A 72,089-nucleotide genomic window follows, 5' to 3' on the forward strand; every position below is an offset into this window, starting at 1 on the left:
GGCAGAATTTTCCATGAGGCAGGTACGTTTTTTTCCCCTAAAGATAACTGATGTGTGCAGCTAGTCTGTAGATATTTTTAAGCCCATGTTTTATTTTTACTGAATCATAATGTATTTAAAATGATTGAAAGCACTTGTGTTTTAAATGGAAAAACAAACAGTCATTAAGTTTTAGGATGTTTTTTGAAATGCTTTATGAGATGCTTGCTGGTACAATGCAAAAGTATAAAATGGGCAAGGTTTTAATATTTGTATACCGTTCAATCTGTCAAACAAAATAGGATTAAAAATGTTACTGCATTTTTTACCCCACATAGACATATGGCCATGTAATGTGTGGTTTGAATGTGTGTGTGTGTGTGAATGTGTGAGACTGCGCTCAATCTCCTCTCCTCTACTAGAATCCAGCAGCTTCAATATGATTAAACATTTTTTATGCTCGCCATAATGTTATCTGTTCACAATCATCACTTTTGCTCCAAGCTGATGAATATGCTAGTTTTTGTGTTGCGTAACATTTTATAAGCTAATATCATTCAAACAACTTGCACAGTCTGTGTGACAGCCACACTAGACACTCCACCACTGATAAATTCATTATGCAGATTTCCTGAATTGTTTCAGTCAAATAGAAAGTATCAAAAGGAGCAAAGCAGCTGAATATGCTGCATGCTGCAGAGGAGGACTGAGCTGGCACACCTCTGCATTATTCAGAGCAGCTCTGCGTTTGCAGGTAGCTAAGTGCACCCTCAAAGGATGAATAAATAATGCCATTTCTGTTTCTTACTTCTTGAGGAAAAGGCCTCTTACAAAGGGCTTCTTACACAGACTTCAGAAAGTTCTAATTTTACAGCCCACATCGGGCCTACACTTGAGGGGTTTTGTACAATGTTGTGTTGTTTTGAAGGCAATCCCATTTCACACAGGACAGGGGGACTCCTGGCATGGTGGTAAAAGATTTTGTCAGCATGTTGGCTTCATTAAGCCCGATATTTCTCACATCTTATACAGTACCCTGCCTCCCTTTCCCCCATATCTTCACCCCCACTCCTCCACATCATCCTTGTTTCATGTCTCTCAGATCCACAAGTTAGATCTAAAAATAGATTTGACATTTGAATGTTGCTTTCTAGTTTCCTATGCAGCGATTTGCAGTAATAAAAAAAAGTACACAGATAGCTGAAGCCATTATGGCAACAGCCCAACCTGCAAATAGAAAATTAAATAGGACAAAAGATAACTGGGTGATCCAAATTTAATGATGAGCTCAAACGCTTATGTGCCAGTAAATCCACCATAATGGATTACACTGGGATATTTCAGCTTCTGATTGAGGTGTTTTTTTAAGCAGTCCCTAAAACATAAATGAGCATTTGGGCTCTATTAAGTGGAAAAACACAATGACACATCTATGTAGCAACCTTGACCTTAAGTTAAAATCGTACTTCAAGACTTGTCTAGACTTCTCGTGAAAACTGTACATGTGGCTGTTAACGTCTGGCCTGAGGTCCAGTATTAGCATTTTACAGCTCTCACTTGGCTGAACATCTTTTGAAACTATGTTTAGGTCAGTAAAGCTATAATGGACATGAATGGACTTATTTATTAATGTATTAGTAATAACAATAAATAATAAAACAGTGAATTAAAAAAATAATAAATATAATAATTTGGTGATAACAATAATAATAATAATAATAATAGAAACCAATAAAATGGTGTATAGCACTGATAGGGGCCATTGTACTGCCTAATGAGAACTTTTACTTTTGATATTTTGTTGATGATACTTCTGTACTTTTACTTGATAAAATAAATTGAATTTATGACTTTGACTTATAATGGAACACTTTCACGTTGAAGAACTACTTTTAATTAAGATAAAATATATATATAATCTGTTTGTAATAGATTTTAATGAAACTGTGGAGCTGTACTTCATAACTTTTATTCTTTACAATGCCAAATTGTTCTAGAAACCGTTAGCATAGCAAATGCTTATGCTAGCACTAGTTCGCTAGCTTGGTTAGCAAGGTGTATCCATAATTCATATAAACTGTGATATTAATTGTGATGCTAATCATCTTCACTTCTCTGGTCAGAACACAAAGGAAAAAATGCAGCAAACTTATATAAAGTTCACTAAAATTGTAAACCATTATGAAAATAAACATTTACTTACCAAAAACAAACAAGCTGTCAATCACCCATGACCAGGAACGTCAATCAAACTAGCCACGCCCCAAATTAGGCCTAACATTTAATTAATTATTATTTTATTATTTTCAGATGGACCATCAGACCATGGATCCGACGGTGTAAAAAGCCATTGTGAAGTGTGGAAAAAAAAGTCATTGAATTCCAATTATTCCATGAGAGATATCTGTGATCCGGATATATATATATATATATATATATATATATATATATATATATATATATATATATATATATATATATATATATTGAGCCAGCCCCTATAGGCCATCGGTGGTATTTTACTTTAAGGCACTTCCGCATTGTCTTCGTTTTTCAGACCCCAAGTCGACGTCCAATTTATTTTAATTCAGTCTATGGTTGGTATCTACTGCACAGTGAAGGCGCCATGCAGCAGGTGCTGTGCGCTGCCGCGGCCACAGGTGTCGCCAGAGCTCCCCGCGGTGGCACCAGCAGCCTGATGAGCCGCAGCAGCAGGAGGATCCAGTCCATTCCACGCTCTCCATGTTGAAAACGGAGCAACTTCTCCTCCTCCAGCCGACTCTAACCGTCTGCTGCTCCCCACAGTCCCGTGCTATGACGCTGGAGTGGGAAGGAAGCTCGGAAACAACTGCATGAGCGCTGCCCCTGGTCGACACAGAGTGAGTTAGCATTTAATTGCTGTCTTACTAACACCACGCCAACACGGCGAGAAATACAACTTGCTGTTTTCAGCGAACGTTACTTGTGTTTCTTCAACTAACGTATGTTTTGTGTGCTAACTTACGCTAACTAGCGGAGCTCAGATAGCACTGACTTGTAGAATGGGGAGTATGTGGGGTTTTTTTTCCACCAGGATCCAGACGGTAGTTTTCAGGCATCTTAACGGCGCAATGTTCGGAGGAATGTGGTCCTCGGCTATAGCAGTATTATCTGTGCCTGTTTGGGTTGCAGTCTGGCTGGCTAGGGGCTAACGTAACTAGCTAGCCATGTAAAGTAAACCCTCATCTCCACGTTAGCGGAGCACACCGTGCCCCATGCGGCTGCAGCTTGGCTGTCACTTGTTTGCATGGCAACCATGAGCAATAGTCGACGGTCAACGGTGGCTGTGACAAGCAAGGGCATGGATCTCTGTACGTTTTCCTCATATATATTAGGCTTAGCTTCATGTTATCACCAGCTTCAAGTGTAACTTCGGCGAACTGGATTGGCAAATTTGGCACCATCAAAGATAAATAATGTTACCCCACATCACATAACGGCGCATGTGGCAGAGCAGTGATCGAAGGAATAAGCATAGCGATTAATGGCACTACAAAACAACCTCCATTACTCAAAGGAATCATACTACTCAGTGCACGGTCGGTGTATCATGCAGTGCACGACGTGTTAGATGCAGCGTGTAATGTTAAGGCATAATGCAGTGTGGAAGTGTAGGTGATTTAAAGGAGAGCGGTGAGGGTGGTAGATACTTAAATGTCACATATTATACAGTGCAGGCCAAAACATGTTCAGCATGGTTCAACCCCAGTGTTGTTGATTTGATGCCAAAGCCGTAACCTTTGACGTCTTCACTAAAACTAGCACTAGCATTATGACTGTCAGCATCTCTGTAGAGACCTCTCTCAATTAACATTTAGGACACAAGGTAACGTAAGGTAAAAAATATATATTTTCTAACTTTTTTTGTGAACTAGCCCAATAAATTGCTAATTGTTTGCTTGTTGGCTTATTGCAGACTTATCGTTGTATCCTATCAGTATTCCTGTCAGCCAGTAAGAACAAGAAATTGCTATGGAGAAATCCAAAATATGTTTAGAGTAATTTAGAAAAGATTACACATTTTCAATACATGAAAAGTTTGTTTTTTCTGCATAAGTTCCTGCTCAGCACATATCTTAGTCACAACTTGTTTTTTTAAAGCCCTATTTAAGATATCCTTATCAAAAATGTCTGTGTCATGTGTCTATGAAAAACATGTGGATTGGCTAATGTATTATTTTCAGATTTTTTTAAAAACACTCAAATACTGATATGGGAGGCAGCCTCAGAAATCCAGTATTGGTTGGGCTGTACTTGTGATATTTGATCTTGATGAGATAATGACTAAATGTGGAGATTTTACAGTGCCACTTCGCTGCATCCATCTCCGTCTGTTCCCGGTGCAGACAAAGATAGAAGAGCTCATCATCTTTAATCGTGTGGTATTAAGTGGAGTTGAGCTTTGCTAGAGATGAGAATAACACAGAAGTGCACTTTAGTTAATAGTTAAAAGGCTTACTGGAATTTGGCGCTCAAAATACTGGAAAAAAAAATAATCTCAAGAGAAGGCAATCTAAGCACAAGAGGAAATGATTACCAGACTGTTAGAAGTGAAATGTGAGGTGATATTTGGGAAATTGCAACGGACTTCAGAAAATACAGTTTAACACGCTGTCTCTTCTTCCCCACATTCTGTTTTTGTCAAAGCTCTGTAAAGTCCTCATTTGCTCGGTTGCTTCAGCCTTTCTGTGATCTTATCTGCACTTCCAGTCGACTCCATCTTTCAGATTAGGTTATACAGAACAATAAAGGGCTGATATGCAGAATTAGAATTCTCTGTCAGACTCACATGGACAAAAATTGATCTGATATTGAATGACCGCAATACGTCAGACTGCAAGTGGTGTCATTAGCAGAGATGGTAACATATCAGGCAAATGAAGGTCATAAATGCTAATGTGACTATTGGAAATAGGTCATGAGTTTCATTCACAAGGGACACCACTACAGTTTACTTCTGGTTTAGGTCAAGTGTTGCTTCAGATATTGTGTTTAATTCTGTTCATCAGAAAGGAGTCTTGCTCTTCTATAACCAAACGAATAAACACCTACTCCATTTTTTTCCTGCATTTTTCAAACTTAGTTTTTATAATGATGGGAAGTTTTTTTTTTATGGTGAACACCCACACAAGTCTGGTCTTGCCTAGGGATGGGAATCAATAATTAGTTCCAGCTGAGTAAGAGTGGCAACACCAGCAATATGCCGAAACATCTTTCTATGCAACATGGGCTTAAAGTCCAGGAATGCCATGTATTTGACACTCTAAGCACAAGTGTCACTGCTTCCTAGTCAAGCAGCATTTCCAATACAAAGGCTCTACTTGAGCAGCCCACCCAGGAAGATTAAGGATGTTTAGTGAACATCGGTAAACTGTAGTGTCTACTGATGGTCTACATGGGAGGGATTGAGGGAACATCTGTAAATTGTAGCCACAGAAAATAACTTGAGACTTCAAGAGTCTCTGCATTCATCAGTCACATGCAAAAAACAATCGTGTATTACTGAAAACCTTTGTAGACCTACTTTTTTCCACACAAGAAATGCATCAGGAATCGTTGAGGCAATTGAAAAAGATAGATCAATAAATCTGACATTCCCATCCCGAGTCATGCCATATGACAGTCTTCCTTGCACCAATCAGACAGGGATATTTAATGGTGTTGGTCCCTAGGCCTATCAACTAGAACTACGGCTGTGATGAATGACAAATGGGGAGAGAGTGATAGTCAATGAAGGAAAAAGAAATGGGTGGTGAGAATGTGAAGAGCTGTTTGAGTCACTTTCCGTGGGTGGTTAGTGCTGTTGTTTTTTTTTTTTTTTTTTCATCACTGCTTTTTCTAGCAGGAAGACACAGCAACAGATGTCCCCACTTCCATGCTGTGCTGTGAGGAATACTCAGAAAATACCATGTCCTATCACACGCTGTAGATGTGACTCTATAGAAGAAGCCACCCAGGGGGGGTCCCGGCATAGGGGTTGGAGATGCTGACTGTGTAGCCGAGGTCATCCTTCCTCTGTCTACCCTCATTTGCTCGCTTAAAGTAGCCACCCTGTGTCAGGGTGTCAGAATTGGAGAACTTTCTATAGTAATTTAGTTCATCTCTGTTAGGATTGTTACTTATTTTAAGTGATCAGGTGGATCTTTTGTTTAGCCTTGTTTAAAAATCTGACATCATGGAGAAACAGGAAATGTGAAGGAGAGTTGTCTTTTATCATTTTGTGTCTAGTTCAGTGGTATTTGGCACCACACCTCTTAAGTGCTTTAAGCACTGTGTGTGTTTGTTGCATAATGCCAAAAATGCATGCGTGTACTTACAGATAAAATGCATTGTTTAAAAAGACAGGCGAAACTGCATTGTTGGAAAACCTTGATGCTCATATGCATTGCCTGAGGGGTAGAACACACCTTGGATGTGCCTTATGCAGAGTGTGCCCCGTGCACCTGTAAAATCATGGAGAAAGAAAAGTAATATGTGCTCATTATGTTAAGATGTGTTAATAGTTGGTCTGTTTTGTCCCTTGGAAAAGCACAGGACTAGAGCTGGGATTCAGGCTTTGTTATTATCAGTCAATTAAAATACAAATAGTGTTTCATGGATTTCACAGATATATTTTCACCTAGCTGCTTCGAAACGCAGTTACTTTTGTTTCCCTTTGTTTCACTTTTATTTTACTGGGCTTACTATATTTTTTTACAGGTTGGATTATCACTCTTTTCTTATCAGTGCTCATTGGAAATTGTTTGGCATAGATGTAATGAACAAGGATGTCCTTTTTTGGCCCGGATCCTGGTCTGTCTCCCTTAATGTTGGGCTGTACGATTAAAACATTTTTGATAATTATTACGAGCAAAATTGAAAATGATGAGTGATTTTCGATAAATGTATCAATGTTCTGCATTTGGGTCAACCCTCTGCACAATCACCCTACTTAGCTACAGCTATTGGGTTATGTAATGTATTGGAAATGGTTCAGATTTTTGAGGCTGGAGAAAGAGCTGAGGGATATCTATTTTTTTTTCTGACAAAAACATTGTGAACGGGAAAGTTGAACTGAAGCAACATCGTCATTGTCACATCATCATGTAAATTTTATGCTGTTATTGTTCACTGTTCAACTGTGTGCTCAGTCTTTCAGCTAATATACTGCACCATGCCATGCCTTAATAGTGGCAGCAGCAAGAAGAGATGAAGCAACTGATTACAAGTAATTTAAAATGAATACTTAGAGACTAGAGAACAAGGAGACTTGACAACAAATGACAAGTGAAGCTTTTGCCTTAATTGCAAAATTCCAAACAGGGAGTACAAAGTGGAAAGAAAGTGCTGAAGCAGTCTCGAGGAAGGCTGTAATGTCAGAAAGATAGTGTCACTTCACACTATTAAAAAGCAGTTTTTACCAAGCAAAAAAATACTGGGCACAGTCGAAATCGAAAAGTCGAAAAGTGTATGACAAGTGTGAAAATTCTTCCTAGTAATTTTCTAGAAGATACCCAGACCTATAAACTATGAGTTTGAATCTGACTGCTGTTAACAATGGAGGGTGTCCTACTCCAGGATTTGATAAGTGGCTCTGCGCCGTTCCAGTTCCCCTGAGATATAAATTCTTTCCCCTACATCTAGTGGGGGAATCTAGGCTAATACTGCTCCGTATTGAATCCGTCTCTCTGCCCCCAGAGAGCAAATGCACTTAGCAGGCTCTATTGTGCCAAGATTCCCTTCCCCTTCCTTTGGTCTTAGGGGGGGGGGGGGCGTTTGGGTCTGCGACTCTGTTGGACAGGGAATGAAATGAGAGCCACGCCTTATGAGTTGTCAAGAAAGAGGAGTGAACACATAGTGCTCATGCCTTAAGATAAAAGTCTCTTACAGTAGCGTTATGATAAACTTAATTGGCTTATATGATAACTTGTTAGGCTTGGGAGTGTTAATTAGCCTGTTATGGTTGAGTTGTTTTGATTTAGTCACTGCTAGCCATCACAATTTGGATGTAACATTAGTTGTTAATGTTTTTCTATGGAGTCTAATGTTAGCTAGCGTACATGTTGTTCCAAATTCCACTTGTATGTCATTATTGAAGTTAGGGCTCTTGGACCACTCTTTCAATGTTACTAACATTACCATTTTATCATTTTACCATTACCATGCTAAGATAATATTATCAAGGCTGTCGTAACAACTATATAATTAAACCATTTGTTTTGGATATTTTATTTTTGAACATGAGACTTAATTCATGAGACAATGGTGTAGACATTGAGCTGAAATGGACGTATGTTACTCATGATGATGGAGTGAAATGGAGCAATCGTTAGGGTAGCCTAATTATGTCACTTTAGAAGGGGACAAATGCCAGGCTCACTGAAAATGACACAAGGTGATTTGAAATTACCTCATAACAGTTTTACTTTTATCGTGGTAGTTGTGAAATCAATTTAGAAAAGTTATATATAAGATTTAAGCCCCATCTTTTAGTTGACGAAGCAACAGTTGAAACACTGGAACACCAAGGAAAGAAATATTCAGAAGATAATTTGTTAGATATTAGGTTGCAGCTGAAAACAGACTTTTTTCATCTCCATGATGCCTATGTATGTTAAAGTTTTTGTTTTACAGAATGTCCTGTCACAACCTTTGTTGCTTTAGATGCTCTATCTATACTTTTTCCATCGTTGCTTTAGATGGAAAAAATATAAATTTTGTGTGCCTCACAGTTCCTTGTTCTTTGTCTGCCTCTTGCTTACCATATACAACTCAGACACAAATTTTGGCTTTGTGATTAACCTCCTGACCCCCTGAAGTTTGTTCCTATGCTGCCCCTGGGTAGCTGGTGTGTGTATTTATAGAGCAGGTTTAACACCATAGATCCACTGCTCTTCTTTTCACAGGGGCACTGGCTGCTGGAAGCGTTCTCACGGTAGCTAGTGCCTCTGCAATCAATATCCACCTCTCACTCATCTCTATCTGAATGTATGGAGCGGCAGCTTGTGTAAATGCTGCCAACTTTAGTCTATATCTACTATTTTTACTTTGTGGAAATTGTAGGAACAGTTGCAAAACAATACAGAAAATTACTCAAATGGAAGATCACAAAGCTGCTCAATATGATGAAAAGTTTAATGTAAGGTGTGTGTGTGTGTGTGTGTGTGTGTGTGTGTGTGTGTGTGTGTGTGTGTGTGTGTGTGTGTGTGTGTGTGTGTGTGTGTGTGTGTGTGTGTGTGTGTGTGTGTGTGGGGAGATGATACATGGTTGCATGTTTTGTGTGCAATACACACATTGAAGCTATTAGGTAACAATCAGCTACATGGGTTTGCTCACTGAGTTTTTAGACAGGCTGTTGATGCTTCCTGCCGGTGCCATGCTCATTTATAATGTTAGTTAATGTAAAGGCTGCAGTTCACATGCCGTTCTTACGGTCTTCATTTGCTTTAAAGCTGTTTCTGAGTGGCAAGCCCTGTATGGGGACTTTGTCCATTTCCAGAAAATGATTGGCACTGTGCACTCCCCATGTCAAATGTTCATAATCTGCGGTTTAAAGGGATAAGCTGCACTGTCTGTGTTGAGTTCGCAGCAGGTTTGTTGTAGGTTTCTGACATACTTTTAACAGTGTTTTATTATGAAAGAGGTGTTGCAGAGAGGCTTGATTACGTCATGGTTTTAACATCAGCCTGTTAAAACCCTCTTTGGAGGGGTCATCGTAGTGCTCTGTGCAGACCGAGTCAGATTGGCTCTAATTTTTGGCATCGGGCTTCTGATTTCTTCATGTCATGGCATTTCATTAGCTACAAACAAATCAGTTAATGACTATTAATGTAATTTCACAACTTTGTTGATTTAGAAAATGAGCGCGCTAAGTGTCAGTGTTTTATTTATGACATTATGGATGGTCTCTGTTTTCCTAATGGAGTAGTCAGGTGAGGGGTGAAAGTGACACTGTGTTAAATTACACTAAAAGGAAACTTGTGACACTCAAGCATGACCGTCTTTGCCAGGCAGCTCCAAGAAAGCAAGCAGCAACTGAACCTTTAAGACAGACCTCGGGTTTCAGAGCGTGGACCGTTTCCATGACATGGGATCATCATCTGACTTCAGTCTTAAAGTAATACTCCACCCAAAATCTGTCCGGTGTTTAACACGCCCCACTTTTAAATTAGAGGTGGCTGTAAATGGGCCGTAGCTTTGACTTTTACCTTTTTGCCAATTATAGTGACCATGGACAGTTTGAATTATGTTGGTGACCAGGTATCAAGCAGGAAAAAAAAAGATCAAACATGTTCGTAGAAACTCCTTAAACCACTGCTGCAGCATTCATCTGTCCATTCTCCCTCCCTTGAGTGTTTGTGTCCCCCAGCTTCCAGCCTTTCCCCTCTGCTTCCGCTCTTTTGTACTTAGATAAACATGTCTTGGTCTGATCTTTCAACTGAATGCACACAGATTAAATTGATATCGATCTTCTCATCTGACCCTCGGACTCCTGGCAGCAAACAAGAGTGTTTTTCTGAAATGTCAGAGAATTCTTTTAATGTCAGATTATGATCCTTTTGTTGATGTAGCTCTTCCTAGAGTTTGGTGCTGGTTTTGACATTTAAGCTTCTTTTAGTTATTGATAAGTGTCCTCCAAACATGTTGGTAATTTTCACGCACAGCCAACACAGCAACCCTAACCAACACACTGGCCATGGTTTATTTGCTGCTCCACTAACGTTTGTATAAACTAGGGACATCATAAGTGATGTTGTCTATTTTTTGCAGACATGTTTATCCCACTTTGTAGCAGACATTCAAATGTAAAGAATATTTTCCACCAAGGTGCAGAGGACTAGTCACATGCATGTATCTATTCGTCTATATGTGTATAACATGTACATTCCTGTGCTCAGCAGATGTAAATTGTCAGGCAGCGGGAAGCATGGTGGAAAAAAGAAACCTTATCTAAACCATCCAGATTGACACAGTGAATGGGATTGGTAGTCGATCTGGCTGGATCCACAGCCTTCCTCCTGTCCTGCGTTGACACTACCAGGCTTTGGTAGGCTACCACGCATCTCTGGGAACTTAATTTAATGATATTGACGTTAAAATGTAACTAACTCCCAAGAGAGAGACAGAGAGAACAGGCGTGAGTGGGTGAGCATGATGGAACAAGCGAATGGAGCAAACTGAAACTTAAATTTATTTGGCACTTTTACCGAAGTTTAGTATAACCATGTCATACTTATGTCTTCTGTACAAAGGGGGTACTAAGACACCCTGTCCTCCCTCTCCATGCAGACTCTAATTATAACTTTAATAAGACTGCTTTGCTATTATGCTTCAGTAACGTTTAATGAACAACCTGGTGATCACTTCCTAATTTAAAAACCTGGCTGCCCATAGCTGACTTTTGAAGATGAATTGCCATTTGCAGTTAATATTTTGGTAATTATACTGGCTTCGGCAGTAGGTAAAAACACTGTATATGAAATTAGTATAGAGCAGTACATTGTCTATAATAAAGGCCAGTGTGACACAGTATAGACACATTTCACATTTACTGAATAAAGTTCCTCAGACTGCACAGGACAGACACATTCAGTTAAATGTAAAAGGCACTGTTGTGTATCTATTTTGTTACTGCAGTTTGCAGCTTGCATCTAATAAACATCTTTCATAATGTGTTTTTGTCTATTCTGTGCCATCACGATTATTGAGAGCAGCATGATTAGTCCCCAGCAAAGTGTTTGGCCGTAGGGGCCAGTTGTTTTTTTTTTTTCTTGTTTTTGACTGTTGGTCCCATTTTGCTCCATCCCATAGAACAGTTGTTACCAGTTTTATTATGCCAACCTGGAGTTGAACCTAATTTCACAGACAACAGGACCGCAGGGTAGGAGGGCATGTGATGAGCAATAATTAGTCTGTAAGGCATTTGAGTGCACTTAACGTTAAGTGCCCTTAGATCCAGTGCCATTCCTGTAAAATTCTAATCTGCTGTCATTATGATCAGCGAGGGCTTGCTGTGTGTGTCCTTGTGTCTCAAGCTTCTAATTTTTCTGCTTCCATGCAGGGAGAACGATTAAGTTTATGCTTTGTTTGACTAGCTCAACTGGACAAACAATCCCCATATACCTAAGGACATTTGTAAACATCAGCGTCCATTATCCACTTTGATTAGAGCCTCTGATCCAGAACCAGATGAAGGACTTTGTGTAATAATCAATTAGGTGAAAAGACTTGCTCCGAGAACAGACACTGACTTCATATTTGGCTCTTGACAACTGTCTGCCTTCACTGCGTAGCCATGTGAGACCTGCTTCAACCTTGCTTAAAATTACATTAAGATAAGTGGGTATGCATGGGTGGAGAGGGGAGCGGAGGTGGCTGCTGATGAGATGCTTGAGTTTTGAAGGCATTCTTATATAAAAAGAAATCAAGGCATTTGCACACTTTTTTTAGACATCACTCAAAATTAGACATCACAATGATGGCAAAGGTTAGTCTATCAGTATTGCCTCATTTTCTTACCACTGCCTTAGTCTCAACTGAAGCACCTACATCTTGCCTGAAGTTATCATTCACGCCCTTCCTATTGTTTTCCTTTATCGAGCCAGAGACACAACTATAAATCAGTGGGCAGGATCTGGCCTGGACCCCTCCTATGAGTCAGTCTTGGCTCTGTGCTGGGAAAGCTGGCAAGCTTGCGGTGCACTGATGTAGATCTTACTTAGTTGTACACTTTGAGAGAAGCACACAGAGCGCTGGTTATACAGTGGGCAGGTTGCAGTGTTTCACCCATCCATAACCATATAATTTTCAATTTGCAGGGCTAGTGTGGCTAATTGTTCCCTTGCTGAGTTTTGTTTGGCCCAGTTACTTGAAGCTACAAGTTGAATTTAGAAGTAAAAAGAATTTGGCAGCACCGTGGGTCTCTACAGTAAGTGATAGTTTTGAATGTTAGCTTTCTTGAGCCAGTGCTGTGGATTTTTCTCCTGGTCCTTGGTCATGTGCTGGACGAAATCTCACAATGCCGTTTCTACTGGGTATGTGCTTTATCTGTTTAAGAACAGATACTTAAATGTCTGGTCTTAGTAAGAAAATGTAGGACAGAGTGTGTATGAGAAAGTGCCGTAGTTTTGGAGTCCTTCCACCCAAGCCATGCCACATTCTGGGTCATAGAGTATTCCTTCACTTTTCTTTCTTTGTACTCCTGCACCCTGTACATTTTAATATTCTTGTACTTTATGTGTATGCATTTTTTTTTTTTTAATGTCATACAAAGGGAGTCTGTCTGGGAGAGTGTCTATCTTTTGTTTAAAAAGCTGAAATAAAAATCAGGACTGTTTTGTTATTTTAAATATCATGCCCTCTGAGACAATCCTAAATTATCCTTTCCTTCTCTTTTCTCCATGTCTTTCTGTTTTCCTCCAGTTGCTGTCTGTGTTTGGCTCCCATCTCCTCTTCTCTACCTCCCCCCTTTTGTCTTTGTCCCTCAAGCGCTGTCAGCTCAGGGATTCTCTCTCAGTTCACTTCTTATTTAGGTTAGACATACTCAAGTGTTATGGCTTCCTCCTTTGCTCGGCGATGGGATTTAAAGACACAGATTCCACTCCAGTGCTCAACCCATTTTACACTTGTTGGCTTGCCATTAGATCATTTACTGGGGTGCTAGGTGCAGAGACCCATGCTTTTTTATGAACTCCTAAAACAATGTTCAATTCGTTCAATGCAGGTTTTAAATAGTCACAGAAAACTTTGGCTAAGTAAAGGTGCTGCAATGGGAATTTTTGATTTCTTTTTTTAGTTGGCTAAGTTCTGATGCCTGTGAATTGGTAATAGTCCAGCAAAAATATCCATGTTATATGATCCTGATGGAAATATAGTGGAAATTTCATAGAGACCACTACTATGCAAATGCTTATTTAGGACTCTATTAAAGAAGTACATTTTGAATAGTCTGCATCTGTTAGGACTCATATTAGTGTGTCTGCTGTATGTAATGGGTATGTGTGTTTGTGTGCATGCTGTTGTATGAATTGTGTGTGTTATTTTGTTTTGGTTTTTGGATTTGTGGCTTATCACATATCCCAGCTGTTCGAGAATGCATTGTTCTTTGCCCTGGCAGGATTAAGAGGCATTTCATGGGAAAACAAAGGACCAGAACGGAGTGTTGCAAACAAAATGTTACGAATATAACTTCTATTCCCTGAAGGAGAGAAACGAGGTACAACACATGAAAAATGGGTGTATCACGCCCTGTGTGGCCTGACTGAAGACACCTCTATTCACGCCTTCAGGCAGATGACCTGTGATTGCATGTGTCAGGCCCCGCCTGCCCACGTATGCATTTGTCATCACACAGTCACCCTTCAGCAGCAGGCTGCTCTTCGCCGAGCCCAGTTGCTTTACTGGGTAATCATATGTGGGACCTTGTTCCTTTTCTTCAGGGAACAGAGGTTATAGTCATAACAGTTTGTTCCCTTTCAGCCGATTCACTCAGTACAACAAATAAAGTATGAGAGATTGTTATTCAAGCCCTGCAGAGCAGCCACCAAACCGGAGTCAAACCTCCAGCACCCTAGGGAGTCATAGACCCCTCAGAAAGGGCAGTGTGAGATCCAATTTTAGATCAAAACTGTAAAACCGAACAAAAATGTGCAGTGAAGACCAACTGGCTGCAATGCAGATATCACTTACAGATACCCCTTTAAACAATACCCTGTTTGAATGTGCTCTCACTCCATGAGGCAACCGAAGGTCTCTGCTGTTGGACTCCAGAGCGATATCTTCCACAATCCAATGAGAAAGCCACTCCTTAGACAGAGTTTTGCCCCTGACCAGGTTAGCAAAACTGGTCACATAAACACACACTCTGAGTGCAGTCTATGTAGGTGCAAAGCACACGAACAGGGCACAAGGATTGTGACCTCCTCTGGTGCTTGGATGTAGGAGCTCAAAAGCCATAGAATTATAGGCTGTACAGAAAGTATTAGGCAAATACGCCACATTTGGGTGTAATGTAACCTTGGAGCCATCTGAAGTGAATTGGGTACAAATGGGATGGCCAGGCAAAGCATGAAGGTTGCCTTCCTGTTTTGCAGTATGAAAAAAAACTAACATGCAGGATGGGGTTATCGTCCGCCTCCTCTGGAGATGACATGACGCACACAGCTGGTGAGACGTCCTTTGAGAAAGGCTCACATCTGTAACAGCCTGAGCTGCACTACAGTGATCATAGAATCCATTCTGCCTTCTAGCTGTAAAGTTGTCTGGAAAAACAGTCTGCATCCCATCTGAAACAGAATGGTAAAACACGTCCCCTCTGTGCTCTGATAAATGTGCCCGGTTGGAAATGGAACATATTGCCAGCCTGGGTTGAGGGGGATTGTTTGACTGCCTGTCGTCCTGGTGTATCGCTAAATGAAAGCAATCGTCTGTGAGATCAATACCCCAGGCTGACTGTGGTCAGAAGCTGTTAGCATTTTAAACTTATAAGTTCTTAGGTATTTGTTTAACACTTGTGCATCCTGCAAGGTGAAGCCTCATCCCTGAGGACAGGGGTGAACAGAGGACTTTTTCTTTGCCTGCCTAGGCTTGGTGCTCATTCCAAAACACTGAGTTTGTGAACAAAACAAAAACTCAAAATTAGCACTCCGTGGGCAGCCACACTCTCCAGTTAAGGCAAAGGTGGTTTACAACAACAGGGACCATTAAATTAACTTTGAGTTAGCAGCAGCCTACTGAAGAAACGGAGCTAACTAGTTGTAGTGAGGTGAATTTGTGTTAGCTGTAAACAATACAATATGTATTGTACAGCAACATATGTTGAGTACAGCCAGTTAGAATAAGAGACCAGTTTTGAATTAAAAAGAGGGGTGTGCCCATTTAAGACAGATACTATACTCTCATACAGGAGTCAGAGTCACCTTTAGTGTTCCTGGATTAACACTCTATCAGGGCGTGTATTTGTCTTGTGAAAGAGCAGTAGCAGTCCACCATAAATGTGATCGTGTGTGTTCCTGTCTCCTTGTTTGAGTATGGTTGGCTGTAACTGCTGGTGTGTTTCTATTGACTTGTTAAAAACACGGAATAAAATCCTGTTTCTTGCCATTGAATATCAGTGTGAGTGCTTCCAGTTATACTGTTACTTTCACTGACCTTTTTTTTCATTGGATTGGATCCATGATCAACAGCTCAAGTAGCTCTTTTGCCCCAAATCTACATTAGACTGACAGTGGTGTGTGTGCAGGTGGCAAACAGACTGTGCACTTGGATCAGAATGACGTTAGCGGTTCCCTTAGGACTGGGACTGGGTGGGGCCCCTCCCTCCTTAGCATAGTGGTGTGACCAGGAGGAGCATGGGAAGGAGAGGCACCGGGAGCGAGGCAGTTTGTCTGTTTGTATTGTGCGAGTAAAAGCGAAACCTTTCTTTAACTTTTGTGTCTCTGCAGGTGAGACAGGCTGCTCCCACAAAGGCTTCTGGATGCGGTGTCTCCTGCGGCTCAGGTGAAAGGTAAGCTGAGCTCTCACCTGCTGGCCCACTCTTTAATGTCTTAATAATGCATACGCTCAATTAAATTGGCTAGCTGTCTGCGTCTCCCGCAGTTAATCAAATGGTTTGCGTGTTACAGCTCAAGGTTAAGGTTTAATTTGTGAACCTGTTTTTCTCTGAGGCGTCAGTCTACTTTCAAAATTCGACACAAATACAGAGCACATTTTTACCCATTGTTGCCAGGAGGGATAACTCACATTTTGAGCAAAAGAGAGAATTAGGGCATGTCTCTTAAGGTGTGAAATAGATGTACTTTCTGTTTATGCCAGTAAGTTAGTCATGACATTTTTAAGCTAGCTTTCGACAGCTATTTGATGACAACACCAGTTAGTGCAGTAATGCTTGAAAGATTTGAGCTGTTTTGGTGACTTGTGCATGTCCATGCGAGCAGCTGTGTGTCAGTGTTGTTAAGTTGGAGCACAGTGCAGAATTGAAAGAAGAGAAACAGTTTGACAGAACTCAGCAGTTTACAGGGTGTGTCAGATTCATTCGGGTTAGAAGGGAGTAAATGTTTGAGGTTGCACAAGGACAGCTGGCTACAGAATGATACTTCAGGGAGATACACAAAGCCCTAAAACAGGCAGTTTGCCTTGAGTACATGTTGATCTTTCGTACAGTGGCAGAAAAAGTGTAATGACTAGCTGCTGTTTCTTTCTCCAGCCCGCCATCATTATTACTCTGTGTATTTTGGTCTCTTGTGGAGGGATAAGTGTACCACTATCTTTTTATATGTCGGTCAATACTAAACATGGAAAGCAGGTGTTTTTATTACACTAATGAGCAGGCGCTTACTCAGATTAATTTATCCTTCCTACTGGTAAACAATTTCTTTTGGTGTAGAGGAATCACATTATTAGCAGTGACACTGTTGTCTTAGTATCTCTGCTCTTGGTTTTCTGAAATTGTGTTGATATTCCTTACCACCCTGAGATGGTAGCAGGCAGTACTGTGGTAGTTGGGGGAAAAAAATTGCCACTTGCCTTATATTGGTTAGGAAGTGTTTGGATTCTGCCTCACCCAAGCTATTTATCTTGGCATGTGTGTACAGCATAAAGACGTATGAGGTTTAACAGCAAATTACACATTAACCAGGCGAAAATGTCTCAACCTTTACCCAGCAGGCTACTCTTCTCTCATTTTTGTTCACCTTAAAAGGTACACACACATTCAGACTGTGATCTGATTTACTGCAATAGTAAGGTAATGGTCATAAATACCTGGCAGTTTATTTTCCTGTTGACTGATTGAATGACTGGTTACACAGCTTTGTTATCTGTTCTGTGCTCCATTTGTAAGGCTCAGTACTGTGCATGCACTGCTGTGTCCACTCACTGGGAATGGAATTTAAAAAGTTCATGTACTATGGGTCAACAGATGGAGGATGTCTTATTTTTCCTCTACATGTCCAGTCTATCACATCAGCAGTGAGTCACTGACTTTGTTAGTGTCAGTCACACCATACCAACAGTTTGAAGTTTGTACTGTGATCACAATTAGGTTAACACAAGTGGAAAGTACAGAAGAGGCAGAAAGACGTGATATTCTATATCCAGTATCTCTACCAACTCAACTGAAAGAGTTACTCCTGAAATACCAGAGGAGCTCCTTGATGTCTGTCTCTTTGTCTTACACATCTGGCGGACTTCTGTTTTTCTTCTACACTGTGGTTTTGCATGTTAAAATTATAATGACCAAATTGCAACAGAGACTTGGTAACCTGAACTAACAGTTTAATTATTGGTTCACATGGTCTTGTAAAGAGGAATAACAAGATAGAGAGAAATATGGAAATTGTGGTCAATGGCAGAGCCGTCCTGCTTTCCATATTTAGTCTTTTCTAAGAGCCTCATATTTTTATCATTTGATCAATAACTTGCTTGATGTAGGACAGAATAATTAGATCTGTGGGTCACACCCTAAATTAGCTTAGGCCCATATGTTGTTAAACAGTGTTAACCTGGAGCCAGTTTATGAAAGATTAGTCAAACATTCAGGGCCTGAAACATAAGTCCAAACTGGTTGTCAGGCACGTCATCTGTTGCGAGTATTGTAGAACTCCATTCACAGAAAATAGAGTACCCAGCAGGCTCTGTTGATTAGCAAAGCAAAGTGTAATTTAATGAGATCAACACCGTGGGAGCCAGAGTGAGATTTGATGTTTATTTACTGTGTTCCTGTTGGTTGGAGAGTGGCTTTATCATTGTGTGTAATCAGAGACTCTCCCTATGTATTAGTGACACGTGGACACCAATGTGAACTGTCTATTCTTTATGAAACAGCATAATGAAATGTAGAAGTCTTAAGTGGTGGAGATCTTAAACCATGACAAAATAAAACTGAAATTGTCTGCATGGCTATGTATTGGGGGACAGTGAGAGAGTATATTTTTATATTTATTTTTTTATTTTTATAATTTGGTTGAACTGATTCTTTTAGGAGACGCATCACTGTTTGTTAAGATCCATCCTTTCTGGTTGTGTGTATGATTGGCACTCTGATTAAGATAAATCTGTGTATCTGTCAGTGAAAAGCCTTGGAGCTGCTGCCAGCTTCTGTAGAAGTGTCTGTCAGCATGGGGTCAATGATGGGAGAGGGCAGGTGGCAGACAGGCAAAGAGCGAAGACTGTGGGGCTGTGGGAAGTGTTGATCTGTTGACCAAAACCTTAATTATCATTGCTTAATCAGTACTGGTGCACAGGAAGGGAATGAAGTAGTGAGAGTGTGGAACAGTGATAAAGTTAATAGCATCAGACGGACACAGGGAGAGTGCCACTTAAACACTTGAGCTGCCATGGCATCAATTGTACAAATTTCCCTTTTTAGATTTAAGTATACAATGCTCTTAAAAAACAAACCAAATGCTAGTCCTTGACTTTTGTAAAAACTGTGTTGCATTCTTAGGGATTATTAAAATATACAGCAATAATATATAAACAAATATATTAACAAAATGACAAACTGGCACTTTTTGGACCATTTACACTTAGTCTTCATACAACAAACTACATTAAACAGTTCTAGCTGTTTTCTGCCTTTCTATTAAGGATATTAGTGTTTTCTGTACATTTTTAATAAAGATTCAATGCTAGACACAAATGAACTGATTTCTCTTAGACAGGAGTGTAAGTGGAGCACAGTGGCTGTTCATCATTAGAGCTATAGACACAGTGTAGCCTCATTACATTATGTTCATTTTGCTCCTTGGCTGGCTTGTGACACGACTATCAAGTGACTGCTTGTACAAAGCAGAACTTGCACTCTTAGCAGGTTGACCCAATTTCTTCTCATTAAATGTTTTACAAATCATGAGCAAGTCTCGCTGTGGTAGCATCCATTCATCTTGAGTGTGAGAGCACCCAGCAGCCCAATACAGAGTGGTTAGCCAACTTTCTTTTTTCTTTTAAGAGTTTCTTTTTTTCCCAGATCAGAGAAACAGGCAGTTCACAGAGGTGGTGCGAAGCTGGTTAGCTTTAAGGTTTTGTACAGAGGGCGATGTATTTCAAGTATTTGCCTATAGTGGTTACAGGGACTTGTAAAACTTGCATGTCTTGACAGTCATGTTAAAGTTGTGTTATGAACAAGACTCTGCTTAGACTCTGGCTCATTTCAAAACTTCTCAGGAACTCTAGTCTCTAATCTTTTTTTTTTTCCCTAGATCTTTGTTTTTTTTTCCCAGTTTGTCCGTGAATGAAGGTTTGTAGCTTCAGTATAGGTCACATTTTTTTTTCTCTTCTTATAGGTGTTCCATCGCAGTTTAGCTGGGATTTTTATTTCACTTTAAACATATGGATTGTGCAATGTGCAGGACTCGTGACAGATCAGCTTGCTCAAAGTTGCCAGTGAAATTTCATTCAGAAAATACACAAGCCATAATTTGTCCATCTTTATTAGCTGGTCATTGATTAAATGGAATATTAGAGTCTGTAATGGGCTCCTACCCTCTGCCTCCCACTGGACCGCTCTTTGCTTTTGCATCATTAATTAAAATCATTTGTCCGACACCTTGTCATCTATTATCCCTTGCTTAATGACCCTCCTTCTGTCCAGTCAGAATAGGTCTTTGCTGGCAGACATCTTCCTCCCAGCCCTTCACACCTCCTGTCTCTCAAGCAGACAGACAGAAGAGTCCCTGCCCTCACCACACTCACTCTCCTGAGGACCACACTTTGTCCAGCCTGCTTTGGCTTATCACAACACAAGCTTATTTTCTCTTCCTTTTTTCTACGTTTCTCTTTCACTGCAGCCTCCACAACTTATTTCCTTTCAGAAGGCCTTGTCAGAATCCTATTCCATATTTACATAGCCCTTTTATATAATTCAAAGTGCAATGTGATAAGTTAAATTGACTGATGCACTGATTCTTCCTACCTTTTTGAGCTTTTGGTGAGGAAATGTAGGAGTGGCATTTAGAGCTTAAGGTAAGGTAAGTATGGCAGTGGGGTGAAACTTTCAGATTGGTATTTTCATAAATAAATTGCTCATTTGGCATATGAGCACACAACAGTGTCTTGCCAAGACAAATATTCTGCTTTCACCTTCATGTATCCATGGAACTATTTCTAATAGCACCTCTTCTATCTCAGCAACATCCAGCTACAGTATGTTCTCGAACAGGTACACAATGAAAACTGAGAGTAAATTGCTGTTGACCTCTGCTTCTTCCTTGTTGCAGATTGCTATTAACTGCCTTGTTGAAGGGCACTTTGTTAGAATATGGGCAGAGAATAAATTACCCATCTACCTCTCCCAGTCAGATTTTCCCAGCCAGGCAGGAGATTCAGATCATGAGCTTTGATGTTAACAGCTCACTTTTCTTAGTTAGTTATGCTGCTTTGAGCTATCATTTTCAGTGTTGCTTCTCCAGGATTATCTTCACAGTCCACTTCTTTTCTGTTCTATCTCACTAGTGATAGGAAGAGAATTTAAGATGGTTGAGCCAGTCCTACCGACTGTGTGTAGTACTTGAGTGAATATGTGTATATGTAGGTATTTGCGACCATACGCCACAGAATGAACACAAAAATATGTAAAAGTAAATTAACTCAGACTTGGTGTTCAATGTAATGAATTTCACAAGTCACATATGTACAGAAATTAATGGAAACCAAAAGCTTCCTGGTAGGAAAAAATGTATTCAAAAATCAAAAGTTTTGCAGTGTCTTTTAAAAAGACATAATGTAAGTAAAAAATAATAACATTATGTTTTTTTAGCATAGTCAAACATTAATAATAGAAACAGAACTATTTTTTCTAGTATTTATTCTTAACCTTAAACAACAACTTATCTATTTATTGTCAGGGTAAGCAGTAGACTAACTGATAGCTGCAGCCCTGCCATGTTATCTGGCTGGAATTGGACCACTGGAGGTCTGGTTCAGTTTGTGTTTGCATCATAGTACATGAATGTACTGGATGTGGGAATCAGTGTACAGATGCTGATTTTCGTACAGCAAGAGCTGTCAGATCTGTTCCTGTGTCAGGTTCACTCCACTGACACTGAGAATATCCTTAATGGTGTTAAAGTGGTGCCATTCAGCGAGTGTCCTTGATGTGCCAAGAGAAGGGACACCGTAAAAATGAAAGCAAGGAAGGATGTGTCAGTGCAAATCAGAGTCGCAGCTACAGACTCTGAAGGTACCGCACTGGGGTTCTCAGATACTTTAAATGTTTAGCTAGTGGCTGTCTGTATATGTGTATATACATGTGTGCATGTGTCCTTGTAAACAAAGGGGCCACACTTGGCACCACTGCAGAGCCCTTTTCCATCAGCCCAGCCTGGCTAGGCTAGGCCAAAGGCTGGTTCTCACACATAGCCACCCCCTGGCCTGGATCCAACCATATAGACAGCCAGCTGGCTTGGTCTGTCAGGTCAAACACGGCTCCAGTGTGCGGCTGGGGACCTGCTCTCTAATTCAGATTTATTCTGTGAAAGCAAACACAAACAAATGTGAAACACATCATTCTTGGGATTTATAATGACAGTCTGAAGTGTTTGAGAAGAAACATCAAGATACAAGAACACATCCAGCACTAATTTTGTGATAGTTTGGGAAGTGGAGGGTTCAAAGTAGGAATGTGACTGGGGAAAATACATAAAAACACACACACACACACACACTGGAGGCAGAAGATCACAGAGAGAGATACTTGAAGAGATGCTTTTTGATACAGAATTAGTTTTGGATCTGTCCTTGTGTTTTGATGTAGCTGGATCTCTGGCTCTGTTTTCACATAATATTTTGGATAATCTTTGCAACCCTACTTTTCACCCGCAACCTGAACCAGAATCTGAGCTTCTTTCCCAGCCCCTTGTAGGGAATCCAAGGTCTCATTTACAGCCTGTGTTTACCTTGCTCTTCCCTTCTCCCTGACAGAAGTCTCTGTTCTCAGAACCCGGCTGTGTGTACTGAGGGAGGTTGTGGTCCCCTGCCAGTCTAACCTGAAGCTCAGAGAATTGCGAGGACACTCTGCTTAATTGATAAATCCTTAGCCCCTCTTCTTCCCCTTACACTCAGTTCACAGCTGGGCAAGATACCTCAGATAATCTCTGAAAACTGTCCTGAACTTCATACAAGCTGAAATGCTCCACCTGATGAACACAAGCTTGAAGGCGATGAATGAATGGACCTCTAATAGCAGCATTCATTGCAGTTGTTGACATTATTGCATCATCAGGGAGGGACAGAAGAGGGCGGATGTTGGGTTTTAAGAGGTGCAGTGAACGTTGACCGTGGTTTACGGACCACTGCAGTCCCCACAGACCAAAGGGGGTTTCCTATTTTAAGTAAGATAAAATGGGAAGTCTGGCTGGAAGGCATTTTCTCCATCTGAGTTTCTTAAAATATACCTGCACCCCCCGCAAGACTCAGAATAGAACAACTAAACCACACATCCTCCCACAGTGACACAAAATTACACCATGCATCTCCTTTTTTTTGAACAGTAAGAGTAGATCTAGTTCTGCCTTCTGCATGTCTTCTTAGACACAGTACTTACAGTTTTAGATTTTTCATTTGTTTTTTATTTAGTTAAAGATATTGAGATGTTTTGAAATATCAAAAGCTTTCTATTGCTTATGTTAGGTCTGTGTAGATGTGTACATTTACTGACCTATTGCCAGTGTTATAAAAGTTTAATTTAACTAGCGTTGGGTGAATAAACATACATGTCACTGGGTGGCTCTGTCCGTGTTTTGACCTGAATTCTTTTGCTTTTATCCATACTGTTCATGATGCTTAAATTACATGCATAGTATGGAAACCCTTAGCTCAGCTTGTATTAGTGGGTGAAAATGAACTAAATTTTCCCAGTACTTTTGCTGTTTATGTGACAAGTTTCCTTCTGATTGTTTGTGAGGTGATAATGACACATTGGAAACACCCTAATTACCATCTATATTTTTTTTTAAGCCAGATTTTAGAGGATCTGCCAGTGTATGAGGAATTACAGAATTAGTGGATCGTTCTTTTGAAGGAAACTGAATAGATGAACATGAGGATAGAGGCAGAGCATAAATGTACTGCATATGAGCAAATGGAAGCACATATGTCTGCACATCTTGCTTGTATGCGCATTTCCCCACCTTCCCCATTGTACCTTTTATTTATTTTTTTTTTAAATAGGGTTTTTTTCTGCTACAGTAAGTTCCTGTGTTCATTGCTGATGCACATACTGTACTTGGCGACAGCCTATTGGTGTATATCTAGGTCATATGGCCATCCATTAGTCCTGTCGTCACTGGAGATGGGGGGTTAACAGGGTTGGGGGCGCTGAAGGGAGGATAGATGGAGGGATGGAAGGATGGAGGGAGTGTCTGGACTTAATCTGTGCCATCATGTTAGGAACAGCTGGCTTGGTGCTGGCAGTGTCGGTACTGAAAGATCCTCACACTCACACACACAAGATGAACGCATACTGCAGCACGCCCATGTAGAAACATGTACATGTACACGGTGCTGTGTTTTGTTTTTATTCTTTAGTTGTAGCCACTTACTGTTTTTGTCAGGTGGGTATTTGTGTGTAGTAGCAGCATTGTGTTGTTTCTTTTCTTCTTTTCTTTTGAAATTGGGATTCTGACAGTGGATATTGTTCCTTAATCAGAACTAGTATGTTTCTGTACCCACTATATGACCTTTATTTATTTATTTGTTTGTTCTTTTTTTAATTATTTATGCTGTAGCTCTAGTGAACAGCTGTCACAAATTAGATTGAAAATCTGAGGAAGGTTTTAAGAGTATGTTTTCTGATTTTGATGTAGTACATCTATATACAGATGTACACAATGTGAGACTAAATGTGTGTTTGTGTGCATGCTTTGGGTTTTATTTTTTATGGCTCAAGGTCATGATGTGACTTACTGTGGATCCATTGCCTGGGAGTTGGGAACCAGTGCTGTAGATCATAGGCAACCATGAACTGTTGCCCATATTTATTGTATACTGTTGTAGCTGAAGTTGTAGACAGTTAAAGATCATTATATCACATCTATCTGAAAGTGATATAGTATGTTTGTTTTTTTTCCTGTTGGGTGATTCCACTAATGTAGAATACCACACTAGTTAAGGAGATGCAAGACCATGATATACTGGTAAAGCAACCGAGGATTAGTCAAATAGTGTCAGTGGTACATTTAACTCTGTCAGTTAGCTGTAAAAATACATGAGGAATAACAGAAGGCACAGAGGGTGAAGGGCCAACATAAGGGCTAAGTCAGGGAACTGAAACCCCACACCTAAAATAGCAGTAGTGTTGATAGATTTGGTTTCAGTGTATAATTTAAGATTACTGGACATTGTGTAAACTAAAAGCAGTAGCCCTCTTTTCCGTGTGAGTTAAGAAAAACTTGAGCACATTAGGTTGGCCTGAAAATACTTCTTTCCTCTTTCAGCTGCTAAAAAAGAAGTTTGTACAGGAGAAGGGGTTTTGGAAAAAGCTTCACTTCTCCTTCAGAGTTATGCTTTCAGATTTATCCACAGGGATTGTTTTCAAAAAGCACAGTTTTTTAGGGTGTGAAAAACTATGGCATAGTGTGGATGGAAGACTGAGATGGACAGGAAAAGATGCGCTTTCAAATTTAGCTGTGTTGGTGGCGAAATACCCTCAATGCCACTGCCAAAACCCAGCATGAGACCATATTTCCCCACTTCTCCAGTGTGTGTGTGTGTGTGTGTGCGTGTGCGCGCGCGCTCAATCAATTAAGTAAACTGTATCTCAGCCAGAGTCTCAGTGTTTTTGAGTAGAAATTAGGTTGTGGAGTGGTTTGTGTGAAAGTCTGTTGTACTAAACCTGGATCTGCAGAGCATTACACAGACTCTTTAATGCACTACATGAAGCCAGTCTGTGTCCCTGAGAGAGACTTAGACTAGTTAGATCAGTCAAGCATATTAAATATATACAGGTTAGAGCATGTCAACATGTTTCTTTCCAGACACCCCCCTTTTATTTTCCCTCCCTCTTCCTCCCAGTTGGTGTTGTGATTACTTAAAACGAGCATGTGCTTCCACCTCGATAAGGTAACTGTGGGTCACACTTTGTTGTTGTTATTGTTTTATCTGTCCTTCCTCTCATACTTCAAGGTTAATGTGTGACACAGGAATGTGTGTTATTGACTGGCCTGGTGCTGCTACCTTACTGTTATCTTTTCCACAAGATATTCATATCACTGGGTAAATATTAGCTTGGCACCTGTTTTAGCATGGATGAAGTAAATGTTAGCATAGCCAGGCAAACTTTAGGTGCTGTGTGCATTGTGTTCTTAGAGTTGAGGTCTTGCATGATTGCATGCTGTGTTTCAGTATTAACAGAAGGTCATTCAAAGGGTAGAATGACTGTAAACAACACGGTATTTGAATTTTTTCTTGTATTCCCATTGGATAAGTTCTTCTCACATTTTCTCCTTAATACATAAACAGAGGTGCTTCTGTTTCACGGTATCTCCTAACCAGGTCACAAAAGGTGAAGTGTCACTAATGAATGTTTCATTTCCATCTTGTAATGTGTACTTTTGAGGGCCACAGCAATATCTGTTCCACTGACACATCCAAATGTCCTTTTGCTGTTGTCCAGTTATGTTTCCCATCACACTGGCACCTTCTCTATTACACACACTGTGTCCTCTCTTGCTTCTATAATGACGAACACAACACTCCTCGCCTTCAGAGGATACAGCAGCCAAATTAGTATCTTAGTACGTGCCTGTGAGATAGAAAGTTGCACAACAGACATGCTGCTTATGAAATAATGCAACAGGCACCATAACCTGTCATTCCACACAGAACATAGTGTTCATGTGCCAAGTGTAGATTAAGCATCACAGGCAGACTAACATACAGTAAGTACAGAGTGACACTGGAAGCTCCCAAAGATTAAAGGAACAGTAATCACTCATTTATTTTGGTATAGTGTTGCTTTGTCTGTTGGCGAGTCTGAAAATTCCACTGAATTCAACACTTTACAGCCAGCCAGTGTTTTGCTATGAGAGCCAGACTGATGTGCACACAATCACACATTCACACTAGTGCTGCACGATTTGATGAAAATGTGTGATTGCGATTATTGTGGACAATATTGCGATTTGCGATTGCGATTACGATATTATAAATGAATGGTGTCATGAGTCCACTTGCTTGAATATCAGGGACAACACAGAATAATGCTAGTTTGTGTATTTCTCAACTCAAAACATACACATGACACACACAAAAATACAAAACCTGAAGATTACAGACTGTTTGTTCCAAATAACTTCATATCAAAAAATAAATAAAAGTTTGAAAATAAAGATATTTTCAAAATGTATCCGTGATAGTACGTTGTGGTTCTTTCAGGCAGTTTTCAGTTTTATCTTTCACGTTACTTGGTTGGGCTTTTATTTGCATGCACTCGTCGAATTTTTCTGTGTTGTCTCAAATGTTGATAGAGATTGGTCATATTACCTCGGGACGTAGCGACTTTAGCTTTGCAGGTTTTACACAGCACGTCTTGCTGTTCAGGGTCGTCATACCTGAATCCAAAGTATGGCCATACAACAGAAGTAGCATTTTTTGTTCGCCACCAACTCTGCTTGTCCCTCGTGTTCCTCCTCAGCGTCCATGTCGGTCACTACTGTTTGCTGAAAGCCGGGTCGTCACGTGACCATACCTGCGGCTGCCCACAGCGTGTGGATGTGGCGTCAAGTACTCCACATTGGTTTACATTAAACATGACATTAAATCGCAAATCGCAGTCTCTTATGCGGTTACGTAATCGCACAGCGTGACATCACGATTGCGATTAGATTAATCGTGCAGCACTAATTCACACAAGCGCAAATAAACACACCTGCGTGTACTGACATTTTTCCCATCACCTCTGATGTAATAAATCTGTAATTCAAGAGCAACCTCTGAATTCCACACTTACAATGAGGTACAGAATTGTCAAATATGGACTGATTTCCAAGGGACACAAGAGCTGGTCCAACATGTTGGTTCAAACTCTCCCTTAAGCTTTGAGTTTGGTTGAAATGTGGTGACTGTTAAGGTCCTATGATTGATGTTATTTACATACTCATCAAACCATTCAACGGCCCTCCCTGTGTGGAGGCATCTGAAAAACATTAGTTATGTTTCTTGTCTAATTTACTAATTTAGGTTTTTCCTTGAATTTTCCCCTTTCTGTTTGTGACTCTCTGTTGAATGTACACTCAGTGCGGCCTGCTCCACCACTGCTGCTGGCATTGGCTGGTTGGAGAGGAGCATTTTCTCTCGTCCTTGGCGCTACATCATGTGCATGTGTAATCCTCCCAGTCTGCTGCATCAAGGCAGGCGCACACACGGTCACGTATGCACAGAAGACACACTCATATTCTACACTTACGTCATTCAACACACACTCACAAAGACACACACAAACACTACTGGCATGTCCTCTATATAGGCTCAACTGACAGGCCCACACGCAGCACAAGCACATCAAATATGCAAAGATGCCACACCCATGCTCAGTCCAGGCTATGAAATGTGCTCGTACGCATAGTCTTTTTCCTGCAGCTGTGAGAACCAGCTGTTCTTGGTTTGTCCAGTCAGTCTGCATGTCTGCCCACATCTTGACCCGCCTCAGGACCTGTACTGTAAGTGGTATTAATTCCCTGTATGTCTGTCTGACCCGTACAATTTGGCAGCCCATTGTGCTTACTGTTGTGTAATCCCAAAGCTTCAAACTCTTTTCCATGCAGCCTGCACCCCACTCAGGGTTCAGCACTGTGCTACACATGCACGCATGCACTGCAGCAATAGAAAGCTATTTATAGACCTGCCCCACAAGGACAAATAAGGCTCCTTTTCGGGAAGAATAAATTTACCTTTTCACTCTCATATCTCGGTCGTTTATAGCTGACTCTTCGAAAGGACAAAAGAGCAGAGGGCAGGAGGAAGAAATGCACAGAAGAGATGGCAAGATCAGAAATGAGAAGAGAGCTGGGCGGTTCATAGAGTGAGTCACGGAGGCAGAATAGAAAACGGAGAGAAGCATGGAGTGGTGTGACGAGTATACAGATATGAGTGTTCTTGTGTATTTTTAATATGTACGTGTATGTACTTGTAGAGGGAGGGTACAGTTTGTTAACCGCCAAGAGTCCTGTAGCGCAACGTGTGGTTTTCAGCTTCCACTTCAAGACATTGTCAAGCCGCAGGTTTTACTTCTGTTACTTACCAGTATAAACACTTTGACATGCTGCGCTCCCCTCATGCACCACTGCAATCACATCTGAACAATGTGGGAGAGTTAAAAGATGAATCAGTCTGTGAAAACATTCTATGAATGAATTTTATGTAACACGCTGTTCTTGGATGTTGTAATTGAGGACTTGTAGGCGAGACTGCTCTGTAGGCTGCGAGTCAGAGGGTCTTGTCTATTGCGTGTATTTGCTCACCGAGACAACATGAATAGGATTATATTGATCCGAGCAGAGCGCAGTGTGGCCGTCCAGACAGTCCCAGGTGGTAACAGCTATGTTCCATTAACCTCAGTGTTTTACCGTCAGCTCCGATTTGCTATGATCATCTCGCCACCCGTTTGAACAAGCATAACGATCTGTCAGGAAACAGCTGTGACCATTAGCAGTTGTTAATAACATGCTATGAATAGTTTGCAACTTGTCAGTAGTTACAGAGCTCAATAGAGGAGAAAACTGGCAAAGAGAGGCTAAGTGCTATGTTGTCTCAGGTGTCACAGAAGCGAAACATGTCTGTCATTAACAGCACATTCTCACAGAAGACGAAAAGTCTTGACAGCCAAATGAATGGTAAATGGGCTGCATTTATGCTACACTTTTGTAGTCTTATCGACCATTCAAAGCGCTTTCATGCTACAAGTCACGTTCACCCACTTCCACACACATTCATACAGCACTTTTTACTAACACACACTGATGGGCACTGATGATTGGGGCAATTTGGGTTTTAATATTTTGCCCAAGGACACTTCAACACGCGGGCTGGATGAACCGCGGATCGAACCTTCGATCTTCTTATTAGACGCCCTCGACTTCCTGAGCCACAGCCCTTACCAGTTCTGACTGCATGTGGTTTTGTTGTGTGTTGTGTGTTGTGTGTTGTGTGTAGTGTGTTTGTGTGTTTGTGTGTTTGTGTGTGTGTGTGTGTGTGTGTGTGTTTGTTGTACACTTGTCTTTGCCCCCCTTTATGTGGGCATGATGGCCTAAAAATATGACTCATTCACTCACCTCTGCAAATTAACAACAGCACAATAATAATATGAAGCTGCAGAGCCACAGCTTGATCCCTCACACAGAAGCTGCGTTTGTCCCCTTTTGTGTGCTGAGATGTGAATCTCATTAGTAGACAGGATTCTTGTGGATATCAAGGGAATGAGTGAAGAAGCAGCATTTTCTTTTCTTTTGAGTGAAGCAATTTGTGGATGGAAGCCTGTTGATGTAGGCGGACAGGGAGGATGGAGGAGTAGTGGTGATGGTGGGGTGGGGGGTCGTCTTTGACAGTGCGTCTCTGTGGGCGGAGTGACTTGGTTGTGGCCTCTATCTGTCATATACTCTGACAATGTGCAGTCTGAACTGCTTGTCACTGCCACGCACAGTGCCATTATGTGGACAGGCTGACATGTCCTCATACAGTAGGTCTTTGTCAGTGTAGGAGAGAAGAGAATGGGTGGGGGTCCAGACAGATAGATATACACAGAGAGAAGGAGTGAGGATGGCGTTTCAGAGCTCAGAGTCGGTGACACAGGGAGAGAAGACAAGTAAGATCAGATTCAAGAGAAGAGACACAGAGACAGGATGAACCACTTAATTGAAATGTTTGTAAATTCTAATATTACAATGCATCTGACTAATAGTTTAACTTGTACAAATCTATTTGTTTTAATTAGAAATTTCTTTCTTTCTTTCTTTCTTTCTTTCTTTCCACTTCTTTCCTCCCCTCCTTTCTTCCTTTTGTGCTTCTCCCCCTGCAGAGGACGAGCAAGTTGTCAGGATGAAGGAGGAGAATTTGTTCCATCGGAGGTTTTCTCTGTGCCCCAATGCCACCTCCCCACCCAAAATTGACCCCCGCACCCTCACCCGGAACCTGTCCTATGGAGGAGACAACGACCTCTACAACCTCAGCCCAGGTAAAAGACCAAAGTGGTCAAAGCTGAGATATGGAATGTGAATATGACAAAATCTGATATCTCATTGATGTGTGCAAGTGGATTCCAGTGTCTGTAAAATGACATGTTGTACTGTGTTGTACTGTACTTATTCCATACAAATCAACAAACCTCAGCTGCTGCTTATTAGCTGCTTTTGGGGCTGCCATGCTTTAATTGTCTGTCAGCAGATTTCTTCACTGAGTTCATTTGTATGTGACTGTGTGTTGTGGGTTCCCACCAGGCAGTGAGACAGACAGGAATGGTCTCTCCATGCTGAGTAATGAACTTAGTCCTGCCCAATCACCAGGCAGCAAGGTAAGAACACAGTTTCTGATTGGGCAGCTCCTTGACAGTCTCTGTAAATGACTCATTGGGATAGCGCGCAGCCCTTGCCTTTTTGCGTTCTGTGTTGATTTCTTTTCTTCTGATTGACCACGGTATTAGCAGCCTGAAACACATCATCACTGATGACATCAACAAAGGGTTGTGCATGTTCCTGCTTTACTGACACTGCACTAGTATTAACAGAATGGAGATAATCCAGAGTTGGTGCATTGAAGCAGTTTTAAAATACATCAAAACCAGGCTGGTTGGTAGGTTCGGGGGTTAGAGTGTTATGTAGGTAAACACCAGCAAGAGCTGTGGTCTTACAGGTCTTACAGGAACACATCTCGCCCAAAGAAGTGAGAGTTGGACAGCACTGGAACCTGGTTTCCTTTCTAAAGTATATGCAAAAGTTTCGCCCTTCTAACCAGTAAGAAAGGTCCAGAGTCAGTGGTGGGAGCTCACTGCTGTCAATCAATATGTGAATGCTTTTCGGGTCTACTAGTCTTCTTGCTCCCAAGCTTCAAGCTAGTATTAGCTGCTGGAGGACGTCACTATGGCTGACTCACAGGATAGCAAATTCTGGGTTCCTGTATTAGATGAGACAGAGAACACAACGAGGACTGGGTGCAGTGACATATCAGTATCATCTCATATTAATATCATTAACTTCAGCATTATCAAAATAAAAACTAACAGCAGCACTGTAGAGGTGTTGTGTTCACCTGCCAAATATCAACCACTTACTGGCTTCATTCACTGCTGCTGTTACACAACTGAAGCTGAAACTAACCACTATTTTTTCAGTGTTGGTCACTTGCTGTCAATTTCTTCATTTTTTTAATGGAGCACAGTGGGGCAGTTTTGACAACTATCATTCCAGGAGTAAACGCCTGGATTTATAGCTGAAAAGCTACCTTTATCAAAATGCCTGGATTTACCTGCCTTGCAAAAGCAGTAACATTATGTTTTTATTCAAGGTAGTCGTAATTTTTTATCATTATAGGCTTTCTTTTGTTAAACCTGCCGACTCACTGACTACATGACTCAATACAAAATTATCGGCATCCAGATTAGGATTTATTCCAGTGTAGATCATATTATAATGCTTGCATGGAACATAAGTAACCTGATTATTCATATGTGATTCTTAGATACAAGAATTTCGAAGTAGACAAACCTACAGTTGTTGAGGTCATGTCTTTAGAGGAGGTTATGTAATGTCAGGGCATTTCACAAATGGGTCATGAAATATATGAGCCTGTGAAATGAAAACCAGAAGTACTGGAGTTTTTTTTGGTACAATACCACTAACCAACCAGGGACAATTAACTAACATTTTTAAGTTAGGACACTGTACCAGTGTAGTAAAGCCACATGAAAGCTGTGGGATTTTATTTGCCAGGGCCATGGTGGGAACTGTGTCTTTAGCACCACAAGCCATTTATTTGGCAGCTCAGACTTTTATTGTCTTGTTGCTTCCCACTCTTTCTTATGTTATTAGTCCTAACAGTCTGTCTCCATTCTTTAGTAATACTAATTAGGAGTGGTCAATAAATGTTTCCAGTGACAACTGGGTAATCTCATCTTGTCTTGTCTCCTCTCCTCTCCCCTTGTCGCTTTGCCTCGCCTCGCAGTATTGCCTATTTATATGTGGAATAATTCACAGGCACAGCTGCATCTGTGGCCCTTTGCCCTCTCTTCCATCCCGAAGGCCCTTGAGGGACAATAGGAGACTGAGCACAGGCATTACCCTTGCATGTTGTCATTTGTAGTGGTTTGTAGTTGTGTACTATGCTTAAATAATAGCCTCTGTTAACACAAATAGACAAATTTAAGCACTTGTGTGGGCTCACTAAATAATATTGTGAGTCACATTGGTTTAGTGCACACAGAACGAGTGGTTATGTAATTACATATCACAGTGAAATCACAGGATAACTTACCACTGAGATTTTGATCTCTACTCACTGATCAGTGGAAACCATCAAACAGTCAGTGCTCTTTGTGGTCTAATCAAGGAAGTCAGTGGGTTTGTGGTCACAACACCAGAACTGACTGCCTGATAGGCTGCCTTGTTGATGGAAAGGGGCCACCCACCTGCTTCACACAAACTTGTGGCAAAACAGATGTGCCTCATGGCAAAGCGAACAGTTAAATAATGTACTGTTCATAATGCAAGTCAGTAAAGCTAGGTTACTCTTGCTGCAGTACATCATTATGAATCCTCATTAATCTAGATTTAATAAGAGACAGAACTATTTTTTATTTTTCTGTACTTTTGAGATTTGGACTAATTGAACCAGTGACAAGCCAATATTTTACTTATTATTTCCGTTAACTAAAATCTCTGAAGCAGTTGTAATAGTTTACAGTGTTTGTCTTTATTTCAAGTCCTATTTTTAAGCCTGTCTTCTCCCTCCTCTTCATCCTCTCTGACCGTCTCTTCTCCCCTTCCATCTCCTTCAGTCTGAGTCCAGGATGTTTGATGGTGTTGAGAAGGACTGTCCCTCCCCCACAGAGAAGCTGGCTCGGAAGGAGTCTCTCAAGGTACGCACCGCGTCTTTGCTTGAGACTGTTGAGCGTTATTATGCAGTTGAATTCAACTTAAAATGTGTACAATTTAGCTCTTTAGTATCTCTGTCAGTGGGTCACATGTACATGAGCCATTTGGGAACCTTTCATGTCTTTGATTTATTTTTTACATGTGTAACCCTTTAGTAAAGTGTTTCAAATGATCAACAATGAATCATGTTAATGAAAACCAGAGGCAGCTGGATGTCTGCATGAATGCTACTACTTGTTTGACTCTGCTTCCACCTAGTGTTGGCACTGTCAGACCAGTCCTCTGACCAGTAAGTCTGATGACTCATTCATGTGTGTTTTTTTCTATTTCACAGGTCCAAAAGCAGAATTACAGGCAAGAGAAGAAACGGGCAGCTAAAGAACTGTTTAGTGCACTGAAGGACCCCAGTGTTGTCATCATGTCCAACTGGCTAAAGGTGAAATGTTGTTGTCTCAACAGTAAAATAGAGAGCTGTTACACTGACAACAAGCTGTTTAGACTTTTTCTTAAATATATATATATATAATTTGTCTTTTGCACCCTTTATCCTGTTTATCTGTTTATCCTGTTGTGTTTTGTAAGATGCAGTTGTGAATTAACAATATCCTATTCCTCGGGTTTCCTATAATTTTACTGAAATTATTTCCCTTCTCATCTCTCATCATTCTTTAGATCCGTGGTTCTTTAAAGAGTTGGACAAAGCTGTGGTGTGCCCTGAAGCCTGGAGTTCTTTTGATCTATAAGACCCCCAAAACGGACCATTGGGTGGGCACTGTCCTCCTCAGTGCATGCAAGCTGATTGAGAGACCCTCAAAGAAGGACGGGTTCTGCTTCAAGCTCTACCACCCGCTGGACAAATCCATCTGGGCTGTCAAGGTCAGACATATTTTAGGCTCACTGGCATTTGGCATGACAGATGATCAAGAAGATTTCAGTGGTCATACTAAGACAGACTAAGATATATATTAACATATTCACTCAATACAAGGATAATTCAGTATTTTTATTTAGATTTTATTTATTAGTTTAGTCTGGTTTTGTTTTTACTTGAATGCCTCCTAGTGGTTGTATCAAAAAAGACACTATGGTGGATAGCAATGTACATTAAAATTTACGTGCAGTTGCTGTAACCACCACTCCAGGTGTAAAAAAAATTACAGTTCAGTTTAGCAACACTAAATGAAGCTGCAGGGTTTATTTGCACTGCAAGATGACAATGAGAAATTTTGTCAATAATTGTTTTTCATCTTAGATGTTTTTTAGTACACATTGATGTTTTGTTTTGTCAGCAGTCTGTAATTTGATCTTTATTTCAGGTTTTTCAATAGTTTTCATTTTTATGTGATAATTATCCTGTTCAGTGCTCCATTATGGGTATGGCCCTTGAGAGAGCCATTTATTTCTGTTGGTACAACATAACCGAAGTGGTATGAAGCGTGAGTCACCGTTTTATCCATATGCTCAGGGTCCCAAAGGAGAGAATGTTGGCTCCATCACGCAGCCTCTACCCAGCAACTACCTGATCTTCAGAGCTGCTTCAGAGTCTGATGGTGAGTCTAGCGTGTGGTTGTTTCAGTTGGAAGTGTACGCTCTTGCATGTTTAATAAGTTATTTTCACAAGCAGAATTTATTGAAGGTTCTCCTTCCCATCTCCAAAATGTGTCTGTCTCTCCAGGCCGATGCTGGATGGATGCCCTGGAGCTGGCTCTCAGCTGCTCCAGTCTCTACAAACTGACAGCCAAAGCAGGGAGGGAAGGAGATATTAGCACGTCTTCAGAGTCCTCCCATATACTCCACCTGCTGCAGTCTACCGGACTCACTGACACAGAGCTGCAACAGTGAGTAATGCACACTCCAATACAGCTGCGTACACTGAAGGTCTCTCAGATATAATTTAACTCCATCTTTCATTTATTACTTGCTGTTATTGGATGATCTATGTTTCCTGTAACTGCACTCCCAAGCTGCTGCGTTTGCCAATTCCACGCACAAGACTGTTGGCACTGTTACCAAACACATTTATGCTGTCTTATTTATACAGAAGTCAGACATTCCCAGATGGCAGGTCTAAAATACAGGCTCTGTGCTTTCTAGTCGTCAATTCAAAATCACAGCTGAAGGAACATGGAGCTCCAGAGATATTCTTTGCTAAATGCAGAACACTGGCCCCCAATGCAGAAGACAAGGTTAGCTGAGTTAGCAATGTTATGCTTATTAATCAAGTAAAATTTTGATTTCCTTGTTAAAAGATTGCATTTGGAGGGGAGCATATCAAATGTAATCCCAACATTCTTGAAAAGCAAAGACTCCAAGATTTTGCCTGAATCTGTAACCACCGAAAATAAATAATAATAATATGAATATTAATAATAATAATAATGATTATAAAATTGAAAGAAAAGAATAAAGCTTTATATGAAAAAAAAAAAAGTTTAGCACACTTTCAGTTTAAAAAAACCACATATGTAAATTATGTATATATCATTCCATGTTTGTTTTTCTCAAGACTGTAATGTGAAACCAGATCAACCTCCAACTTTCTGTCATAATAAATAAAGGCCCAATAAACATACCAGAAAAGAAGTGGAGAACAGTAGACTCTACCCAGTAGACCCCTTGCTTAAAAATAGTAACACCTCAAGCTACATTAGCTAATATAGCTAATTAGCTACATTATCCACAACAAAAGCTAATTTACATGTAAAAATCCCTGACCCTGCAAATGGAATCTCTCTGTTGTATTCTTATACGCAAATTAGTCTGTCACTGTTTTATTTTTGCTTTGTTAATGAGGGTGAGCCACATGAATCATTCATGCAATGTGTAGGTCTACCTGTGTGGGTACATACTGTATGTGTGTGCATGTGTTTGCGTGTGTGACAATAGAGAGAGACAGAGAGTCATTTTTCATTGAGATGAGATGTAATATGTGGTATAATTGCATAGGACCAGGATGACTCTTCTCTCTTGTGCTGAACAGTGTGAGCATCGTGTGATGTTGCCCTAGTTTGATCCTCTCATGTAATCAGCTTTTTTTTTGGCGTTTGAACGTTGGATCCAGTAAATTTCTTGAAGTCAGCTTTGCATCATTGAGTGTACAAAGTAGCACCTTGTGGTGCTGGACACTGGATAGAATATTTATCACATTAGCGGGATAGAGGTCTCTTTGATTAGTGTGGAAATGTCTTCTAAGCAGTGATTTATGTTGTCATAGAAACTGCTGGGTTTTCAGCACCTCCCAAAGCTTGTCAGGCCCTCATATTCTGCTAGACTTTACATTGTCTACAACATATTCAGCTTTATTAGCTTCAAATTTAATTAATTAATTGTTGCATAACAAAAAAGCTCTAAAGCTTATCACTACACCAAATTTTTAAATTCAACATGCACCCCACCCAAGGTGTGTATGTAGTTTCTGTTAATGGCTCTGTTTATAGGAAACCCTACCCCGTTTGCATCTGCAGTGATTTGTGATTATTTGTCATAAATATGTAATAATATTTGTTGACATGCTTCTGCTTGTCACTGTTCCTTTTAGCTATCTTTTCATCCATTAGTTATTTTTCCCATTTCTGCCTGAATGTGTGCATCGCTGTGTTCTCTTTACTTCCTACATTAGACTTCCCTTTCCTCTCCACTCCTCTCCTCCTCTTATTACCTCCTCCATGGCTGAACCCTCCCTCTGGCCATCCACCCTGACTCTCCCTCCTCTCCTGCTCCTCTCCCAGCCAATCACAGCAAGCCCGTATGATCACATGACTGACAGGGGAGCAGGAAGATGGAGTAGAATGTGAACCATACACCACCCAGAATGAGACGGCAGCAACACAGCTTGCACAGACATACACACACGCACACACACTCAACACACAGGAGCACAGACAGGAATATGCACACACACTTTCAGGAAGCAGGTGTGCCGGTGTCAAGGAAACAACACTGCAGCGTTTAGTCAATAAATTAAAAACATTTACACCCACACCGGAAAGGAGAGGAGATAAGGACAGACTGCGTCTGTGTTTGGATTTACTGCTAAAATCTCTGGCGGTGTTTTGATTCCTGAGGAAGAGTTTGTCTGTGTGCTGTATGTCTTTGAGGTAAGGAAAGCTGCCTCCATTCCAGGGTTTGGGTTAATAAGTAACATTATGGATGGGTTAGTGATGCACAGAGAAATGCTTAGGAATGTGATCGTTCAGGTCTGTTGAGCCCTCGGGCATTTTGAAATTTGAACTCTCTTCGATTGTTGTTTGGGCAAATAGGCTGATTCCTTGTTTTCTGTAGCCATAATCCCATCCCTGAATGTGGTTTTGAAAACATAGGACATACTACAATTGTCTTACACTGTCATAATATTTGACTGTATTTGTTTGGGGGTTTGTGAAATATCTGACTTAAAACCTTTGAGTGTGCATATGATTGCGAACTGCTTTAGTTTCTGTTTGTGTGCCCGTCTCTTTGAATGTGTCTGAGAGTGTTTTGGGATGTGTGCACCCACCAGAGTACACAGACGTCCACTGTCTGGATGTGTAAAATGGCTGTAGGATTGGAACCGTGATGCTCCTTTTTAACTGTTGGTTTCTCCTTCCTGTCTCTCTTTCCCTCTTACATTCTTGCTTCTCCTTTCTTTGGCCATTTAGTAACTGATATGTGACTTTCTTCACTGTTTTTCTTTCTAACTTTGTTCTGGTTGTTAAAGTGCTGACAGATCTGAGGTCTGGGTTTGACGTGTCCAACACTGAAAAATTCCACAGCGTGAAAATGATAATTCAGCATAAGAAGCATCTTGAATTAGTTGTCCCTCAACTTTGTGTGTGTGGTACACATATCCATGAATACGTGCTTGTTTGGTTCATGTACCGTATGTATGTGTTTATGTAAAGTAAGTGAATGTACATACACTATTGGGCTTATGTACCCTGACTATAGCCAGTCACATTCACACCAGGTTAATGGGAGGTGTGAAACGAAGACGAGGATTAGGTGGTGTTGGTCAGGTTGTCCCGGCAACCAGACGGGTCAGATTTACTAAGTACATCCAGACCCTCCAGGTCAAACAGGTTTTTATGGTGGATAGTCTGTAATGCAGTGGGCTTAGTCATCATAGCCACGAAGAGGCGGATGCAAGATAACATGACAGATTCAATATTTTACATTTAAAGGCCTTTCAGGTTCATGCCAGGCAGTTTCTGTTTTTCTGTTTTGTACATCGCCTGACTAGCGAGGCAGTCATCAAAGCTTTGGCAGTACTGAAAATTAACCAACATGTCTGTAATGTCATATGACATTCATGTTTTATGTCCAATTATGGTCAATACAATTTGCCAAAGCATCCACACTCAATTAAATTATCCACAGTAATGACTCGCTGACATATGATACCAGTTCGGATCTATTAAAATACAAGTAGAAGTCAAATATCGAACAGAAGCTATTGCGGCAGAAACACCTCATTAAGTCCTGTTGTTATTGATCTGTAAACAGCATTTCAACGACTGAATATGCAGTAGCAAGAAAATGGTTCAGTATCAGAGGTTGCTCAATATGGTTTTAACCTTGCTGTTCACTTCTCCTCTGTTACTATTAGGTTGAATGACACTGTGCTGCTGGGCAATCACCACATGGAGCATGACGGCTTTTCAGACAAATCGGAGCGCGAGGCTCATGACGACTGGGACACAACGCCAAATGAGAACGGTGGTAGGCTGACAGAGGAGAGCGACATGGACCAATCAGATGAGCTGTCCCCCGGGCCACAGGCCACAGCCTACGTAGAGCAGAGCACAGAGGAGATGGCTGAGGTGAGGCACCAAGTTCACAGCTCTGTATGTAGGGAGCTCTACCTTGTTTTGTTTGAGCTGTAAGTACCTCACAGAGTTTTACATTTGCATGTTAAATTAGATACCAAGAAAAAATGCAGTTTACCATGTTTTACCTCAATAAGCCAATAGTAGTGTAAAATGCAATTTCAGTCATCTGAAAACCGGTCTCTGACTTGAGAGCCACTGATGTGATTTTAAAGCCACTATGCCACCCTCAGTCATGTGCCTCTACCTCTGTCTGCATGTTTTTCTTCAGGCTGGGGAGGCGTCCCAGGTGGAAACAGTATCAGAGGAGAATAAAGGTCTAATCTGGAGCCTGCTGAAGCAGCTGCGACCCGGCATGGACCTGTCCAAGGTGGTGCTGCCCACCTTCATCCTGGAGCCTCGCTCCTTCCTGGACAAGCTGTCTGACTACTACTACCACGCCGATCTGCTCTCACAGTCAGTAACATGAAGTCTTTATGCTGTGCGTGTGTGTGTGTATCTGTGTGTTTGCACATTTTAGTATTTTCCTTCAAGGACAAATGACGAATCTCTTCATAACTGTCTGATTTTTCCGCTCCTTCACCACAGAGCCGTGCTGGAGGAGAGTGCATATGGTCGGATCAAGCAGGTGTTGAGATGGTACTTGTCTGGTTTCTACAAGAAGCCTAAGGTAAGATTTGTTCACACCCAGATGGCTCGTTAGTGTCATCATACTGGCTCTAAAATATGCCGCTGCTAATTACTCCCCTTTTGCAACATCTGTTTTTGGATAAAGACTTTTAAAGATGATAAACACCTTGAATAAAACAAGTGAGGCATCTTTACAATATGTAATATATTGATGCAGAACTTTTTAATCAAGGCACAGTGAATCAGTGGACACAAGATATTTACAGTAATGTAGCTACATTCTTCAGTTCAGCTGATTACTACTGTTAAATAGAATATGGTATTCTTAACTGACTGTAACTCACTGGGTTTTACCAAAGCGAATCAGCACAAAGCAGAGGATTCAGTTTTCAGCTGAATACCAGCTCTGTTAAAGGTCATTCAGTCGTTCTGTTTTTCAGTCCCGTACTCACACTTTGCTGTCAAGCTCTTGGAAGCAGCCGTTTGGGAGCACTGGAAGATTTTCTCTTGGTGTTAGCAGGTTTTAAACAATCTTTTTTTGGCCTCGCTGTTTTCTAACATGACATTCTCTGATGCTTTATTTCTTGGCCACTTGACAGATGAGTCTGTCCAGGGCCTATTTCTGCAGTAAAAACGTCAGGAGACACTTCCCACTCAAATCCACTTATTATGAATTTATTTCCTCAGTCGCAGCAAGACACCCAACGGGAACCAACAGATAACGTCTGGAGATTAAACTGGGCTTACTCAACACTTTTGTGGGCTGACTACCACTGTCAAACTCTTAATCACCTCTTGTTATTAGAGCTTGAATCCACATACTCACTCAGTACTGGAGTTTACCTGCTGAAATATTGAGTCCAGACCAGTGGTAATGTTTTCCACAGTGGTGCTTATTGTCTGTTACTTTACTGTTTACCTTGCATCAGGCTTATTTAATCCTGTGATCATTTGTAATGTAATTGGTCCTCAGCACCAGGTATTGGTTAAGTGTCAAGAAGATGCTAACATTAAAACTCACTGCTGTCTGTATTTACTTTTTCCAGGGTCTGAAGAAGCCTTACAACCCAATCCTGGGGGAGACATTTCGCTGCTGCTGGCTTCATCCTCAGACCAACAGCTGCACTTTCTACATAGCTGAACAGGTTAAACCAGATTCATATGTAGAACATGTAAATACACAGGAGATGATTCATTTCTTGTGTGAAATATTTTGCACAACCCAGCAAGCACACAGAGCACACACCTGTGAAATGCAGCAAATGGACAATTTAATACATGCCAGTGGGTATCTTGACACCTCAGTTTCTCACTCTGCTGCTCAAATGTTTCTCTCCCTTTCCTCTGCCAGGTGTCCCACCATCCGCCCATCTCTGCCTTTTATGTCTGCAACAGGAAGGATGGTTTTTCAATCAGTGGAAGCATCCTGGCCAAGTCCAAGTTCTATGGTATGCAGCATACCACGATATGTAAATATGCAATCTGTCATAGCAGAAAGATGAGCGTAGACCAAAACACATTTTGATCCCTTTGTTGTTGCATGTTGAGATCAGTTGCCACCCTTGATTCAGAGGCACAATAAATGTCTGTCAGAGGACGCTTTTTAAGAGAGAGCTGTTCTTTAATGATCTTCTCTGTCCTTCTGCTGTTGTAGGTAACTCTCTGTCAGCTATTCTGGATGGCAAAGCCAGGCTGCTGTTCCTGAGCAAGGATGAGGAGTACGTCATCACAATGCCATACGCTCACTGCAAAGGTAACAGGTCTACAGTAAATATTCACGTCCATCACAAGCATTAAATCTGCCCATGTTCTTGTTGTTTTGCTGCCATTGGGCTTTGGTTCCCGTAACTATGATACAGCCCCCTGTCCTGCTCTGAACATGAACTCTAAAGTGGCAGAAAGCCAAAATTCAGTTTAAAAGTCATTTTAAATGTCTGTTTATTCTTGGACTGTACATTGAATATGTTGTATATTATCACCCTTATCTTGTCTTCCAGTCAAGGACTGAGCAGCTAGATAATAAATTCCTATATGTACAGAAACACTGGGACTGGTATGATTTATAATTGGACTTCCAACAGGTGTTGTAACATTGTGCTCATTGGCTTTCTGTTGATCTGGTCTCCTTCAGGTATCCTGTACGGCACTATGACCCTGGAGCTAGGTGGGAAGGTTACCATTGAGTGTGAGAAAACAAAATGTTTCACAGAGTTGGAGTTCAAACTAAAGGTATGTTTTGATTAGTAAAAAAAAAATTATACACCACTTATGTTAGGGAGATTGAACTACTTTCTGAGCAAACACGTTTTAGTAAAGGTGTTTGATTACTTTCGCCACAGCCTTTCCTTGGAGGCTCCTGCTCCGTGAATCAGATTAGCGGGAAGATCTTTGTGGGAGACGAGCTGCTGGCCACCGTCGATGGACACTGGGTGAGAGCTTTAAACTCCTGCTGCCTCAAGTCTTCTTCTCAAAATATATCTTTCCGCATCCCTCTCCCTGCCACTTAATTCCTGCCAATTAGTATTCTGTAATTCTCTGTAGTAATTAGAGGCAGAATTGGTAATTAGAGGTTTAGGAGCAGCAGGAAGACACAGCAACTAAAAGACCCTGTTTAGAGGGCTCTCACAGACGGCTAAAGACACAGACATACGTTCCAGTCTGAAAAGACAAAAACCAAGAGAGGAAAAAAAAGGAAAACTATATATATAACTGGCATTGATAGGCACAGTTCATAGTCTAAGAGACGAATTGATTTGTGTGATGGGACTGAACATTTTGTTGCCTTTTGTTGTAATCAGGACAACGAAGTGTTCATTCACGAGAAGCGCACAGGCCAGCAGGAGACACTGTGGAATCCGAGTACAGACATCCGCAGCAGCCGTCTCAAGAGACAAGTGGTGCAGATCGACCAGCAGGGAGAGTTTGAGTCTGAAAGGTAAACCACACAGCGCCTACGCATGTCAAGCACTGCGTTAATACATGACTTGAGCATGAAAGACCTTTCTCACTGCAAACATTTAGGAAGTCAATACAAGGTACGCACAGGTGTAAGTGGTAACATTAATAATGGCTTTCATTTAGGTGTGCCAGCATGCACAACAGGGCTCCGGAGTTGGCACACCTGCAGTGCACCTGTTATTAGTGTTATTTATTACACCCGTGTATGACAAGGTAAATGGCCACATTGGTCTGTAACCAGATTAGTCAAGGCTTGAAGTTGTTCCCACAAAACGTTTTTTTCTAACTTCACATCACATGTATCTATATTTTACGACACACATTTCTTTCTGGCAGACTGTGGCAGCATGTGACCAGTGCCATCATGGATCGGGACCAGCTGCGGGCCACCCAGGAGAAGTTTGTGCTGGAGGAAGCTCAGCGGAGGGAGGCCAGGGAGAGAGGAGACAAACCCTGGATCCCACGACTTTTTCATCAGGACCCTGTCACCTCTGAGTGGACCTACAGACACATGGAGTATGAACACACACACACATACACCAAGCAAATAAAACACAAGAGATGGATCACACTGTTGTCTTGTTCTTTAGGTCACTATCAACAACAACTGAGCTGTAGAGTAAGGAGAGGAAAAACACGAAGACAATAATGACGTGTTCAGAATTAAATTACACTGCATCTGCAGCTTAATTTATTTTCATGTTTGGCAGTATGCGGCCGTGGGACCCTGAGCGCTGTCTGGTTCAGTTTGAGAAGGACGGAGTGATTCAGACGCATGAGAAAAGCCAGAGACAACACAACGGACTCTCCTACAGCCACAGCTGGACCAGCCAACAGAAGGTTAGCCAGACAAATCACACACCTCCAAACTAGAGCTGGTTTGTTGTACTGTTGATGCCTTGTCATTGACATTTTATCAAAATGAAGGCTGCTTCACTTCCTGTCAAGCCAGACTGCCCCTGATCACCGCCAAGCACAATCGGCTCTTTTCTGTCATCTGCTGCGGTGATGCCCAGACAGCTAAACCCCATCTTCATCCAGCTGTTAGCAGTTCACTGTCAGTTTGTCAGGTGTGAAGTTTGAACAGCTTCAAAGTACAAAGAACTCCTCTGCCTCTTCCCAGGCTGAGGTGAATGGGAAGCACAGGAAGGCCAGCAGCCAGCCATCCAGCTGCAGCCAGAACACGGAGAGCAGCAGCACCACACCGGAACCCACACACGAGTCCTCGGACAATGAAGGTTCACACACACACACACACACACACACACACACACACACACACACACACACACACACACACACACACACAGTCTCTTGCACTCACTCACAAGCGCTGTCTTTTTATCAACCTAAATCTTGTGTTCTCGCCTGTCATGTGCCCAGGGTTTTCGAGCCAGTGCGCACGGTGCAGTAAAGAGGTGAAGGACATCGCCCTGATAGAGGCCTCCATCACATCTATACAGAAGACGCAGCAGGATATTCAGAGGTGAAAATAACACACACATTTACACACACATGAATTAGCGACAAGAGCAAGGTAAGAGACTGCAAAAGTGATGTGGTGTGGTGATTTTCCTACCACAACACCCTACTCTTTATGGTAAGGCCTTAGTGTGACATCAGGTCATTATAATTGAAGTGTTTTCCAAACCGGCAAAAGTAAATAAAAAATTAACTGTTTTAAAATACCTCACCCCTTAAGTCATCTTTAGACCCCTAAGTTTTGTCTTGGGATCCCTTAAAGATTCCCGTCCCCCCGGTTGTGAACCACAGGTTTAGTTTTTATAAATTGCTGCCTCTTCATCCTGACCCTTCTCTCTCCCTGTAGGAACCTGGTGGCCCTGAGTCGTCAGCTGGCTCGTCAGAGGGCGACAGACGACAGCGTGTCACTAACGGGCCGTCACTGTCTTATCCTCTGCGTTCTGCTCCTCTCTCAGCTCCTCCTCAACTATGTCTTCACCTGAGCCCCCTCCTCAGGGAGGAGTTTCCCTCTGACACTGATCTGGCATCAGATCCCTCCGAAAAGCACAGACTCAAATCAGTGGGGTGGGGGCGGGGAGACCTCAGGTCAGTGTCAGGAGGGCAACTTTGTCCCTTTGTTTCCTCTAAGATGGGAGGAGCACGGACATTATAGCAATAAACACAGCCACAGCCACAGCCACCGCCTGTCAGTCATCTGCAGAGAGGAACGGCACCCCCTAGTGTAGCCAGACTGAAACAGCACCGGCACCCACGCACTTTGGACAGGAAAGGAGGGATGAGAGACAAGCACGGCTAAAAAAAAAAGATTTGAATAAAAAGAAGAAATGTATGATGAAGATGAGCAATGATTTTGCAAAACGAAATGACAGAGAGGATGTTTCACCATTCCCTTAGTGTCTTTTTATATTGCCCTGCAATACTGTTTATCTGTGTGTGTGCTTGTATGTGTGTTGTTCGTACCTACAGTAGGCCCTATGGGCGCAGGCAGATCACCGCTTGGACTTCTCCTTCTCCCCTTCCACTCCAGATTTTGGGCCTTAACGCTGAAGCCAAAAAGAAGAAGAAGAAGCAGAAAAACACAACGTATACAAATGAAGAAGGAAAAATCTTCCAACAGTGCAATTCTTTGTGTTTTGTATCGATGTACGCTCGAATACACTCTGTCTCGTCTTTTAATGATGATGATTTTACCAAAACAGTATTTATAATCCGAACGGACAAAGAGTACTTGTTTACAGGGAGCACTGTGTGTGTTTGTAGTGACACACAGGAAGAAGAAGGATCATGGGAACGAGGCAGGGTAGAGAGCCAAACAGAGTGTCTTTGACTTTGTGTGCCTGTAGTGCTGTAACTGAAGGGGTAATAGCGTAGCACTGCTTTGGTCTAGACCACGACACTAGTGTGTACAATCAGTTACATAGAGAGGCAGAATGTGGACGAGGAAAGAGCGTGAACGGGTGAAAAGACAAGAAAAAAAAATTGGATACTTTGGCCTAATAGAAGGAGTTTGTGTGTGTGTGCATCTTGGTCCACACCACGTTCATGTGACTGTTTTAAGATGTAAACACTTAGTAATGAGTTGTTTGTTTTTGTTCTTTTAATCAGTTTGTATATATTTGTCTGGCGGTCTGTGTTTCAAAAAGAGATTTCAGAATGTATTTATTGGGTGATTAACCTTGACTTTCCTAATCTAATTCAGCTTGGAGGACGGAGACCAGGGGTGACAATCGCTCTCCCATGGTTGCGTGGGTTCATCATATTTGTGTATGTGTGTGTGTGTGTGTGTGTGTGAGTGTGAGGGGAGCACATGTGTGCGAGTAAGCCATTATGAGTCGTGCTAAACAAAGCCAGGTCTGTGATCTTGGTTTTTGACCCTTGACTTTCAGTCTCCATTGCCAGTACTGATCTAAGATCTGAGAGAAACGGAGAGCACAAGAAGGAAGTCGACTCTTTGAATGCTTTTATTTCCACTTTAATTTGTTTATTCTTTTCTTTATTTTCCTGTTTTCTACTCTACTGCCATGTTGTGGGGATTCTACATGCCAGATATTTTTGTCATATGGAACGAAACTACAGAGAACATGTTGCCCAATGTTTTCATTCATACCTGTTGCGTACTGTAGCACTACAGTAAAACATTTTAACCCTGCCACTGATTTGACTCTTATTAATGTCCTATACAAGGAAATTGTTCCCCCCTTAAAAACAATGACAAATCTTTCACTGTATGGAAGAAATTTGTTGTCAGATATTCTCCACTAGAGGGAGATGTTGATGTGGATAAAGCTGTGGATATTCATCCTAACTAGACTGCAGCAGTCAGACATTGGGTACAAAAGAATGAAAATGTTAGACTAGACAAAACTAGAAGGCTCGTTCTTAGATCTTCAAATCCCTGACTGCGACAGAGATCCATTCAGCAGCCCACACAGGACTTTACAACACAAGGAGCAACATATTTTACAAACTACATGAGAAGTGCGATGAGGGGGTCAACTGACACAGTAACTGTGTAGAGCCCTGAGCACAGGCCTGAGAGCTGAACCTGAGCAGGTGAAAATCTCTTGGTAGACGCCACATGGATCAACTGATCTGCCACACACAGATTTAAGCCCCAGTGAGGGTAGATGGATTGTGTTTAGGAGCCTCCCCATGGTGCAGGAGGCCAGTAGAGTGACTGATGTTCAAGTATTCTACTATATACTTGTGTTTTCAAAAGTATTTGTAAATTTAAAACAAACTAATTTCTTTCAAGTATTTCTTTCAAGTATTCAAAGTTACTAACTTTGGTCTTAGGGCAGCATATTGTTTTTTCAAAGTGGATTCAATCATCTGAAATCGCAAAATATGTTTATTAATGTGCTAACAGTTTATGATACTTAATGGGAAGCTGTCAATACTTGAAATGTGTTGATAAATGTGTCTCAACTCATGGCAAGAACTAAATGTATTCCCCGTATAGCATTCCCAACTTTAACAGCCCAAAAAGCACACAGACCAAAAAGAAATTTTTGGTGTTTTCTTTTTCAGAAAGCAGGACTAATTTTACTAAGTTAAAGTAGTCTCAGGACAACAGTGCAGTGATATCAGTTGTTTTTTTGTTTTTTTTTTATCAGAAGCAATGACAGGAATGAATGTGATAACACATTCATAATCACACTAATGTCAAACTGTGCACAGCTTGTCATGTCACATCCTGTTGCTTCCATGTCTGGTCGTGTGAGTGATGGCCCAACAGAGTCTCATTCTTATACTCTGCTTTTCAGAGAAAGTCTTTGAAGTGCAATGAGGTGAATACCTGGCATATCGAAGTGTCAGGTTTGTCCAAACAGAGATTAATCCACTGTGTTTGTGGTTTGGTTCTTTGGTGGGGCTTTTGTTGTGGCTCAGTCTGATCTGAATTTGCCTTCTGTTGTTAAAAACCTTAAATTGACAGAAACTGTAAACCCTGTGTTATACCACGGACCGTAATGGTGCTGCAGACATTAACACAGCCTGCAGCAATGCCACATTTGTCTAAGTCACTATATGAGAAAATGAAAATCGTAGATGAAGGTTTTAATTTTGTCTATGACTCCTTGAGCCCTTGCAGATCAACTCCTTTTTTTTTTTTTTTTAATTTCTCCACTTTAACAGTATAGAGTCAGCACCAGAACACAATGACTTGGATCTGGTAGGGATTCAGTGTCTTGCTTAAAGACACTTAAGCAGGACATATTATTGTATGTCCTGTTGTTTCAATAAATTGATATTTATTGAAACAACAGGTTTGAATCCACATTTTACTGTGCCTACTGAACCATGGCTGGTCAGATTCAACTGTAGAGCTCTGCGCAAATCCATATGTCTACCATCTCTTGCCCGGGTATTTACAAGCCATGTGAGCTTATGGTGTGAACAGGGTCAAAACACGGGGAGAAGCATGAGAGTGGGCCTTTTGATAGGGGGGTAAAGATCAAGGGGTAATCTCCTCCTCCATAGCTTGTGTCTGTTCTCCTAGCTGGATGTTTGAGTGGGTGCACACTGGATCATTGTGTTGTCGGACGGTGTGGGACTGACGGAAGGAGTGACAGTCCAAATTAGGCCATTGGAGAGAGTGTGTGTTTATTTTCCAGGCAGTAAGCGCTCCATCAAAGGAGGTTCCTCTCAGCTTGTGTGTGACATATTGAGTTTGTAACGCTTTCCCTACTGTGGATCGCTCTTTGTCTGTGTCCATGTGTGTTGGTGTGTGTTTACAGCTCCTGGCACTGGACAAATGAGGGGTGTAAACTGCTCTGTGGTCAAACGCACTATCCCACTCACAGCTGGCATCAACGGACACAGGGAGGGAACTTTTAAACATCACGGAGCCGGATGCAAGAGGAGCAGTATGACATCAACCAGACTTGTGTTTTGTTTTGTTTAGTTTTTGTTTTGTTTTTTAAATCATTTGTGTTACTTGTAAAAATGCTGCTCACACATCCTGGAAAAATAATTTGTTATTGCTCTAAGTTCAAAAAGATTTTTGGAAAATAAGCTTACTTGCTTTCTTGATGGGAGTGACACAAAAAGATCAATCTCACATCTCTGCCTTAATGGCCATATACACACAGTAATATACTGTAACTAAGATGTCTAATAATAACCTTTTAAAGCTTTTTTTCTTCCATCTTTCAACATTACTGAGCTCAGACAAAATAATCCTTTTATTCTCTTTCCATGATCCATGTCCTCCCCACCCTCTCCTCTTCTGTATTTTCTCCCCCAGGTAAACTGAGTGAGAGGCCAGCTGCTCGGGGTGTGTCCTGCTTGTTTTGGCTGAAGGGCAGCAGGAGTCAGGTTGGATGTTTGCTCTGTGGGTTACTGCTCTGCTGGAGCTCACGCCCGTCCCAAATAGGTTGAACCATGCTGAAAGGCAGGAGGCAGGCAGAAACAGAGAACTTGTCTGGACTTGCCTTCTGGAGGACAGAGGTGAGGATGCAGAGGGAGGGAGTGTGGCAGTCTAGTCTGTGGCACCCGGAGGCAATGTGTGTCCTGTCTGTGTTTTTATCTTTGCCGCACGAGATCAGCTGGTGTCATGTTCACTCCACTAAGTAAACCAGTAAATCACTGCTGAACTCTGTAATGTAGGGGAGCAACTTTTTATCTGACTCTAACTCTGGTTCATAATAGCTAATCACAGTAATTGAAGTACCACACTCAATTATAATGTTTAAGTTCTTGTGCTTCACTTCAGTAATAAGTCACTTCATACTTTTTTACTTCTCAAAGTTCACTTCCTTGCTTATTGTGGAGGTTTTTGACAATAACACATGGTCATCATCAGCAGATGAAGTTTGCTTCTCTCTACTCTCTCTCTACTGTACTTTATACTCATCCTCCAGATTTCAGAGGCACGTATTGTGTTTTTAACTACACTGCATTTATTTTTTTGCTTTAGTTACTAGTTACGATGCAGAATATTTTTTTCATCTTATAGAATTATTATTATGGATTCAACGATTCAGCGGTATATAGAATATTTAAAATCAGATCTGTTTTAATGCATTTTTGTCTCTGAAGGCTTAGGCTTAAATTTGCACTATTCAAGCTGTGTGGTAATACAAATGTCTGCCTGATGGTAGAAAGATTTGTAAATGAATCACACAGTTGGCACTTTGCTCCTTGCGACTTCTATCTGCATGTCTTTGAGCAAGACACAGAGCCCCCTGTTCCTTTCGGTGGGTATGCCACTGCCTTTCATGACAGCTCCTCTGCCACTGACGCATGTGATTTGTACGGGAGGCATGTTGTAAAGAGCTCGGGTCAAAGCTCAGATAAATGCAGTCCATCTACCATTTTACTGTCAAAACATGAGACATGGATGCTTTTGGCCAATGAGTCTCAATGAAATTTTGAATGCTGGATTTACAGTGTAGTATTGCTATGTTTACTTATGATTATGACTGTTTTATCCAGCACTGCACTTGGAGCTCAATAAGGAAATACAGATCATTTTACTCAAATGAAAAAAAAAGTCCTTTGATTAGTTTTTATTGAGCCTCTCCAGCTCCTTCTCCTTGAGGAGATAAAGAAACCAAACTCAGATTTTTTTGTTTCCATGTAAATGGACTCATTGAACTTGGCCTTTGATGATTCAAAGCATGAATCGTTAAATTTCATTGTAAAAAGAAAACTCTTTCAAGCAAGTACTGATCTGTTGGGGTGACTGCAGCGGTGCCCTGCCTGTCTGTTGCCTTGCCAACCACCCACATCATGTGATGTAATTGTGGGGGAAAGGAATGTGGGGTGGTCTTCTTGTGCAGACAGGTAGACATGACCTGTTAAAACACAGACAGAGGAGGCTTCAGACAGAATCTTCCTTTTTTTTTCACTTCCATGGAAGAAACACACAGTCCACAGTGGAGGTAAGACAGTGGAGGTAAGACATGTCAAAAGCAGTGAGGTGTTAGTCTCGCACTAAGTTATAATGTTAAATCACCACCAACCAGACCTTACACAACCTGCAAATATGGTTATTACCGGCTGTACAGTGTCACGCTTTGGTTTGTTGCCATGGTAGTGCCGCTGCCTGCCTGTGGAGTTTCCATGTAGAGCTGCTGCTCTTGTTGAGTCTTGTCCCTGAGCACTCAGCCCGTCCCACAGTTTAACGAGGCAAACACGCACTTGCTCAGAGGGGATTTATTGCTACACACCCATCACCGACTCGCTATAACTTAAGTCCTCCGTGGCAAAAATAGGCCATCGGAACAAAAAAAACAAAAAGAGAGTGCAACATACACAGAGAAGACAGAGAAATATTTCATTTTTATCTTCATTTTTTATGAATAGCAGTGTCACGCTATGACCTTTGACCTGTACAGCAAACATGCAGTTCTGCAGCTACATGAGGTTGTACACTGTCTAAATAAAGTTGAAGCCTCTCTGTATGGAGCTTACTACCAAGATTGTTTTTGATCCTGTGCTTCTGTATGTCCTGTTTACATACATAAAAAACTGTTGTTGACTGATCTCTGCTTAATACCTGTCTCCTTGTTTTGTCCTTTCAGCATTGGTCAGCTTCTTCTCTTCTCTTCTCTTCTCTTCTCTTCTCTTCTCTTCTCATTTCCGTCTGTCAGTCAAACAGTTGCTCGTGATCTAATAAACAGGCGAGTGAAAGCTGTGACATGAGGTCACAGCTGGTGTGTGTGTGTTTGAAATCCTATACAGACGTCATACTTGCTACGAGGATCATCATCAGCATTAACACAGAGATGTGACACAAGGGAGTTGCCAGCAGGTTGTTGTTGTTGTTTTTTTTTTCAAACAAACACACTCGTGTCTCTGTGTGCAGTTTGCACATTGAAGGACAATGAGTGTAGGAGCAGGATGAGAATGAATAAAGCCAAAGAAACATTTCACATTAGCAACTTACAGACATATCAAAACACCAAATATTTTAATGGACAAGTCAGAGTTTCTTCTTAGGGAATTTCATTTCAGCTATGCACACACACACACACAGTTTCCAGAGTGTGTATACCGGCTCACATCGGAAAGATAATAAATTGCATTGCACTTACACAAAGTAGAGACAGCCACACACTGTACATGCATCCACAGTAGAAGCCTTTGTTACAGGGGCCATGTCCTCTGCGACAAGATTCTGACCCTCGTTAGAGACAAGAAGTGTGTGTGTGTGTGTGCTACTGTCATCCATGTGTGTACACACTGTATGTGGCCTGCCCACTCAGCTCTTCCACCCATAGGCCCAGATTCCAACAGACCTCCCTGCTCGGGTGTTGGAGGGGGTGTTGGGGTTGGAGAGCAGGCTTTGAAGGAGGCTCCAGTGACTCATTACCCAACAATCCACCCACCCTCCATGTCCTCTACACCCCCCAAACATCTCCATCCTCGTCCCTGCCCTTGCCCCTTGTCCTCTGGCTCAGATAGACGACACACAGCTCCCAGCTACTGAAGAAAAGAGATTCTGTTTCAGTGGAACGGGGATTGTGTGGACCGAGCTGCTGTGAAAGACTCCTCTGTGTGTTTGTGTGTGTGTGTGAGTGTGTGTAGATGTCAGCGTGCATGTCGACACTGATACATGCACTAGGTCATCGAATATTTCTCAGTTTTAACAGCATGTGGAACACATTTTTTTGCCAAGATATCATCTTTCATATTTAATGTCCCAGCTTTTCATGTAAAAACCTGAAATCCTAATCTCTGGCTCCATCTCTCCCGCTGGAGTGGTTTCTTCATGTTTCCTTGGGGGTTGTGTAAACCTACACCAAAAACTCCTGTTCCCACAGCTCACACGGGTCATACACCCACACACAAATGAACACAGATCTGTACACCTCATGGGGACTCAACCAGACATCTGTGCCCATGTTTTAGCAATCGGTTCAGGAGACGTGTATGTTTTTAACATACTGCAGGGTGTCGGCATACAGTGTGTTCATTAAAGATGACATCCACAGGAGATGACATCATTGGGACTTCCTGTCTGGAGCACAAGGAGCAAAATTACATTTTCAAATACAAACTGAGTCACAAAACTTTAGAATAATCTGTTTCTGCCTTCCTGGGAAAATGTTTCCAATACACTCACACATAATGGATTTTGAAATTATTATGAAGAGTAATGCAAAGCTTGCAGACTGTGCCCAGTTTTCAGACTGATTCAGTGTGAAATATGAAACAGAGTGGAGAAGAAAAGTCAGTGAGGCTGCTGGCACACAAAGCTGGAGTGCATGGGAGCCTAAGTGTCCCTTTTTGTGACTTGCAGTGCTTTTAAAGCTCTTTTTATGCACGTTTCTCCTGAATCAAAACTAAAACCAGCTCTAATGAAAAGAAAACTTGCCAAAATGTGGAAAAATTTTCTTTACTTTTTGCTAAATTAAAAACACAACAACCATTAATCTTTTGACAAATGTGGTCCCATATTTCTACAGGTAGAGCATGTTTACACAGTTGTAATATATCTGTGTTTACATTGTTGAAGCATGCTTGCACTGCATTTTAAGTGGTGCTGTCTAATTTGATTAATGCTGACCTCCAATACAACCGTGGCCTATTTGGCAAAAGGTTGCCACTGTGCTCGGTCTCGGGGCAGCGTGTGCACAGAGATGGCCATTGTGAATTCCCCGGCTTCTTGGGAAAGACCCTTGAGCCATGAAAAACAGGATTTCCTCTTGTTTCAGGCTTTAGTCTCCCCATTTCCTTCTTCCATAGGGGATTTATAAAAGCAGCCACTTACAGTTGTGTTATGTCAGATGAATTCAGCTTCTGGCAGCAGCAGGTTTGCTGTGGCCAGAATATCACTGTATCTTGTGATTGAGCATTTTGAGTTTTGATCAGATATTCCATCAACATTTTAGATTTTTAAACATATAATTGACTTTTTTTCTGTTTTGGTTTGTTGTGAAATGAGATGAAAAGGTGCAATTCATAACATATAAGAACGGTTCTGCCCCTCTTAGGTGTTCCAGTTCAAAGGCCCTGGTGTTGCTGTCTCAACTGAGCCATGATTATGGTAATTATTTCCACCTGTGCCTTTCTATGATGGGCTACAATGTCCACTGTGAAAAAGACCTTTTAACAGACCCTCAGAAAGCAAAATTAAAATGTCTACTCCACCTACCAGCTGGCAGATGGATTTTACAATTTAGATATCATTAAAACGTCATTATTGTTGATGTATTGTTCATTTTCTACACTAGCAGCTACCGTTTGCAGCTGTGCTAGCCACTTTGCAACTGTAATCACACCCTAATATCACCACATATTAGCATTTTCTTACAAGCAGAAATTAAGTTAATAATCAAGTAAGAATTTAAAGCTACCCCTGACAACATTTTTCTTTTAGTAGTGGATCAAATGAGCAACGGGCCCAACACTAAACAGATACACAAAGGCACAAAGTTAGCTACTAGCTAGTGAACACAGAGGAGCATAAGCAGCAGCAGCTGGTGGAGACCAAACACAGAGCTCTCAGTCATTTCTCCTGGATGTGTATAGACAATTGTTTGCCAACATGTCAGCCATGCCAACTTTATATGTTGATAATACATCAGTGTTGTGTTTTTAGCTCTTTGCACTGCGATCGCTATTACTACTATTTCTACCCCAGATCACTATAGTAACCTACTTCTGGCCTCTGGCCATTTGTTCTATTATTTGTGGTACTGTAACTTCGCACTCAGAGCTTAGTTTAACCTATATGTTTGTCTGACCTATTTTTAGCCACGTTGCTACATTAGGAGATTCAGCATTCATTGTACAGTGATGTTACCACAGATAGGATGAATGAAAATGATTAGAAAAACACAAATGAAACTTGATGTTACTGTGTCCTCCTGTCTGCTTCCTGTGTGTCAGACCAGAGCTTCATCCATCCATCCAGCCATCCATTCATAGATCAACCCACACAGGCGTCCAGTTCCTGGGTGGCTGCTGAGAGATCACATCCCTGCAGCGAAGGTATGCAGACTCGGAAACACAAGCCTACACCCTGATCAGCAGTGATTAAACACCCTCTGCAGTGTCTTTGAACAATACACCTCTGCTGTGTCCTGCTATGATTGATGGAGACATTTGTTGCTGGGTCAATACCACACTGTTGAAGTGATCAGGGAGCTGGAGCCAAGCAGCGAAACAATATGTAGGACCTGGGACTGCAGGAATGCATTGTGTGAGAACCTGTGCTCTTATAAAGGGACTTTCCAGTTACCCGGCCTGTTCTTTGTCATCCTATCACACTGAAAAAGATGTTCAGATGAACAGCTTTAAGTTCCCTGTTGCAGAGCACAAAGTATCTTGTACAATATACTCTTTTTTCCAATTGTTTAACACAAACCTCCCCAAATAAAGGTACCTGCTCTGGACATGCTTTTTGCAAGAGTTTCTTTCAGAAACGTTTTCTGTTCTGTACACAAAATGCTAAACTTACCACACAGGAAACATGACTCAAAGTTTACTTGACTGTAAATAAAAACATTTCTTCAACAAATTATGGGAAAACACGTTATACAATTATGGAAAATGTTTAATATGCTGCAGACAGTGTGTGGTTTTAACTGTAAAAACCGCTCTCAGAATGGTTTATCTTTTTCTATTATGGATATTATTTGATTTCTTTGCTTATATCAAACCATTTCCTAAAAGTATAAAGACAGAGACAAAGATAAATCAATAATCATTTAGCGGCCTGTTTGTGCAGGGCGTAGTATCCCTGTTGAAATATCAGTTAAGACCATACCTGGTATTTTGTTGGCTTTGGTGTGGCATGGGGGAATTCCTGCATCCATTTTTTTTTCCCTCTTAGCAAACTCCTCTTCTGTTACTTGTAATATTCTTTATGCTGGAATTTTCCCTCCCTCCCTTTATGCACTCATTTATCTTTCTTTCTCTTTCATTCGCTTTCCTCTTGTGTAATATCTTCAGTGAACTAATTTCCTCTCGCCCTGATAACGGCTCTGGACCCGGGGTCATGATTACAGGTTATTACAGCCATTCATTTCACCTTCAGTTTCATGTCAGGCAAAGCTGATCATGTTGCTTGCTTCACTTGCTGCACCAGCAAACTGATGTAACTTACTGTAACTCATGTGAGTGACAATCAGCTGCCGTGGTGTTGTTTAGTGGCGCCTTGAAGAAATCACATGGTGTCACTAGCACTTTGCCCTCAGATTTCCAGTTTAGTTTCTATCTTTCATTTCCTTTTTGAGGCTCTATGAATGTATCTATTGTATTTATTTTTTTTTATCTGTTCAACCATCGCTGCTCATGAAAACTACCTATGTCTTGTTATGTTCACTCTAAGCAATCAGTTACGTACATCACTTCAGAAATCAGGGTGTTAAAAAATATGTAAGCTTAAATTAACAGGGTCCCATTAACATGGATGAATGGCAAAACATCTTTTTGCCATCCTCATTTTTGTAAAAATGACCAACAATCAAGATCGTGCTTAATCTTATAGATAGTTTTAGAATAATTGAGCTTGTTACCAAGACCAGAATTAATTTTTATGCCTAGATAGATAAAAACCTTCACGACCATTTTGAACTGAGAATAATGGAAATTGGATTGAGTAGTTGCTTTATTTATAAGCATCAGAATCAATTTTGACCACTTTATCTTATATCCTGAAAAAGAGATAAAATGCTTACATACTTTCAAAACCTCAGAAACTGATGTAGTGATATTGGCCATAAAAAGGCAAATATCATCAGAATGTAACAAAAAATATATGATTTGTGTTTTGTATAGTAATAGATGAGATTTCTGGATTTTTTTATGCTGATGGTTCTACTGACGGAGAGCAGGGGCAGACTTGTCATGTTTCTCTGTGAATTGTTAACAATGGGGTTGGCTTGTCTGACTTCAGCAAATGACTTGTAACATAGAGTATGAATCATATTAATGATAGAAGAATCAAAGCCAAAGGGTTTTAGAACTACACATAAATATTCCCACTCCAAGTGATCAAACACTGTTTGCGTCCAGTGAAAGCACATGAATCTGTTTTCTGGGGGGAAATATCAATAATACGAAGCAGGAGTCATAAATTATCAGAAGTCAGTCCACCTTTTATAAACCCACTCTGGTCTAGACGCACCAGTTTGTTCATTTATTTCTCCGTCTTTTATGTCTCTGAAAAAGCTTCAGGTAATTTTAATTGAAAGGACAAAAAAAATCTGCTCAGTTTCTGTGATTTAATAATAAATTCTCACCCAGTGAACTGCTTTCAGTAGACATTTGCTAATGTAAAAATGTTGAGGTCTGAATAATGTCTCACATGAGACTTCCTGGAAATGTAATGTTATTGTAATTTGTTCTTGCTCATCTCTTCACACACCCACTCAGGCAGGTGCTGGTAACTAAACCTCCCCTCAGGAGTCCAGTTCGACTGTGATCAGGCTATTGAACCCCAGCTGCTCCACTCCTCTGCTCACAGAACGGAGTAGTCCACCCAAATTAAATCACTTACCTCTGGTAGTATGTAGCTGCGCTTACAGCTTTGGTTGGTTCAGCAAATTGAGACTGATCTCATCTCTGATATTTTTGCCTGCACCCCAGTGCAGTGCAGCTGTATGTTACTTCATCTGTTTTGACCACATTTTCAGAAGCAGCATTTCTTTCACACTTTCTCTGGATAATCCTCAGAACACACTGCCGTAAGTGTTCATGAGGACTAATTTTGTCTTGGCAGGGAGTAGTTTAAATGAAAGCAATCTGTGGAGTGAAAGGGATTTTTTTTTGTGGAAAGAGATGTTGCTACTGTGTTTTTAGCCATGCCACCACTATATCTTGGGAACACAATGTCATCTTGGCAATGTCAGTCAGTCAATCAGATCACCACTTTAGCCCACAATAAAGTATCTCATCAATACAGACATGCACTTACACTGAAAGTCCTTTTGTCACTGTATCTCTCAAAGATGTTTTAGGTATTTCAGGCAGCTCCAGAGTAGCATTTTGCAGTTAAGCTACATGTAAATTGGGTCTCTGTGTAGGGACAATTAAAAATACTTTTTAAATATAAAAATCAGTAATGTTTTTCACCTAAAAAACACTAAACTAAGGTTTTATGTCTACTCTGCCTGCTACTAATCTTTGCATTGCCTACTTCCTCAAGTGTACATGTGCGTGGAGCTCCCTCGTCCTCGGCCGTCCGCCCCCTCGCTGCCTTGTAGACATTCCTGACAGCGTCTCCTCTCTCTGTCTGAAGCTTCTCTCCGGACAGCTGGGTCTTAGGCAATATGATCCCCGTTCAACTCTGCAGCCCCTTGCCGACACTTTGTGCGTATATATACAGCATGTGTGTGTGTGGTTTTGTACATCCAATACGCATGCATGTCTCAGAAATGAGAGGTGCCACATTCATAAGATTCTCTGTGAAAAACAGACCTACAAAGCTAGATACTCTGTCTATATTTGGGAAAATATCGCCTTACTCTGTCATATGTTTGCTTGTTGTTGTAGACTTTTTTTTTTTTATGTATTTACGGTGCAGCGGATGTGGTCTGGATGTAGAAAGCTATTAGGGAATGTCTGACAAACAGAAAATGACAAATCATCGCTCTCTTGGGAAGTTTGGCCGTTGTAATTTCCAAAAAGCGTTACTGAGTCCTACAGTTTCTGACGAGAAGCTTTAAAAATCTTTCAGTGACAGAGTACCCCAGTGATGTTGTCTACATTCAGTGTCGTTCCCAAGCTTCTGAGATTATTTGACTTACAGGTTTGTGACAGTCACAATCACAGCCAGCGAGTGGGCAGATAGAGCTGAAGATGCAGGTCTGGGGAGTTCTTTCCCCGTGACTCAGCAGACAGAAATGGATGTTCGATAAAAAACAAAAACTGTGGTCATGGCTACAGACGATTAGGAGAATGACGCCTTTGTGGATACGATGAGGGGGGAAATTTGTCCAATTTGTCCAGAATGCCAGATCTGGGAATCAGATGACCTTTATTTGGATGAAGGAATGATAAATGGGAAACAGCAGTGAGCCATGGAGAGCTGGATTCTGGTCAAGCACTCAGATGATTTTTTTTTCTCCCTTTTCAGCCCAATTTTAACTCTTAAAAAAGTTCCGCTTACCATAGAAACCTGGTGACCTCATGTTGCTTTAGCCATGGCCTTGGGGTGTGTGCCTGTCTCTGTATTTGCTAAGGTATGTATTCTGGTATGCACTCACCTGAGCCATGCGTCACAGGTGAAATACCTACAGAGGTTCTTTCCAGTAAATTGAACCTGTGAATAGCACTTCAGTGAGACAATCCCATTCCTAGGATGTATAGTACACCACTGCCAGCATTTTACATGTAAAGCTTGTCAGAGAACAATAACTGCAAGTCGTCATGATACACAGTTAACGCACGCTATTAGTATGACACAGATCACATGGAGGTTGTTAGTAATCAAACTCTCATGACGCTGTGCCTAATATCCTGGTGGTCTCTGCTGTTTGGGTTTTTGGAGGATTTTTATTTACATGAAGCACAAGCGTTGTGTGCCGCTGGCGTCACACTGGACTCTGACGGGAAGAGTGAGCGAGGAAATGACACAACAGGTTAAAGTGAAACAAAGAGCTGAAGTTCCTACTGGCTTACAGGAAGCAGAGTGATACCCTCACCCAGCGTGGAGAGCTGTACTGAGTCATGACGCATACCTGAGCAAACCCGTAAATTACGCTGTGAGGTGAAGTGGTGTTAGCATTTCATTAAGCTGTGCTACCAAACCTATAATGCCCAGACAAGCTCTTGATGAAGCCACTCGAGGTAAAATTATATGTGAAAACAGACTTGTCATCACAACCTGAGTCACAACTTTTCTATATTTAGCATCTGAACATCTGAACAACCCAGAGGAAGATGAATTCAGCATGAATAAGATCACTTATTAGCTTTTCAAACCTTTCAACCATGTTTAACAATCCTCCTTAACAAACAAAGCTGATGCAGGTGTCATCTTCTAATCTAAGCGTGTAACTTAAGTCACTTGATAACAAGCCCGTGACAAGACTGAAGAGGGCAGATGACATGTAGCTGAAAGCACTGGGAGAAGCAAGATCTTAGAATATTTTGTTACAAACATTGTTGGCAAAGGTCTTCCATACTTAAATAGGCCATATATAAATATATATAGTAGTTGTAAGTATATATATGTAGTAGTTGTTTTCCATGTTGAGGCAAACCACTTCTTTACAGGGGACAATAAAAAAAGCACTGCTATCTGCAAGTCAATACAGGTTAATGTCTTGAGATACTGTGCTGTTAAGAACTCGAGAGAAGTGTGCGTGGGAGTGCCGTGGATGATGAAATGGCATGGGACATGTTTCTTCTGGCCGCCAACCTTCACCTCACAACACCCTGCTCAGCTGTTACTCCACACACAGCGCCTCACGTAGTCAGCACTTCGTTTCGTGTTTACAATAAACACCTCTGAATCACTGGTTTTGTCCTGCTTGGTTTAAAAACTGAAGATGAATTGACGATGTGTACACAGGCCATGGCCCCGCAAACACTTATCTTACATCCTCTCCATTTAGCATTTATCTTCTCCTTAAGAATGTAACAATGTACTCACTGTTGAGCAGCTACGCTCCATCCACGTAATGACGGCCTATGGGGTGATGACGCCAAGGCTACAAGTATGGCCTGAGTGTGTGCCAGTGCTGCGTCAGAGGATGTTTATACAGCCTGAGATCAGAGAGGAAGACGTGGTGTGTATGTCCTTCTGGTTGGTGGTGTGTGTCCAGACCAGTCAGGAAATAAAGAAGATGACTTTACATTCTGGGGCCAGATGTACAGTAGATTACGACGTCTGAGATCAACTGCTGAAACCACCGCTGAGGCTCGAGGAGAATTTCAGGAGTTTTTTATACAAGAAATTTCCGCTTCAAAAGGTTAAGAATAAAAAATAGGATATTTTTGTCTTTAAAAAAAAAAAAAAACATTCTCATTGTAGCCGTGGCAAAAAAATCCCTGTGCGGCCTTTGGCTCTGGGACCAAAGGTGTGTATGTGTGCGTGAGATTAAAGTGGTGCCAATTTGTGAAGCAGTATTTTTAGAAAGAAGGCCCATCCGCTCCGGTAATACTCCTCAGATCAGTCGAACCCTTTGATGCGTTCATTGTAGTGTGATCCCACTTCAAAGCCGCAGGCAGGGACGGGATGGGACAGGGGGTGTGTGACTTCACTATACACTTCATTACTGCTGGCCAAAGATTCTGTCACCTCTAACCTCCGAGCACTTGTGCTTATAACATACTTCCACTCCACAAGATCCACTGCCGGAGGTATTTATGTTGCAGGAAGGCTGAAGGCAGAGTGGACATGTTTTTTTTTTTTCATAGCTCCAGCACTGTGGATCAAACTAATATGTGCATCTGTAAAGCACCATGTAACTCTTGTTTTGAAAGCTGCTATGGAAATAAACTTTACCCGTACTTCCTTTCTAAAGTGAATATTTTTCAAGGGGCTCATGGGAATGGAGATTATTATGAACACATACAAAGCCTCTGACTTGTGAAATGTGCCCAACCAACCTTGAGCTTAAATCAGTATCTCATTATAATATACAACTAATTTAAAATCACTAATTGTTTCACATCAACATTTTAATCTACATTTTATGATCTCTCTTTTGTAGGTCCTGTAAGGTTTTCGTAATATGACTGAAGCCTTGATCGCTGAGTTTACAACAGTAATTAAATGGGTGTGTGCACACTGTGTCACATTATATCCTCTGACACAGCCCTTATTTCACGATAACAGAGCAGTAAAGCAGACTTCCTGTGTGTTTTCTCTGCCTCGTAAAGAACAGAAGCGTCTGATAAGGAGCCTGAAGAGGAATTTGTCATCTGAGCACCTGTTAGGAAGCTGCTTAAATACCATTCAAAACCAAAGCACCAGACGTGACGAGAAGTAACAAGCCACAAAATTAAAACTGTCAACTTTTCTAGTTTAACTTTCCCATTCAGGCACTATTTATGAACCAACCACACCTCAGAAACGGTTAAGGTGTGTTCAAAGGCACCACTGAGTCTTTCAAGTGTCCCGTGCTGCTGACTAAATCTGATCCCTTATCAGTTATGACTCAAGCCTGAAACCCTCCCAGTGACAGAGAGTCACATTCCACCTGACAGCAGAGAGGAAAGGGACTTTCCTGTACTCCATTCCCTTTTGACTTTTGCATGTCTGGCATTTACTAAGAAATACTTTTGACGAAAAGTGTCCCAGACTTGGAATGAGACACTGACAGACCCTGACAGCATAAATGGAAAAATATATCTGGTTGAAAAGTAAGAAAAGCAGAGGACAACATGAAGTTATGTCAAAAATGCATGAATATTTATTCAAATAAATACACTGACACACTCAACACACATTGAAATAGTAAATAATTTAAACAACACAAGCTGTTTGCCAGTAACACCATATTCTGGAAACAAATAAATTAACATCATGGTTTTAGGAGTCATTCCTCCCTGGAGAGCAAACTTGAAATAGTTTTGACAATTCAAGGGTTCAGTCCTGCGTGTTTGAGCTTCTGAAAATCTCTCTGTCTGTCGGTTTAGATCAGTTGTCCAGAGCTCAGTCCTGAACAATCCTCCGAGAGCTCAGTCCTGAACAATCCTTCATCTCTGGACCGGGTGACCTCGTCTTCCTTTTGGTCCGCGTATTATTTCTTTATGGTCCATATAGACACTGGAGGGAGATGGAAAAAGAATAACAATACATTATTTTCTAGATTCTCCCAGTGTGTTTAGCCACAGTTCATGTTTTATATTTACTCATTTATATTTATATTCATATATCATGTGAGCTATATATCACGGAGCGTCTCTCACCATATTAGGAGTGGTTAAGTGCCACAGAGTCCCCCCACAGCGGCTCAGGGCGCCCTCGCCATGCGCCTCTCCTGTTGTCCGGGCGAAGCACTCTCATTGTCCTGCCGCGTTTTAAAGTCCTGGATGGCCTTTCTGTTCTGGTAATCAATCAGGGCCATGGTGATCACCGCATTCCAGCAGTTCTCTTCTCCAGAGCACCGGAAATCGATCTCCTTATTGTCTGTGGTTACGATGGTGAAATAGACGAACTTGCCGGTGCGCTCCACGCAGTCCACCTTCTTGATGGACTGCAGCTTGAGCTCCTTGCCCTTGGTGCGCTTCTGCGTGTCTGCGTAAATGTTGAGGCTGTCCGTGGTCAGGACGCACGTCTTCCTCTTCCAGAACTGGAGCAGGTTGTCGCTCCTCTTCTCCAGCTCTCCCTCCTTGAGTATCTGGCAGATCTCTGCCGCTGACATTTTCATTGTTGTTGTGTCGGACAAGTTTGTGAGACCGACCCCCTCTGTGTCGTCCGAGGAGCCCGAGGAAGGAGCTTCTCTAAAGCTTTTGATAATCCACAGTGGCGTTGTGAATGAACTAAGGTAGCGGAGGACCTTTATACTCCACTCTGGCCTGAGCCCTTCCCACTTGACGTCAGATGGTTTGGGAATGCATCAACAGTTGCCAGTGGAGTAATTCAAGGCTGTGTGGGCGGAAGCTGTGGCGCAGGAGGGGGCGAGGGCAGAGGAAGTCCTAACGTGGTCCTAATTACACTGCCAGCATGTTAATTAGTAATCCACATCCTACTGCAGGAGATTAGTCCAAATATTTGCCCTCTCTGCAGTGATTCAGTCTAATATGGTTAATTACCAGATGCGCACAGCTGAAGACACGCGTAAAAGTCAGCCTGACCCTGTAAACCAGTAATACAATAATTTCAGAGGGAGTTTTGAATTCTCTGTGAAAGTTTATGATCCATGTGATTTATTTTCCATGCCTGGTAATTCATACCCTTTTTATAACCCTCATCTGTGCCACCCTGCTGTCTAGTGATTCTTTGAAAAGGTAATCATTCAGACTAAACGTGTTTCACATCAGTGCTGTTTTACATAAACTCTGCTATTCCTGTCTGTGGATGTCAAGCCACTGAAATGCGTCCAAACGGCCCACAAGCACAGTTTCCATTCAGCGAGCAGAGGATTCATCAGACTGTTCGTCAGCAACTACAAAAAAAAAAAAAAAAGAGAGAGAGAGAGAGAGAGAGAGAGAGAGAGAGAGAAGGATTACAGGGTGTAGAGAGCACAGGCACATTTACAGGTTCAGCATAAATACATAATTTTCCTGCTTTCTTTAATAAGGTGAGTTAACTAAAGTGGAATGATTAATGAGTTGAGTTGTGACAATATAAAAGGTGAAGTGAGGAACAGCTGTTCAGTACCACAGTGGCTACTGTGCACAGGAGAGAGTACTGGGTCAACATTCAAGGCTGCACCTAATGATTATGTTAAATTAAATCAGTGTGTGAGGGGAAGAGACTGAGCTGGATATCTAACGTCATCGTGGTTCGCCTTGTTTTCATTATTGCTAACATGAAAACAAGGCTTCTTATGAGGAGAAACAACCATGACTTATCCAAACATGTAACAACACCACATCTCTGTCATGTCTGTTTTCCTCAAGCTATAAAAAGAGTTTTAACTCTCATATACTCAGACATATTAGGACATCTGCTAATATGCTTATTGTGTTTATTTATAAACTTCGTTTACTGACCTCTCAGCTGTACATTTCAACACATCATCATCATCAAACACACCATTTCAACTCCAAAGACATCAAGTTAGGTGAACTCCTGTTTATAAGTGATCTTAAAATAAAAACTAGAAATTATAGTCTGGTTGAAGAATGAAAGAAGGATGGAAAAAGACAGGTCATGTATAATTATAACCTGATTTTACACCTGTCAAAGGACTCTCCCACAAACTTAACCTACTTAAATACTTAACATTTTGAGGCGATTCTAAAGTATGGCTTTTTTGGCCTATTTTGAAGCCTTACTATACTATGAGGTTTTTTGGCATATTTTCAGGCCATACAAAAGTATGAGTTTTTTTGGCCGAATTAGAATCCTTAATATACTATGACGTTTTGATGACATTTTGAGGTCTTACTAAGATGACTTTTTTTGGCATATTTTGACGCCTTACCCCAGTATGACACTTTTCATGACATTTTGAGGTCTTACTAAAATGTGACTTTTTTTGGCATTTTTTGACGCCTTACGGCCTTATGACGTTTTTTTATGACATTTTGAGGTCAAAAATTTTTTTGACTTTTTTTGGCCGATTTTGACGCGTTACGGCCGTATGATATTTTTATGACATTTTGAGGTCAAAAAAAATTTTGACTTTTTTTGGCCGATTTTGACGCCTTGCTATACTATGACGTTTTTTATGACATTTTGAGGTCAAAAAAATTTTTGACTTTTTTTGGCCGATTTTGACGCCTTACTATACTATGATGTTTTTTATGACATTTTGAGGTGAAAAATTTTTTTGACTTTGTTTGGCATTTTTTGACGCCTTACTATACTATGACGTTTTTTATGACATTTTGAGGTGAAAAAAAATTTGGACTTTTTTTGGCCGATTTTGACGCCTTACTATACTATGACGTTTTTTATGACATTTTGAGGTGAAAAAAAATTTGGACTTTTTTTTGGCATTTTTTGACGCCTTACTATACTATGACGTTTTTTATGACATTTTGAGGTCAAAAAAAATTTGGACTTTTTTTGGCATTTTTTGACGCCTTACAGCCGTATGACGTTTTATATGACATTTTGTGGTCAAAAAATTTTTTGACTTTTTTTGGCATTTTTTGACGCCTTACTATACTATGACGTTTTTTATGACATTTTGAGGTGAAAAAAAATTTGGACTTTTTTTGGCATTTTTTGACGCCTTACTATGCTATGACGTTTTTTATGACATTTTGAGGTGAAAAAAAATTTGGACTTTTTTTTGGCCGATTTTGACGCCTTACAGCCGTATGGCGTTTTTTATGACATTTTGAGGTGAAAAAAAATTTGGACTTTTTTTTTGGCATTTTTTGACGCCTTACTATACTATGACGTTTTTTATGACATTTTGAGGTGAAAAAAAATTTGGACTTTTTTTTGCCGATTTTGACGCCTTACAGCCGTATGGCGTTTTTTATGACATTTTGAGGTGAAAAAAAATTTGGACTTTTTTTTGGCATTTTTTGACACCTTACTATACTATGACGTTTTTTATGACATTTTGAGGTGAAAAAAAATTTGGACTTTTTTTTGCCGATTTTGACGCCTTACTATACTATGACGTTTTTTATAACATTTTGAGGTGAAAAAAAATTTGGACTTTTTTTTGCCGATTTTGACGCCTTACTATACTATGACGTTTTTTATAACATTTTGAGGTGAAAAAAAATTTGGACTTTTTTTGGCATTTTTTGACGCCTTACTATACTATGACGTTTTTTATGACATTTTGAGGTGAAAAAAAATTTGGACTTTTTTTTGCCGATTTTGACGCCTTACTATACTATGACGTTTTTTATGACATTTTGAGGTGAAAAAAAATTTGGACTTTTTTTGGCCGATTTTGACGCCTTACTATACTATGACGTTTTTTATAACATTTTGAGGTGAAAAAAAATTTGGACTTTTTTTGGCATTTTTTGACGCCTTACTATACTATGACGTTTTTTATGACATTTTGAGGTGAAAAAAAATTTGGACTTTTTTTTGCCGATTTTGACGCCTTACTATACTATGACGTTTTTTATGACATTTTGAGGTGAAAAAAAATTTGGACTTTTTTTGGCATTTTTTGACGCCTTACAGCCGTATGACGTTTTATATGACATTTTGAGGTGAAAAAATTTTTTGACTTTTTTTTGTCATTTTTTGACGCCTTACTATACTATGACGTTTTTTATGACATTTTGAGGTGAAAAAAAATTTGGACTTTTTTTTGGCATTTTTTGACGCCTTACTATACTATGACGTTTTTTATGACATTTTGAGGTGAAAAAAAATTTGGACTTTTTTTGACCGATTTTGACGCCTTACTATACTATGACGTTTTTTATGACATTTTGAGGTCAAAAAATTTTTTGACTTTTTTTGGCATTTTTTGACGCCTTACTATACTATGACGTTTTTTATGACATTTTGAGGTGAAAAAAAATTTGGACTTTTTTTGGCCGATTTTGACGCCTTACAGCCGTATGACGTTTTTTATGACATTTTGAGGTGAAAAAAAATTTGGACTTTTTTTGGCCGATTTTGACGCCTTACAGCCGTATGACGTTTTTTATGACATTTTGAGGTCAAAAAAATTTTTGACTTTTTTTGGCATTTTTTGACTCCTTACTATACTATGACGTTTTTTATGACATTTTGAGGTGAAAAAAAATTTGGACTTTTTTTGACCGATTTTGACGCCTTACTATACTATGACGTTTTTTATGACATTTTGAGGTCAAAAAATTTTTAGACTTTTTTTGGCATTTTTTGACGCCTTACTATACTATGACGTTTTTTATGACATTTTGAGGTGAAAAAAAATTTGGACTTTTTTTGGCCGATTTTGACGCCTTACAGCCGTATGACGTTTTTTATGACATTTTGAGGTGAAAAAAAATTTGGACTTTTTTTGGCCGATTTTGACGCCTTACAGCCGTATGACGTTTTTTATGACATTTTGAGGTCAAAAAAATTTTTGACTTTTTTTGGCATTTTTTGACTCCTTACTATACTATGACGTTTTTTATGACATTTTGAGGTGAAAAAAAATTTGGACTTTTTTTGACCGATTTTGACGCCTTACTATACTATGACGTTTTTTATGACATTTTGAGGTCAAAATTTTTTTTGACTTTTTTTGGCATTTTTTGACGCCTTACTATACTATGACGTTTTTTATGACATTTTGAGGTGAAAAAAAATTTGGACTTTTTTTTGCCGATTTTGACGCCTTACAGCCGTATGACGTTTTTTATGACATTTTGAGGTGAAAAAAATTTGGACTTTTTTTTGCCGATTTTGACGCCTTACTATACTATGACGTTTTTTATGACATTTTGAGGTGAAAAAAAATTTGGACTTTTTTTTGGCATTTTTTGACGCCTTACAGCCGTATGACGTTTTATATGACATTTTGAGGTGAAAAAAATTTGGACTTTTTTTGGCATTTTTTGACGCCTTACTATACTATGACGTTTTTTATGACATTTTGAGGTGAAAAAAAATTTGGACTTTTTTTGGCCGATTTTGACGCCTTACTATACTATGACGTTTTTTATGACATTTTGAGGTCAAAAAAAATTTGGACTTTTTTTTTGCATTTTTTGACGCCTTACAGCCGTATGGCGTTTTTTATGACATTTTGAGGTGAAAAAAAAATTGGACTTTTTTTGGCATTTTTTGACACCTTACTATACTATGACGTTTTTTATGACATTTTGAGGTGAAAAAAAATTTGGACTTTTTTTTGCCGATTTTGACGCCTTACTATACTATGACGTTTTTTATGACATTTTGAGGTGAAAAAAAATTTGGACTTTTTTTGGCATTTTTTGATGCCTTACTATACTATGACGTTTTTTATGACATTTTGAGGTGAAAAAAATTTGGACTTTTTTTGGCCGATTTTGACGCCTTACTATACTATGACGTTTTTTATGACATTTTGAGGTGAAAAAAAATTTGGACTTTTTTTGACCGATTTTGACGCCTTACTATACTATGACGTTTTTTATGACATTTTGAGGTGAAAAAAAATTTGGACTTTTTTTGGCATTTTTTGACTCCTTACTATACTATGACGTTTTTTATGACATTTTGAGGTGAAAAAAAATTTGGACTTTTTTTTGCTGATTTTGACGCCTTACAGCCGTATGACGTTTTTTATGACATTTTGAGGTGAAAAAAAATTTGGACTTTTTTTGGCATTTTTTGACGCCTTACTATGCTATGACGTTTTTTATGACATTTTGAGGTGAAAAAAAATTTGGACTTTTTTTGGCCGATTTTGACGCCTTACAGCCGTATGACGTTTTTTATGACATTTTGAGGTCAAAAAAATTTTTGACTTTTTTTGGCATTTTTTGACTCCTTACTATACTATGACGTTTTTTATGACATTTTGAGGTCAAAAAATTTTTTGACTTTTTTTGGCATTTTTTGACGCCTTACTATACTATGACGTTTTTTATAACATTTTGAGGTGAAAAAAATTTTTGACTTTTTTTGTCATTTTTTGACGCCTTACTATACTATGACGTTTTTTATGACATTTTGAGGTGAAAAAAAATTTGGATTTTTTTTTGCCGATTTTGACGCCTTACTATACTATGACCTTTTTCATGACATTTTGAGGTCAAAAAAAATTTGGACTTTTTTTTGGCCGATTTTGACGCCTTACTATACTATGACGTTTTTTATAACATTTTGAGGTGAAAAAAAATTTGGACTTTTTTTGGCATTTTTTGACGCCTTACTATACTATGACGTTTTTTATGACATTTTGAGGTCAAAAAAAATTTGGACTTTTTTTGGCCGATTTTGACGCCTTACTATACTATGACGTTTTTTATGACATTTTGAGGTCAAAAAAAATTTGGACTTTTTTTGGCCGATTTTGACGCCTTACAGCCGTATGACGTTTTTTATGACATTTTGAGGTGAAAAAAAATTTGGACTTTTTTTGGCCGATTTTGACGCCTTACAGCCGTATGACGTTTTTTATGACATTTTGAGGTCAAAAAAATTTTTGACTTTTTTTGGCATTTTTTGACTCCTTACTATACTATGACGTTTTTTATGACATTTTGAGGTCAAAAAAAATTTGGACTTTTTTTGACCGATTTTGACGCCTTACTATACTATGACGTTTTTTATGACATTTTGAGGTCAAAATTTTTTTTGACTTTTTTTGGCATTTTTTGACGCCTTACTATACTATGACGTTTTTTATGACATTTTGAGGTGAAAAAAAATTTGGACTTTTTTTGGCCGATTTTGACGCCTTACAGCCGTATGACGTTTTTTATGACATTTTGAGGTCAAAAAAATTTTTGACTTTTTTTGGCATTTTTTGACTCCTTACTATACTATGACGTTTTTTATGACATTTTGAGGTGAAAAAAAATTTGGACTTTTTTTGACCGATTTTGACGCCTTACTATACTATGACGTTTTTTATGACATTTTGAGGTCAAAATTTTTTTTGACTTTTTTTGGCATTTTTTGATGCCTTACTATACTATGACGTTTTTTATGACATTTTGAGGTGAAAAAAATTTGGACTTTTTTTGGCCGATTTTGACGCCTTACTATACTATGACGTTTTTTATGACATTTTGAGGTGAAAAAAAATTTGGACTTTTTTTGACCGATTTTGACGCCTTACTATACTATGACGTTTTTTATGACATTTTGAGGTGAAAAAAAATTTGGACTTTTTTTGGCATTTTTTGACTACTTACTATACTATGACGTTTTTTATGACATTTTGAGGTGAAAAAAAATTTGGACTTTTTTTTGCCGATTTTGACGCCTTACAGCCGTATGGCGTTTTTTATGACATTTTGAGGTGAAAAAAAATTTGGACTTTTTTTTGCCGATTTTGACGCCTTACTATACTATGACGTTTTTTATGACATTTTGAGGTGAAAAAAAATTTGGACTTTTTTTGGCATTTTTTGATGCCTTACTATACTATGACGTTTTTTATGACATTTTGAGGTGAAAAAAAATTTGGACTTTTTTTGACCGATTTTGACGCCTTACTATACTATGACGTTTTTTATGACATTTTGAGGTGAAAAAAAATTTGGACTTTTTTTGGCATTTTTTGACTCCTTACTATACTATGACGTTTTTTATGACATTTTGAGGTGAAAAAAAATTTGGACTTTTTTTTGCCGATTTTGACGCCCTACAGCCGTATGGCGTTTTTTATGACATTTTGAGGTGAAAAAAAATTTGGACTTTTTTTTGGCATTTTTTGACACCTTACTATACTATGACGTTTTTTATGACATTTTGAGGTGAAAAAAATTTGGACTTTTTTTTGCCGATTTTGACGCCTTACAGCCGTATGACGTTTTTTATGACATTTTGAGGTGAAAAAAATTTGGACTTTTTTTTGCCGATTTTGACGCCTTACTATACTATGACGTTTTTTATGACATTTTGAGGTGAAAAAAAATTTGGACTTTTTTTGGCATTTTTTGACGCCTTACAGCCGTATGACGTTTTATATGACATTTTGAGGTGAAAAAAAATTTGGACTTTTTTTGGCCGATTTTGACGCCTTACTATACTATGACGTTTTTTATGACATTTTGAGGTGAAAAAAAATTTGGACTTTTTTTTTGCATTTTTTGACGCCTTACAGCCGTATGGCGTTTTTTATGACATTTTGAGGTGAAAAAAAATTTGGACTTTTTTTTGGCATTTTTTGACACCTTACTATACTATGACGTTTTTTATGACATTTTGAGGTGAAAAAAAATTTGGACTTTTTTTTGCCGATTTTGACGCCTTACAGCCGTATGACGTTTTTTATGACATTTTGAGGTCAAAAAAATGTTTGACTTTTTTTGGCATTTTTTGACGCCTTACTATACTATGACCTTTTTTATGACATTTTGAGGTGAAAAAAAATTTGGACTTTTTTTTGGCATTTTTTGACGCCTTACAGCCGTATGACGTTTTTTATGACATTTTGAGGTGAAAAAAAATTTGGACTTTTTTTTGGCATTTTTTGACGCCTTACTATACTATGACGTTTTTTATGAC

General features: G+C 40.3%; 2 protein-coding genes across 3 annotated transcripts; one reads left to right on the plus strand and one right to left on the minus strand.

Annotated features, from left to right (window-relative positions):
* The first annotated feature begins 2,709 nt into the window (after positions 1 to 2,709).
* Positions 2,710 to 47,093, plus strand: osbpl5 (oxysterol binding protein-like 5). Of its 2 annotated transcripts, XM_041038715.1 has the most exons (23): positions 2,710 to 2,858; positions 16,440 to 16,501; positions 31,004 to 31,159; positions 31,422 to 31,495; positions 33,974 to 34,054; positions 34,405 to 34,506; positions 34,743 to 34,946; positions 35,536 to 35,620; positions 35,746 to 35,908; positions 39,655 to 39,868; positions 40,146 to 40,330; positions 40,463 to 40,544; positions 41,551 to 41,649; positions 41,856 to 41,952; positions 42,159 to 42,257; positions 42,636 to 42,733; positions 42,844 to 42,933; positions 43,303 to 43,439; positions 43,799 to 43,978; positions 44,173 to 44,302; positions 44,586 to 44,700; positions 44,846 to 44,948; positions 45,291 to 47,093. In XM_041038715.1, the coding sequence occupies exons 3-23, from the start codon at positions 31,024 to 31,026 to the stop codon at positions 45,424 to 45,426; spliced, it is 2,610 nt and encodes an 869-aa protein (XP_040894649.1). In that variant the 5' UTR covers positions 2,710 to 2,858; positions 16,440 to 16,501; positions 31,004 to 31,023; the 3' UTR covers positions 45,427 to 47,093. The 2 variants fall into 2 exon arrangements, with proteins under 2 accessions (XP_040894649.1, XP_040894650.1); XM_041038716.1 differs by lacking the exon at positions 31,422 to 31,495.
* A 15,647-nt stretch (positions 47,094 to 62,740) lies between these two features.
* phlda2 (pleckstrin homology-like domain, family A, member 2) lies at positions 62,741 to 63,823 on the minus strand. The gene is made up of 2 exons (XM_041038480.1): positions 63,263 to 63,823; positions 62,741 to 63,119 (listed from the first exon to the last, which is right to left on the minus strand). Exon 1 carries the CDS (start codon positions 63,721 to 63,723, stop codon positions 63,307 to 63,309), a length of 417 nt encoding a protein of 138 aa, XP_040894414.1. The 5' UTR covers positions 63,724 to 63,823; the 3' UTR covers positions 62,741 to 63,119; positions 63,263 to 63,306.
* Positions 63,824 to 72,089: the final 8,266 nt, after the last annotated feature.

This window comes from Toxotes jaculatrix, chromosome 5 (assembly GCF_017976425.1).
Source record: "Toxotes jaculatrix isolate fToxJac2 chromosome 5, fToxJac2.pri, whole genome shotgun sequence".
Lineage (NCBI taxonomy): Eukaryota > Metazoa > Chordata > Actinopteri > Toxotidae > Toxotes > Toxotes jaculatrix.

What these genes read in the sequence shown, in the direction of transcription:
- phlda2 (XM_041038480.1), bottom strand. Translation starts at nt 63,723, where the DNA reads ATGAAAATGTCAGCGGCAGAGATCTGCCAGATACTCAAGGAGGGAGAG.
- osbpl5 (XM_041038715.1), top strand. Translation starts at nt 31,024, where the DNA reads ATGAAGGAGGAGAATTTGTTCCATCGGAGGTTTTCTCTGTGCCCCAAT. An exon ending in CACGCCGATCTGCTCTCACA is followed by an intron (nt 40,331 to 40,462) that starts GTCAGTAACATG and finishes CCTTCACCACAG; the next exon opens with AGCCGTGCTGGAGGAGAGTG. An exon ending in ACGCAGCAGGATATTCAGAG is followed by an intron (nt 44,949 to 45,290) that starts GTGAAAATAACA and finishes CTCTCCCTGTAG; the next exon opens with GAACCTGGTGGCCCTGAGTC.